General features: G+C 43.9%; 5 protein-coding genes across 5 annotated transcripts; 2 read left to right on the plus strand and 3 right to left on the minus strand.

Moving 5' to 3' along the window:
- Window positions 1-3,271: 3,271 nt before the first annotated feature.
- Window positions 3,272-3,934, minus strand: TMEM125 (transmembrane protein 125; the record flags this gene model as incomplete). Its single annotated transcript, XM_084266221.1, has 1 exon — window positions 3,272-3,934. The coding sequence occupies one exon, from the start codon at window positions 3,932-3,934 to the stop codon at window positions 3,272-3,274; it is 663 nt and encodes a 220-aa protein (XP_084122347.1).
- An 8,955-nt stretch (window positions 3,935-12,889) lies between these two features.
- CFAP57 (cilia and flagella associated protein 57) lies at window positions 12,890-35,095 on the minus strand (the record flags this gene model as incomplete). The annotated part of the gene is made up of 22 exons (XM_084265875.1): window positions 12,890-13,098; window positions 13,370-13,496; window positions 17,292-17,435; window positions 17,520-17,654; window positions 18,630-18,746; window positions 19,929-20,072; window positions 20,481-20,639; window positions 22,329-22,502; window positions 23,512-23,702; window positions 24,577-24,670; window positions 26,803-26,958; window positions 27,438-27,599; window positions 28,133-28,306; window positions 28,907-29,119; window positions 29,586-29,699; window positions 30,087-30,252; window positions 30,954-31,093; window positions 32,166-32,318; window positions 32,702-32,843; window positions 33,032-33,315; window positions 34,464-34,780; window positions 34,939-35,095. The coding sequence occupies 22 exons, from the start codon at window positions 35,093-35,095 to the stop codon at window positions 12,890-12,892; spliced, it is 3,672 nt and encodes a 1,223-aa protein (XP_084122001.1).
- Window positions 35,096-35,197: 102 nt separating this feature from the next.
- Window positions 35,198-39,597, plus strand: EBNA1BP2 (EBNA1 binding protein 2; the record flags this gene model as incomplete). The annotated part of the gene is made up of 9 exons (XM_084265876.1): window positions 35,198-35,272; window positions 35,360-35,443; window positions 35,733-35,890; window positions 36,436-36,559; window positions 37,800-37,889; window positions 37,970-38,045; window positions 38,316-38,406; window positions 38,728-38,905; window positions 39,250-39,597. 9 exons carry the CDS (start codon window positions 35,198-35,200, stop codon window positions 39,298-39,300), a joined length of 927 nt encoding a protein of 308 aa, XP_084122002.1. The 3' UTR covers window positions 39,301-39,597.
- A 278-nt stretch (window positions 39,598-39,875) lies between these two features.
- CFAP144 (cilia and flagella associated protein 144) lies at window positions 39,876-42,877 on the minus strand (the record flags this gene model as incomplete). The annotated part of the gene is made up of 4 exons (XM_084266098.1): window positions 39,876-40,044; window positions 41,093-41,196; window positions 41,956-42,015; window positions 42,745-42,877. 4 exons carry the CDS (start codon window positions 42,875-42,877, stop codon window positions 39,979-39,981), a joined length of 363 nt encoding a protein of 120 aa, XP_084122224.1. The 3' UTR covers window positions 39,876-39,978.
- A 192-nt stretch (window positions 42,878-43,069) lies between these two features.
- PIF1 (PIF1 5'-to-3' DNA helicase) lies at window positions 43,070-49,547 on the plus strand (the record flags this gene model as incomplete). The annotated part of the gene is made up of 12 exons (XM_084266383.1): window positions 43,070-43,552; window positions 43,630-43,735; window positions 43,812-43,937; window positions 44,037-44,190; window positions 44,743-44,857; window positions 44,934-45,040; window positions 45,444-45,583; window positions 46,274-46,380; window positions 47,191-47,278; window positions 47,890-48,035; window positions 48,987-49,178; window positions 49,491-49,547. 12 exons carry the CDS (start codon window positions 43,070-43,072, stop codon window positions 49,545-49,547), a joined length of 1,821 nt encoding a protein of 606 aa, XP_084122509.1.
- Between the last annotated feature and the right edge of the window lie 21,346 nt (window positions 49,548-70,893).

Consider the following 70,893-nt stretch of genomic DNA (forward strand, 5'->3'; position numbering starts at 1 on the left):
CGGAGCTGAAGGACAACCTGCTCCCTTGTTTCAGTGGTCAGCTGGATTTTGCTCTTAAATGCCATATTTCTAAACCCACTGTTACTTTTGCAGGCACTGCCTCATGGTTTGCCCTTTAGGCACATCGTAACAGCTACCTGCCAAAATACAATGAGGGCTATAATTCTTGGAAATGTCTAACACCTTTCAGGTAAGATAGGAGACAAATCTGAGGGCTGGGAAAAAGCATTTCAGTTCTCTTTCAGAGGGAAGTTTCTGGGCTTTTCTACATGCTTTTTAACCACACAAACTTGTGCTAGGTGCAGTATTTCAGTCTCAGTGGTGACTTAAAAGAGATGAAAAATACAGCTTTCCAGGCTTATTTTTCCAGGAACTTTCTCAGTCTCATCCCTCAGTATGTAGTGGTGGGTTGCATGTCTACTTTGACTCAGCCAGGAGGCTCACCCATTTATTCTTTAACCAAGAAGATGTGGCTCTTTTTTGGGTGTGCGGGTGGCCCTGGTCACCTGGCAGCCCCTCTGCCCTCCAGACAGCTGCAGTGCAAGCAGGCAGGACCCTGGCCGTTTGTCTGGGGGGTAATGCATTGGGCACACAGAGCTGGGAATACATGGGTGTCAGAGCAGAAAAGGAGGAGCCTTCTCAATAGTGGTCCCCTCGGGAAGCTGCTGGAAGGATGGAGGGAGGCTGGCGGATGGGAGCAGCAGCAGGTATGCAGGCAGACTGGTTCCAGGCTTGTAGCAGGCAGCAGCTGCTGCGGGGAGGCTCCAGGCTTGGCCTTACCGCAGGGAGAAACAGCTTCTCTGTCAACAAACCTGCCTGCACTGACATTCAGGAGGCTCTGCATGCTCCACGTGCTCCACATGAGCATCTTTCAGGGGCACAGTGAGGTCTTGGTTTTACAGGGCGGTGGTAAGGGGGACTATCTGTGTCTAGGTCCTTAAGCAGAGGGACATACATGTGGATTTGGAGGTGGGAGTCACGTATCAGGAATATAAGTGCATGTGTCTGTGGTGGCATTGCCACACTAGCTGATGAGTGGAGGGGACCCCAGGCTGTCATGATTTCTGCCCTGGGCACAGCCTAAGCAGGGCTGGCAGCCTGTCCTGCCACCTCCCGCTCCACAGAGATGCTGTCACTCAAGCATCAGCCTTCAACACGGTTGATTTCTGCAACACTTTATTTTGCATTTCCACACACGACACAGGAACCAAGAAAGGAACAAACCAGCATCACTGCTGCAGGAGGTGTGTCAGTGGCTGGGCAGCGCAGGCTGTCCCTCTGGGCAGCCAGACACCCCGACCACCATCCTCACAGGCAGCCTGTCCTCAGCCCTTACCCCGCAGGCTGCTGACGTGGCCCATGAGCATCCTTTCCTGGCACAACTCACAGGCTCTTGGGGCACACCTTGAGGGGGCTAGGGAGGGGAGGGTTCACATTGATACGCAGGCAGCAGGGAGCTGTGAGCTGGGCACAGTCACATATCTTCACAGAAATGCCCAGATGTGCAAAACAGCTGGTGTGCAGGCAGCTGGGGCCTCTGCACACCTGCAGGCTGGGGGAGCTGAGAGTAACCGCTAAAGCACTGGTGCAGGCAGAGAGGGTGCAGCTTGGCATGACAGAGACAGGCAGAGCACCAGCAACTGGGATGGTGCAAAATTCCCCAGCTCTGGCCTGTCCCTCCCTGTGTACACATGAGGGTCCCAGCTGGACTTGAGGGTAAAACAGCCCAGAGGGGAAGGACGGTTCTTCACGCTGCAGGGGATTTAGCACAGAAGGGCCTGAGCTTAGCAACACCCTCTGAACTCTTGGGCAGATGAAGGGAAGTGATGCAGAGGAGGAAGCAATGGTTTAATAAAATCGACAGATGATGTGAAAGTGGCAAAGAAAAATAAAGAAATACCAGACATCCAGAAAAAGAAAAGTCAGAATGATGTTCTCATACTTTGGGGAGATAGTCCAAGGCTTTGGGGGGAAGGAAAGCCAGCGGGAGCAGAGCAAGAGCAGGTGAACACAGAGTTGCCCTCATGCAATCTGAGTGCATGGGCAATGGTGTGGGCTGGGGTGAAGTCCTCACTGGTGGGATTCACTGATGCTATAACATGGGCAGTGGTTTTTACTGTTACTAAGGGCATGAGCTCCCATCCTTTTCCAGATACTTGTGCTACCAGGCACCAAACCCAAACAGTTCAGTCTCATTCTGTTACAGAGAGAACTTTGCAAATAACAAGCTAAAATAATGACTGGAGCAGAGCAGCTCAGGTGAAGGGGTGGCAGAAGCAGATGGGAAGATGAAGAGAAGGTTGTGCAGGAGCAGCTTCGCTGGGTTAGTATCTGTGTCTGGGGAAAGGGCAGTGAAATGGTTTATGGGCCTATGGAGGATAGGAGGCAGGTAAATTAGCCTCAAGTCATAGGACGAGCTCCCTGGGGGTGAGTTGTTAGTCTGCCTCTGGGAAAAACACCTCAGTGATAGACACCTTGTGGAGACAAAATGGAGCCCCAGCACATAATCCAGAACTGAGAACCCCGTCAGGGCCCTGACACCAACACCCTTTGATGGCCCCTCTGATAAGCCTCTGAAGATGGTGGGCTGCAGAAAGGTCGCATTGGAACAGATCCTGTCATTGCAAACACAGACGGCATTTCACGTGAGGTCTGGCCATGCTGGGGCTCTGGCACACAGATCCCCATGCAAATCCCACTCAAACTCCCAGATACGGGATGCTTTCTCAGGAGCAGCCCCTGCAGCTGTACCTCCCACCGAGCTCCCTTAAATCATGCTGCATGCCTGCTGGCAGGCAGAGTATTTCCTGCCATTCCTCAGCTGCTAGAGGCTCTACCTTGCTCAGGAGCTGGCAGCTCTGCACAGAGCACAGGGAGGTTTTATACCACCCTCAATCACAGCCTCTCCTGCCAGGAGAGTGCACCACACAGCTCCAGGAACTGCAGGAACCAAGCGAGTGCCAGAGTCCCCAGGGGTACAGGACAGGCTCACCTTAACTCTGTGACAGGGGTCAGCAGCTGTCATAGGAGGCTTTGCAGAGATGAGACACCAAACAGGCCAGTGCTGTGCTCCTAATGCGCCAGGTCAGAGAGCCCATCCAGGCACCCTGGGTCCCTGCTGTGCTGCCAGCCTGGGGCAAAGCAAACGACAGTCATCTCCAAAAGAAGCACAAAGCACACTGCAATCAATGCTTGCCCTTCCTCTGGGACAGGCCGGCACAAGCCCTGCTGACAGGTCGTATCCAGTGAGGCTCAGGCAGGGGTGTCCTGCTCAGATCAGGTTGGCCATGCTGGAGGTGGGAGGAAGCCGCCTGTTCCCAGCGAGGCGGCCAGAGATGGTGAAGACACGGATCTCGCCAGTCTCCAGGCTCCGAGGAGCAGCCTGGTGGCAGGAGGTGTAGAGCAGGTAGAGCAGCAGGCAGAGGAGGATGGCGCTGCCAGCAGTCAGGAGGACAACCCCGCTGGTGAACATGCTGGCCAGAGGCCGTGCCGGACTGAGCTGCATGGTGGTGGTGGAGAGGATGGTGAGCACGACCCCGCAGACCACCAGCACCAGGGCGCTGAGCAGCAGCACCAGGCAGTCTGAGAAGCCCCCGCTCTTGAGGAGCTCGATCTGATCCCGGCTGCGGATGCAGTTCATATCCTGGATCGCAGAGCTCAGCAGCTGCTTCAGCAGCACGAGCAGGGCCAGGAGGCAGAGTGTGGTGCCCACAGCCAGCCGCCACTCCCCGGACCGGCTGCTTGTGCTATACAGCAGGATGATGCCCCCAATCCCACAGGCCAGGATCAGCACCACAGCCATCCCATAGCACAGGATGGACTTCTTAGGGTCCTGGAACCACCAGAGCTCCACATGCTCTTCCAGGATGTTCCTCTGGATGTGGTCTGCATCTGCAGGGGTGCGGGGGGTGCTCAGCTCTGCCAGCTCTGGCATGGTGGGTGTCTGGGCAGGGAGGGCACGGTGGGGTGTTCGCACAGATGAACTTAGATCCTTACAGTGGTGTGGAGGGTCAAGGCAGCAATGGTTGCGAAGGCAGATGCATTTCTCAAGCAGAGGTGCCTTTGTCTCTTTCTTTGGAGACTGGTGGAGCTCCCTTCTGCTGCAATGTCACCTGGAGAGTTATGGTCTGTGTGCTGGAGCTGAGCCTGACCCCCAGGCAGGGCTGTAGGACATGGTGGAGCATCCCTGGAGCAGCATCGTAACAGGGCTCTGTCTTTCCTTTCCTGTGTATTTCATCTGAAAGAGTCAAGAAGAGAAGTTAAACAGAGACTAACCCTGTTCCCCTGTATTGAATGATCCCCTGCCAAACCCTGCACCTTGGTTGCTCAGGGCTGGCCCACAGACCTTCCTCTTACAAAAGCCTGATGTGTTGGAGCACAGGTCACACTCATCTTCCCTGGAGACCTCGGTGCATCTGGGGCGTAGCTTAGCCTGCCCCAGGGGTGAGCCTCCTGCCTCTCCAGCCCTGCCTGCCCTGTTCAGGCTACTGGCACATCACTGCCGGCAGGGCTCTGCCTGCAGCTGGTGCTGGCAGCAGGGCAGGGTGGGAGCAGAGGCAGGTCCCTCTTGGGATAAAGCCCCATTCACAGCTTCTGCTTCACATGCTCCCTCATCAGCATCAGCCTCTTGTCACCAACTGGCTCTGCCGCCCAGAACTGCAGGGGAGGTGGGGGTCAGGACTGGGGCTTAACCCTTCCAGTGCAGTCACTGGAAGAATGGCAGCCACCCTTGCTGTGTGTCCTCAGCCCTGTCCCTACCCCTGCATCACTGGAGGTCCCCCCTCCCAAGTCCCCTACAGAAATATGATGGTTACATCTCTGGTGGTCTCAGCACTTCCCTGAAAAGAGCCCCTCAGACAGGTGGGACATGGCACCCTGCAATTTTACTGTTCTCTCTGCTGGTCCCTAAAGCACTTCACCACTGGAGGGGAGCAGGGCCAGGGTACCGATAGGTGCAGGGTGGAGGCAGGATCCGTGGTGCTGTGCTTAGGTGGGCTCCCCTTGGCACAGTGCCCTGCCTCAACCTCCAGCCTGGCTTCCCAGGCTCATCACCTCCCTTATGTCCTAGCCCCCCTCAGCACTTTTCGGGGTACGGGTTTACACCAGGAGTGGAAATTACTTGCATTTCTCTCACATAACATCCTGCATGTGAGTGCTCTGGCTGGTCCCACAGCACCAGCAGGACCCTTCAGCACAGCTAGTGCCCAAAGCAAGGAGAGGTGCTGGGGAGGACAGTGCAGGAGTATCTGAGGTTCTGCTGAGCCCTTGAGACAGACCCTGGAGACCCATGAGCTGCCTCCCTGGTCACCTCCCGACACACCCTCAGCCATCATGGGGACACATACAAACTGCCCGTGGTGGGGACAGGAACTGATGCAGTTGCCCTGTGTCAGAGCTGTGTCACTTCTGCTGGGTGGAGGAAGGCCACTCAGCATCCTGCCTGCTACAAACAACTCTCTGGGAGCCCATCAGCCCATGTGAAGCACACTCTGTCTTTGTGCCCTGCTCTCAGGTGCTGGGAATCTGGGGTCATGACGGATGGGTGAGGATGGTTTCTGACTTCTATGCATGGCAGCTCTGCACACACCAGGGATCTTTCCTTCTACAGCTCTCCCTGTCCTCAGACAGTCTCCACAGACCATGCCCCCTTATAGCAATGCCTCTGCTACCAGCAAATACATCAGAATCCCCCTCCATTGGGGACAAGCCAATGTGGGGTTGGGGGGGGAGGGAGGACAATAGTGTGTGGGGGTGCCTGAACCAGACACTGCCTGACAGTGTCAGGCCAGGCTCCTCCTGAGTCACTCCCCGGCTGTGATGGAGCATGAGGTCACTTTGGACGTGGCTCAGGGCACGGTGCCAGCTGGGAGCACGTGTCCAGGAAGTCTCTAACCACCCCGGGTTTGCAGGCCTGGGACCCATCGCTCTGTGGAGCCCTCCTGCACGGCTGCTGGCCCTTGAATTGCCAAAGCAGGGACTTGTCCGGGACACAAGGACCCAGACTCCAGAGGGTACATGTGCCTGGGAGCCTGTGGGTGAGCTGCAGACCTTGGCTACAGCCAGAGGAGTCGCAAAGCATCAGTTAGAGAGAGAAAAAAAGCTGTGGCTCAGTGTGCTGATTTGTGGCTGCTGGGACCCACTTCACCCCACAGCAGATGCCTGGTGCTGTCTGCATGTGCCCGGGACACATGTCCCTGAGAAGGTGAGGATGTCATCGGGGCACTTTCAAAGCAGAGGAGGTGAGAAGACATTGAGCCTGGAGACATTTCCCCAGCCTATGCAAACCAGCTTGGTGCTAATCACTACTTCCTTCTGCCTTTCCTTCTCCAAGCACAGAGGTGCCTTATCTCCTCACCAGCAAACCGGTGAGTCTAGTAGATAGCAGGTTTGTAGATTAGATTGAGATTTTGGACTAAGAAAACATGAAGCTTGGAGAAGTGCAAAGTCTGCTGCTTGACCAAAGTTGTGCACACAAATCGTGAGTCAAGCAGTAAGCAAGAAAAACACAACAGCACAAACCACAGCGAGGGGAAAATACGACCAAAAGCCAAGCTTTGGCACTGCATTCTCATGTTACTTTTTAAAATTTAACTATTTAATTTTTATTCACTCAGAAGAAGGTCAGGGAGCAAGATCAAACTGTTACAGGGCACCTGACTGCAAACAAAATGAGGTGTGACTTCTCTGAGCACGTGTTTCCCATGTTACATTAACCTGTGTGAAAGAAATGCTATGAGAGGCAAAGGCTTCTGCTGAAGTGTGCCTCTGTGTCTCCTTGTGTCTGTTTGAAAATGTTCAGGGAATGTAATAAGCATCCACACTTGCTTGGGCTTCTCTGGACTGCGAGTGCCACAAACAATAGTGTTTTTACTCTTAGAATCACAGAGTAATTCAGGTAGGATGGGACCTTGTGAAGCCACCTGGACCATCCTCCTGCTTAAAGCAGAGTTAACCTCAAAGTCAGACTGAGTAGCTCCACTCGGGTGCTGGGGACTGCCAGGGACAGAGGATGCACAGCCCCTCTGGGACCATCCCACTGCTTAACCATCCCTGCCAGGAATAACTTTTCCCTTCAATCTCTCTACAGTTTCCCATTCCTCTCACGGGTGCATCGCCTCCCGTCCTCTGGAGAAAAATCTGGCTGTCTTTAAATGTTAAACTAAAGCAGTCCTGCTCTGGGCTGTCACCCACTGCTTCTTGGGGAAGGGGTGGCACTGTGTCTCACAGCAACTTTGCTGATTTGGTTTCTCAGCATTAGGCAGCACATCTGTTTGCTCAGATCAGAATGCGAGGAAGGAATGGACAGGGATCCCTGTTCTGCCATGAGGGAGAAGCACAGCCTTTCCATGGCAACTGCCCCTCCTGTAGCAATTCTTTGGGCTATTTAGTCTCACTGGGTCTGGGACAGATCATAACACAGACCCTTTGGGAGCCAGTTAGTGCATCAGACCAGCCAGTGTGTTGAAGTGTTTCACAGGCCATTAATCTCACCATTTAGCTACTACTGAACCCGGTACCTTCTGTGCTCCCATCTTTGTACACAAGAGAAAAAGGAGGAGAGGGACAGCCCAGCCACACAATGCTTTCTGACTGAAGGTCGCATTTCAGGAAAAAATTGACAGGCTGTCCTTCCCCACTGCTGCCTGGCAGCGGGAGGAGGGGCAGGAACACACTGGTAACGGAGGAAAACAAAAATGTTCTCTTTGACATCCAACAGACAGGCCAGGGACACTGTCAGAGCCACATGCAACTCAGCTGTGGAGATCCTGCTCACTTCCCTCCTCCCCCAGCCTTGGAATGGTTTTATGCAGCTACATGGACTTTGCAAGCATCACAGAGACCAGTAGAGTCCAGCAATATTTGCTGTAAAATAGCAATACATTAAATGATTTACATGAACCATCTAGAGAGACACAACAGAGCCTCACAATCTCAAACCATCTCCTTCCCCTGCTTCTCCAGTCCATTGCACCTTATTTGCTTCTTGGACAGGTCTGACCATAGCCTGTTTGGGATGGACTTGCCACCACTCTTCCTTACAGAAACCTCTAGTCCCAAATAGGCATAAGTATTTTTCCATGCTTTCATGTAATTTTTCCAACTTCCAATGCTTCAGGAAGTGTTTCGTGACCAAGAGAGTGGCCAGACACTGGAACAGGCTTCCTAGAGGGGTGGTCGATGCCCCAAGCCTGTCAGTTTTTAAGAGGTGTTTGGGCAATGCCCTTAATAACATGTTTTAATTTGGTCAGCCCTGAATTGTTGTAGGTGTTGGTCACTTCCAACTGAAATAATTCTGTCCTATCCTATCCTATCTTATCCTATCCATCTATTCTGTTTCAGTTGGAAGGGACCTACAACTGTCATCTAGTCCAACTGCCTGGCCATGTTATTAAGGACAGGTTTGGGGCATCGACCATCTCTCAAGGAAGCCTGTTGCAGTGCTTGACCACCCCATTAGTAAAGAAATAATTCCTAGGTCTATTCTATTCTATTCTATTCTATTCTGTTCTGTTCTGTTCTATTGTCTCTCTAGGTCAGAGTGAAGCTCACATATCTTGCTTTATGCCTGAAACACTGCCAATGCACAAATCAGATGCTCTGGATGTCATAGTGCTAAAGGCCTGCCTGTGCCCCTGGAAGCAGGGATACTGCTGCCCTGGGATCTGTAGGAAGGTCATCTGTCTTCCAAGGACTCAGGAGAGGCAATAGAAAAACTCATGGGAAACAGGAGTAAGGGGGCTTTTATGTGGGATCTGTTTCACTCAAAATCCTAGCAAGATCCATGCTCCTTTGGCTGGTACGTCAACCTCCAGTGTCCAGTGTTCCTCCTTTCTGGGACCACTCAAAATCCAGGCAAACCCATGCTGTCTGATCCATATCTCTGTGGAGAGCCCACCCTCTACCCTGCCAGAGAGACAGTGCTTTCTGAGAAGTGAGCATCTATCCCAGCAGTGCTCCTGCCACCAGACATCATTTGAGAAGCCCCAGGGAAGCCCTGGGTGGTGGTGGAGCATCCCTTCCTTTCACCAAGCCTAGGGCCTCTGGGGGTAAGGATGGTGGAGGTAACAGGGGCAGCGGGCAGCTACTTTTTACAGCAATCAGGATAGCTTTGGCATCCTCTGTTACAAAGCTCTGTGTTCCCCCTCCTCTCTGTGTGTGTAACAGGCTTCCATCGTCCTCACCCCACAGAGCCTGTGCTGATGCACCTCTGCCAAGGAAAGCTGGGGACTCCTGAAAGAACCAGAATCTCCCAAACCACACGTGCCAAGAGGAAACGCAATGGCACGAGGAAGAAATAACGTGGAGGCAGGATCTCTCAAATGTGGCTGAAGCAGCCCCCCAAACCTGCCAGCAGCTACCGCTGGAGCACGGCGCTTCCTGCACACGCACAGCACCCAGGAGGAGGGCTCACTCACCTGCGGCAGACGCTGCCCGCACATGACAGCCCAGCACTCTTCCCTGTTCCTGGCTGGCAGCAGCCGTTTCTCCTGGCTTTCCTTCCACTGGATCGATCTAACGAGGGAGCTCACGGGAAAAAAAACAACCAACCAACCTCTTCTTCCCTTCCTCCGGCAACAGCCTGCCAAGAAGCAGGTGCTGCTGCCGGCTGCCCTTCCTGGTGCGCAGGCAGCACTGAGGATGGCTGCGAGCCCTCACCTCTCGCCCGGGCAGGTGCATTCCCCAGAAGGGTGGCGTCTCAGCAAACCTGCTGTTGCCTTGGAGAGGCTCCAGAGCCTCGTCGGTGTGCAGGCATTACCCCTCCCTCTCTCCCCAGGCAGGATCTGGCCGCACACCGATCCTGGAAGGTGGCTCATTTCCTCTCAGCTGGAGGTGAAGGGGTGCTAGAGCCAGGGCACAGCTCCCAGGCAGCAGGTGAGAGAAGCCTGCAGCCACGTTGGCAGAGCTGGGGAAGACCTGACAGCATTAAGCATTTGGTATTAATGTGGTATCAAGTAAAATAGCTCCTGCCCTGCTGAAGAGGTCAGGGCCATACGGTCACGTCAGGTCTGGGTCTCTGCGCGGCATTAGTCCAGGCAGGCACTTAAGACCAGCAAGATGCCTTTGCGGTGCCATCTCCCCATCACCAGGCAGCCACAGTGCCCCCCTCCCTGGCATCAGCAGAGAGCACCGTGCTGCAGAATAGCTGACTTCCTGGTAATCTAGCAGGAAGGGAAAGGTGTCCATTTCCAGAGGAATTAGGGAAACAAATGGGAGTAGCAGGAACATTGAAGTCAGCAGGGGAATGGGGACTCCCAGGCTGAGTGTGTGCCCCCTCCTTTGTGGCCAGACTTAATGACAGCAGCAGGGATCACCACTGTGAGTCTGAGCAGCTGGAAAATCTCCTGGGAGACGTTGGAAAAAGAGAATGGGCATGAACGACAACTCTGTGCCTGACTAATGGAAAGGGAGGCTCAGTTACTAAATTGCATGCAAGTTTTTTAGCAGTCTATGAGAAGAGCTTAGGATATACTAATACAAGACACCAGTTAGTGTGACAGCTTCAGGAATTTGTCTGAGTAAAATCTGACAGATCTTTTGAAACCTGTGAAATATAAACTGTCCAGTGGTTTTTGTCCTAAACTTAACACAACAAATGGACTGTGCTGGATTTCCCTCTGCAAACACCCTTGAACAATGAGCTTGCCACTATCCAGAAAATTCTTGTCCTTTAGTTGGGCCAGTTAATGAACATGTCATCTAAGGGGAAACCTTAATCAGCTTTAAAGAGAGACATATATTAACTTTAAAAAGTGGGCTGTAGTTTTATAAAAGCATGAGATGCTCCCAGCTCTTTCAGAGAGGTACCAAGAGAAGATACTGAGAGGATGAAAGCATCAAGTGTCTTTGCACCCTGAGAGAATTCAGAAGAGCATTAGCATACAAAGCCATAATCCAGTTACAGCTTAAATCTGAAAACATTTCTAGAGCACATGCACAGAAGATTGACCTTGGTCTAGTTCTCCCACTGTAGAAGGGGCCTATACATCTATTTTGCTTCCTGCAGGTCTCTATTAAACATCCGTTCTAACACTTTGCTGTGCCTGACTTCTCATGTTCTCCCTTACAGACAGTGCTTTAGCTGCCTCTTAGCCACTAAGATCAAGTTCAAAATCCTCTTGAAGCTCCTTTGCCTGCTCTCCACCAAGGCTTTATTCTACCACCTTTAAAATCTTTCTAACGAGGGTGACACACAGGCATGCTTTCAAGCATATTAATCACCACTTAGAAATCATTCTTCACCTGTATATGCTGCTGCTTCTTATAAGGACAAGGCTCTTCTTTTTTAGAAGGACTGATTCCATTTCTCTAAACCACATCTATTAAAGCAGTGGCTTCTACCACTCAATTTATTCTGACAGAGAGGGGAAAATTATACCACATGTGAGTCTAGCAAATTAAAGTGGGTGTGTTCTGAAAATTTAAGAGGGAACTAGTTTCTAAAATATTTGCTAATTACATTAATTACATCCTCTTTCTGCACAGGAAGTATCAAGATGATTATATGGGGGGGGGAGGAAGAAAGGGTGTTAAGCTAGCACATTAACAGACCAATTCCATCATAACTTCTTCCTTTTTTTCCCCTGTGAAACCTGTGCTTCATACAGGTCAAAGCTATGAAATGAAAAAAAAAGGTCAGACCAAAGAAACTTAATTCCATGTTCATGGACAAAGCACTCAAGTGAAGCCTCCCAGGTCATGGGAGCTCATGGAAACACCTGTTTTACCATGGGGTTAGCCTGGAAATGAGTAGAGTTTCCCTAGTGGTGATGTAGCTTACACATTGTCCAGCCTTGGCTGGTACCACCATCTTCTGTATAATATTTTTATTAGTAGCATGTAAAAAGCACTCATCACCTCTACAAGGCAGGACAGGAAATGGAAACAGTGATAGAGTGGCTGTTATAATACAGTGTCGTTCCACGCTCCATCAGTACCTTAGACTCCTGCTGTATGAGAAGTGTTCCTCAGTGAGACAGGGCCTCATGCTCACAAATGTACTTTTTTTCCTCCTCATTATTAAAGAAATTACTCCCTGTCTGTTTCTATACATGAACACTTTGCAGAGTGACTTTCTAAGAGAAATTCACTGAAAAATGGAACTAAAGGGATTGCAGATGTTGGGGGGGGGTGGGGGGGTGGGAAAGACAAAGATTAATCTATCAAAGTTATAGATATATATAGTTATATATACTTATATAAAGTTATATAAAGTTATATATGCTTATGACATAAAGTTTGGACTTTGTTCCAGATTTTGGAATCTGAAACTGGGCTGCCTTTCTGATATGCTGAAATGATTGTAACAGATGAAATAACACATCTCTAGGCAGCAGAGACCTGAGGAAGGGCAAGCTCAGCTGTGCTTGCCACTAGTCAAAGGTTGCTCTCACAAGATAATTGCTTTTTAGTCTACGAATGGATACCTGCTTGGAATAACACTAATGTTTGTCTTAAGTGTGGGCAGTCCTTTGTATGGACACAGGCAATTCAATGCTGGAAAATAAAAGGCTGATGTTGACTTTTGCAGCACAATGACACCAAATTGTAATTCTAGCAGGAAAGGCTTACAGAGTTTGACCAGCTATTCTGAACTAGGACGCATCATTTTTCAAGACAAAGGTGTGTACCTGCCCCAGCATGAAGGCACAAAGATCACTCTTGCACTAACACAATTTTATTTTTTTTCCTCTGGGCTCCTAGGCCTCAGGGAAAGGGCAGATTCCAGGGAAGTAGAAAGGAGTGAAGGTTGGTGCCTTGTGTTCTGAGCAGTGCGTGCTGCATAAATGCTTCTAGTGGAAGAGTACAGCATCATGGAAGTCTAATCTATGCTGTTGCATTTCTGATCTTGCCAGGAGAATATAATAATGTGAGGCATTCTTGAAACAGATCACTGTTGCTGTGTCTTGTGGCTTCGTCCCAGATTCAGCTTAGGAAGATTTCCACCTAAGAGAGGATGAACTGCAAGGGCTTGCCCCTTCTGGATTTGGTCTCGCAGGTATTGAATTTCTAACTGCTGCATTTCTATGATTTTCTCACTTTCCTTCTCTGCATTTAATCTCAGGACAGCTGGGCTGGACTGCACTTCACTGGAGGGAGCTACAAGATAAAATCAGAACAAAGGTCCAGTTCACAGAGTTCTTTGGCATGAACAAGGAAAGGGATCTTCCAGGGCTGAAGGAGTAGAGCCAAATAGTATGATTCTGCAGTACTTAGCAGCCTCTATTATTAACATTACAATATAACTGGTACCTCCAGGTAGACAAGCTGAAATGATACAGAGACAGCAACAGAATTGTTCACCAAGGACAAAAAGGGCTTCTGGAATGAGTACTGCCAATATGGAAAACATTCAAGAAGCACTATTCACCTGTGTCTCTGCCTGCTTGCTTTTTCTTCGTTAATCGCAGTGCGGACTGGAGGTCGTGTACCTGGCTGTGGGCCACCTTCAGGTCTTGCCGCAAGTCGTTGATTTCCTTAATCAGACCCACGTTTTCCTGCAAAACCAATAGGCCTTATGAGGAGAAGCTCAGGTACTACCTGTCTCAGCAAGCTGTATCTGCTTATCCTTGAGAAGGACACTGGACAGTACAGAATCCGTATGGCAAGCAGAAGATACAGGGCTATCAGTACTGTACACATTTCAGACAAGGCCACAGTAGATTCAAACTATATTAACTCAATAAGCTAATATCTGTTTTGTTTTTCTGACTGCAGCTGCACTCTAAGGTATCATCTTCCTTGCCATTTCCACAGGGAAGCTCAGGTCCCTTCCTGGATTCATACAATTAATTCAGAATTAATGTGAAGAAATCCCATTTCTCCTTCCATGTGTATTATTTTGCTTTTCACTGGCCACCATGTCCCTGTTCACTTACATTACCTGTATCTCCTTGCCATTCTACAAAGCCCTCTTGACTGGTTCTGACAGACATCACTTTCCAACATCCCTTCCAAATTATTAAGAAGCACATAAAGCATATACTGACTTGAGATGTCTGCCACTAACACGCCGTTATGAGGACAAGTTGTTCCTTTTTTAGTCAGTGTTCAACCCAGAGGAGTTGAATCCTCTCATTTTTTTTAATAGCTTACCACAAAGCATCTTGCTAAAGGTGTTGTGAAAGTAAAAGTGAATGTACTTATCCATTGTTTTGACAGATTCAAAGACTCCAGGAAAATGGTATGCTATAATACTAGTGAAGGACGATAAAACTGTTGCTCATGATTCAGAAGCAGGAGCACCATTATTTAGATATTTCTTCTCTGAATTCAGAAGTGGAATTTTATATATGCCTCTTACAAAGATAGTCAAATACCTTATCACATCAACAGCTAGTGCAAATGTTAAAATAGCTGCCATTACACTTGAACCAAGAACAGCAATGATGTCAGCTCCCTGTGGTGATTTTTTAGAAATTTTGGGACACAGCACCATCCCAACCCCTGGAAGTTCATAGATGGCAATATTTTAGAAAGATAAATGGCCAAAAGACATGCCTTGGGTACCTCACATAATACTGATCTCAAGCAATGGGGAACCCACTAAAACAACAGATAAGAATAGAAGGAATTACATTTTCCTATTAAAAAGATGTCTTCAGATCATGATTTTTTCAAATGATAATTTGGTTAATAGAGATAATAATGTGCCTTGAGAGATTTACATAAAGCATATGACTCAGTTCCTCAGAGTATACTTACAAAGTATTGGCACAAAGCACAATGCTTACCACAATTATCAGTAGATTGAGGTACTCAAGGAGTTCAAGTTGGCAGCAGTAACTTACAGTGCAAGTGTGTGGCAAGTTTATCAGTACTTCACACCAAGACAAGTACACCAGCTGTGCTTTAGTTTCCCCTCAGCTGAAAGTCACTGACTTGAGGAAGATTGTGGGATGTGTTAAGGTCTGAACTGGTTGGGCAAGAGCAGTTGTGTTGGACTTGTTAAGCTCCAGAGATCCCTTCCAACCCCTGCACTGGACTCTAAATTCAGCATGAGTTGGTGAGTTTAGGCAGCCTACTTGGAAACCATAATATTTTGTTGACTCTTGATTTAATTCAAGTCCTCAACACAGATGAAATTTGAGTGCTGAGCACTTGTCCCAGAGCTTGATCCTGAAAGGAACACAGGAAGAGGATAACTTACAAGAACCAGTCAAGAAAAATTTCTTTTGATGAGCTTTCGAGGTTAGATCACAGCACACCTTTAGTCATGAATATCTTTGTAAGTTCACTACAAATGGTTGAATGCTGCTATCAGAAGATCTTGCTTTTAGTCTATTAGACTATATAAGATACAGTATCTTGTATGAGGCAATCTGGGCTAAAAATAAATGTCTTATTTGGTTTGCTGGGTGCTAGAAGGCTGCTGGTTGACACTGATAACATTTTTCTGAAGAGACATGCTAACCAGAGAGATTCACCTTTCATTCAGTCCTTGCACTCTGACAGAAAGCTTCTGCTGCAATGGATTTAATCACACAGTGGATTAAAATAAATGTTCATAGTAAAACTCACTGTCAGATGTGGCCAAGTACCGATTCTGTCAGAAAAGGGACTGATCAAATGCATGGAGGATGAGGCCATATGAGCTGCATATGATGTCTGGATGCGACCTACAGCCTTGGAAGTCCCTACAGTGCTGCCTGTAAGAGACTGGTATGACAGAGAAAAGATCGTCCTATGTATGCTTCAGTTCAAGCAGCGTTACTCCAAGATTATTCAGTGTGTCTGTTCTCACATATCCAAGTGACCAAACAAACCTTACAAATCCAGAAGGCTGGAAGGAAAACAAAGTCTAACAACAAGCAACTTGCCAACTGGTATGAAAATTAGAATTAACTTGACAGTTCTAATCATCTGTTGCAGCACACACTAGAGGAATGTACCTATGAACAGTCACTCAAAGAGGAATGCACAGCTCTGAAAATGTAAGCACAACTGAGGAATAATAGGAATACAGAGCTAGAAGGCTGTCAAGATGTCATTTGCTTTTTCAAAGCAAGCCCTGAGAGAAGTTTGTCTAAACTAGTCTTAAAAGCCCCCTGTGAAGGACCGGAAGACCATGATAATTCCTCCTGGCTGAAGTCTCAATAATCTACTAGACTTCAGAGAATGTTTTTTTCTTTGAAGAAATCAGGCTGGTTTGAACATTTGATATCTTTATCTTCCAGATGTTTTATTAATTCGGTTTTATTAATCATTTCATGTTAGACTTACTGATCCAAGACATTAAGGATTATTATGAGCAGCATCTGTCACCCCATCCCAGCAAGGAAATTCTTCAGGTTATATTCTGAAGCCATATCCTTTTGTACCAAGAGGAAATATCTAACACACAGAAGGAGTAAAAAAATTAAAACGGGGCTAAGGAAGAAGATCTTGCTGCCTGGGCCTGAGGAAGCACTATGAATAAATAGCAAAGAACAGATGAGTTAGGAGGGGACTGAGGTCTAATGGTCCTGAGGAAGCACAATAAAGTAACAATGAAGAAAGGGCTAGTGATGGGAAAAGGAAATGCTGACTGAGCAGAAGGAGATCATGGTAAGAAGAGACTGTAAAAGAGCTGTCCTCCCAGGATGTTTGGTGTGGGGCTTTAGATCCTCTCACTCCAGATGAAAAAATACTAGATCTTTGGCCCCAACAGTCACAAGTTTGCCTTGCCTTGTAAGGAACAAGGATTCTGAGCAAGAGATCTTGGTATGGATAGGCATATTCATCATGTGTTTCTGAACTTCCTCAAAAAACCTGGATGTGAAAAGCAGAAAGTTCTGAATTCAGGCCAGTAGCTGTGGGACTATGGGACCAAAGAGAAATCAATATTTTTTTTTCCTTTTTCTTTTCTTCCTCCAAAATGACTTCTTAAACACCACCACACAGCAAGTACAGCTTGGCACTCAGACAGGTGCAAATTGACCATGATGGCAATTAGAAATACTGTTTGAAATAAAAAATAAGTACATTAATTGCTTTAAAATGTCCGGAGGACAGAGATTCCTTATCTCCTTTTACACTAGGGGATGGAAGATAAATGACTGTATTCACAAAACACCAGCAATTTTTGACTTCAGATATCTTGTACTTTTTGTCCAGAAAATTATAGAACTTCAGTAGCTGTATGGATATTAATGTTGGATGGAAGCACTTGAAAAACGTAGGAGTTTCTGTCAAACCAGGAACCAAAACAGAACTGTTTCAAAGTCCAAAGAAACCCTAGCAGTAAGGCTGCTGGAATGCCTTTTGTGCAGCTGCTTCCTTTTTCCCTCTCCACACCACAAGGAAAACAGTACCTGCACGATGCGCATGTAAGCGGCTTGGTGGATTTCCTCATCCTTCACCAGCTTCTTTTTCAGAGCTGCCAAATTCCTCTCAAAATACACTCGCTGTCTCACGTACTCCTGCTGTGAATCTGTGTCTACTGCTTCAGTCTCCACCTGAGGGGGGCACAGCATATTGCCTCAGTAACTACATTACCAGAGAAATTCATCTGCAAGGAGAAGGCAAAGGCCCTGACTCACCATGTCTGGTTGCTGCACGTACTTGGTGTAGAGCTGGTGGATTCCATCCTTCATTTTTTTTGAATCCTGAATAAAGCCCACACAATTATGAAGATCTGTTTTAAACCGTTTGATGAGAGCTTCCATACTTTGCTTCTGCAAGAATGATGTAGGTACATTCTTATTTGGCTAATCAGAGCACTCTATATGCAATTTTCTAGAAAACCTGGTAGAACTGGTGGAAACTCTCCTATACTTTACTTTCACTGAGCTTTTAAAAATATGCCATTACAGAACTACTGGGGATGTGAGCACTGTGCATGTTGAATAGCAGTGATAAGTTTTTTCAGTAATATTAATCCAAGATACTTGCATTAGGTAATCTAAGTGCCAGCATTCAGAGGTCTCATCTGAAAACTAGTGGCCTGTTATCATGAATGCTATCCTCCACTGTCCTTTCCCAAACAGCCCACATTCTTGCTTAGAAACAGCACACAAACAGTTAATGAGAGAAGCTAAGGGGCAAAATGCATATGAGGCACAGGTACAACTTGATGATTTGACATCAAAATTGCCTTCTCATTCACATGTGGTTTCTACTGGTCCCTTCTACCTGCTCCCTCACTCCTGTACTGCCTACTCAGCTCCTTCACCTTCACTTGCAGGCTCTTTTCCTCCTCCATGTCTGATGTGCTGCTTGTCAAAAACAAGGGATTGCTGTCTCCTCTATTAATAAGCCCACCCTTCATTTAATCCTACTAATGCCTAAATATCATTGTAGGTGGTAGACTATGTACTGTTCCTCTTTAGGCCAAGTGTCCCTGGATTTCAATCTTGGGCAGGAAAGGGTTAGTCACTTAAGTATTTGCCTCACTGCTCAGTTAAAGCAAGGAGAATGTGTGTAAAGTGAACAAACTGACACACAAATACCTAGATTTTTTTAATAATATTAACTCTCTAACTTGGTTGCAGGCTGGGAATTTTGCTGTCTTTGTCCCCACTGACCAGAGACTCTCCTGGTCCTTGGACACATTATCTCTGAAGTACCTGCTTGCTCAAATTAATGCTTCTGCAGTGTTCTGTCCCCACAAACTTCACTATGCAGGACCCATGCAGTGGTTGTACTCATACCTTCTGCCTCTCTCTGTGCATCTCACGATCAGTTGCCTTTAGCTTCTGTTGCAGTTGTGTGATGTTCAGCTTCAACTGTGTGCCCTCCTTATGGAAGCGTTCCAGCTCCCCCTCCATCTGAAAGGAAGCAGGAGGAGGAAATCAGGACTAAAAGGAGACATGAAAAAACAACACATAACAGGAAAGCCAGAGATTGGAAATACAGACTTGGGGGAATAGATCCCCCCCCCCCCCGGTTGAATTACAACATGAAAAAAGGCAATTTTGGAACAACACTGCCCTCTATCAGAATATACAGAAACCACAAAAATAGATATTCTCATTTCCTTTTGAGTTACAGGTATCTAAGTGATATGATGCCCCTTCACTGCTTTGAGCTGCACTGGAGCTTTACTATTCCATCTGAATAAAAATGGGTGAGAGAGAAATTTGCAGTTAATAGTGGAAAGCGTATGTGCAACAATAAGAAGAACCTGATATGGAAAATCAACAAAAGCACTGAAAAGCTGTGGGTACATATGTAGAACACAGGGGGAAAAGAGCAATAAAGGTACTACAGCATTTGCTGGCAAGAGATGGTGACCAGAGGAGAGAAGAGGGCTTTCATCATGCTAGTCTGACATACATACAAATTGTTCAATAGTTTGCATTTTATTTAAAAGGCTTTTGTTCTGAATAAACACACTTATGAATACTAATAGGTTATTGATGAGGTATGTCATCATAGTCCTGATTTGGCTGAGCTACTGGTACATCTGTGGTGAGATCACGGTAAGTTTCTGTCATGAATAAGTTGCCTCAATGAATTTGCAGCAAGTTAAGTATGAATACATGGACATTTTCCATGGATCAGCTGATGAACAGCAACCTGCCCACACACGTAACCTGACCCCTAAACAGCTGTCTCTGCATAAATCTGCAACTTTTCTGAGAAGTAGTTCACTCTCTCTTCCTCCAGATCAATAAAGGCAGTGTCCTGCAAACTCTATAGGGTACATGGAGGGCAACTACATAAGGACAAGATCTATTTTTAAGCAAAACTGGTATTATTCAGGGTCCATAATTAAATACTGAAACAGGAACTTAAATAACTGTCGACCACTGTTAGCATGTGATAGAAAATTAAATCACAGCTATTGTGCACAAATATTTTTATTAGCTGTAAAGATACTGAATCAGTGCTGTGTGTCCTTGAAAGAAGTCAAGGAACAAACAGGGTGGAGTCTGCCATCAGACTTGCTGGGTCACCTTTCCACTCAAAGGGCTTAGAAGCAGAAGCCAAATGAGAATGTTACTCACCTCATGGATCCGCTCCTTCATTGTTTTAATATCATTTTCACGTGACTCTATTTGCTTCTGAAACTCCTCTATTCTGTAATCCAGTACAGACTTGAAATTTTCCAGTTCCTGATTTTTCTTTTTTATATCATATATATTCTTCTCCTGGGACAAACAGGTACAGAGATCTGAATCAGACACAGGACTCTCAAACAGATCCCTAGGACAAGGCACAGATATGGTAGAGGCAAAACCAGCAGTCACAGATCTAGCGAAAGACTGAACTTCGGTTGCACATCTACATAGATGGCTGGAAAGGGAGGGGGCAAGTAATGCAGAGAACCATCTACAGATCTCAAAATAGGGGGCAGGAAATTCAACGTCCAGAACTTGAGCTCTCCAAGAAAAGATGAGAATGTCAACTCAAACTAAAATCCCAAACTTAACATTGCAAATTCTTTGTTAAAACTGAGTTTCCAGTCATGTGCTATTATCACAATGTTGTTAAAATAAATATCTGCATTAAATTACAGGAGGGTGACTTTGATCTCAGCCAATTGTTCAGTTTCTCACTTTGTCTTGGATGGTGTCAACTCTTTCTTGAATCTGTGTATTCAGTGCCAAGATGTCCTTCTCCAGTGACTTAATGATGCCTTGCAGCTTCTGTTGTTCCAGTCTCATATCCTCAATTTCCTTGTTTCGCTCCTTGAGCTCTTTCTGTTGGCTGCTCAACTAGAGAGGCAAACAAGCAAGAACTTAACAGTCTCCAAAAGCTGCACACAATTTATCCATCCTACTCTGTAAGATACCTTGTAGACAGTGTGAGATAAAGGGTATCAAGCTAAGATACAACAAAGCATCCCATCACTTAAAAGTCAGAAGGGGGTTGAATATCCATTTTAGCATTTTATGCATATTCTGACAGAATACTCACTGCACTGCAAGGAATCAAGGAATTTGCATCCAGAAGCAAGGAAGGTATGGATATTATACTCAAGCATCAGTTTCAAATAGCACTCAAGCCATGGAAAATTATTTTAAGTTGATCACTCATCATACGTCTCTAAAAATGTCAAAAGTAGACTGGAAGGGTGCCTTGGGTACTCTCAAAATCACTTCCTCAGTACTATGCCCATAGATTAGTTTAGGTTGGAAAAGACCTTCAAGGTCATCAAATCCAACCATTTTACCTAGCACTTCCCAGTCGACCACCAAACCATGTCCCTAAGCACCAGATCTACACATCTTTTAAATACATCTGGGTGATAGTGGCTCCACCACTTCCCTGGGAAGCCCGTTCCAGTGCTTGACAACCCTTTTGCTGCAGCCATTTTTCCTAGCATCCAATCTAAACCTCCCTTGGTGCAACTTGAGGCCATCTCCTCTTGTCCTATCACTTGTTACTTGGGAGAAGAGATTAACACCTCACTGCAATGCCCCTTCATGTAGGTGTAGAGAGTGATAAAGTCTCCCCATAGAAACATACGGCAGTAGCCAGATTAAGTTCTAGTTGGGCTTTGGCCCTTCTAATTTTCTCTCTGCATAACCTCACAACATCTTTGTAGTCCTCCTGAGTTCTCTGCCCCTTCTTCCAAAGGTCACAACTCTTCCCCCCTCCCCTAAGTTCCAGCCAAAGGTCTCTGTTCAGCCAGGCTGGTTGTCTTCCCCAATGGCTTGTCTTTTGGCACATGGGGACGGCCTGTTCCTGCACCTGTGTGAAGATCTGTGAAGCCAAGAAAGTCGGCACCAAGGAATGGTGCTGGTCACATGGTGAGAACCTGTGAGGACATTCCTGGTGTCTAAAAGACAAGGGAACTGGACAGCAGTGTGATAATAGAGGGTATGAAGGAAGAGAACCTCTCTGTCTCCAGAGGATACTGAAGAAAATTAAAAGAAAAAACGTCCCTCTAATATCCTTAGGCAAATGTAATACCCAGCCAGTAAAAGAGCTAAAAGATTTTATGTCTCCTTAAAAATCCTAGTAAAACCAATAAAAATGATGATGCATACAAAGCACAGTCTTTATTGCATTGAATGAAGCAGAAGTATTTTTCTAACAAAACCATACAATAGAACTTGGAAAAATGAGAAGGCTCATTTCTATCCCATCATAGGATGAATGATACTATTATTTATAATTTAAAACTATGTAAGATGAAAGAAAGTATACTAATAAAAACAAACCTCCTCTATCATCTGTCTCTAATCATATCAGCAACACAATCAGCACACAGCTGCTTCTTCTGCCCAAATATTCTAAGGCATTCAAACTGATACAAGAAGGGGCTACTGTTCTCATATGAAATGCCCCATGTTTACAGACTAAATTAATAGACTAAATTGACATGCCATTAATCACATTCAATTCCTGGATATAGGTCTCTGTGTGCAGGTCTGATCCTATCACAGAATAACAGTTACCCTTTTATTCATGACTCCTATTTCTCCTTTCAGTTGCAGGTTTGATTCCTTTTCTTCCAAGAGCTGTCTCTCATACTTGCTATTGATTTCCAGGATTTCTTGGTCTCCATCTTCTTCAATTTGTTTCTTAATTTCTTCATGTGCTTGACGTTGTTGCCTCATATCCTCTTCTGCCTGCAGTTAAGGAAAGCAAACATTAGACAAGACAACAGTAAGAGACCAATACAAAGTCGAGAGTTCTTGCTTTGTAACCAGGTTTCTCCTGGGAGGATCTATATTTAGTGGACTCTTCAATTGCAGCAATAGCATTTAAGGTAACTTAACTTTGTAGGGGAGTAAAGTAACTTTAAAAACTATTAAGACAAATATTAAAAATGTGTCAAAAAAAATCTTCTTAAGGCTTCAATGCTTCAAGTTAGGAACCTGACCCAGGTGCAAAATTGTGCTGCCTGCAGAAAACACAGACATGAGTAACACTGAAGAAGATCTTTTAAAATTGCCATTTCTGATGCATTATGACCAATAACCACTCAGGCTTGCATCAGTCTCTGTATGCCTCTCTTCTCACATTCATTCCTCACATTCTTTCCAAATTGATATTGCAACAGAGGGCTGCAAACAGTAATGTTGATAGAATTTATTGACTTTAGATATATCAGTATCAGTTATCTGGCTGTCCTTTGTCAAGCCAAGTCTTTGACCTCAATGTGCAGGAGTTTTTTTAAGTATTCAGGGACAATTTCTTTTTGTTCCCTGAATTATGCAGGCAGGGACTTCAGAGACTCAGGAATAGGATTTGTCATTTTAGAAATGTTGTCTCTTCACTAGAACAAGGTGATTGAATCATTCTTTCTTCAAGATAGATACAGTAAATGTATCATCTCACTCACATTAATAAACAGGAATTCTAGGATATAGGAGAAAGAGAGGCTAAGCCAAGAATGCCCAAGGATATTAAGCTTAGCAGGTTACTTACTCAAGATAAGTAACTCAAGCCAAGAGAGGTTGGTAACTCAGCTAGGTTTTCCTCATTACTATTCTACCTGTCAACAATTCTCCCTAAGGTTACAGGCAGATGAGGATTTGCATGGAGGGAGCCAACCTCTCCTGTCCTCAGGAACATTTTATCATAGCTGGTGGTAAACTTAAATCAGTAATTCAAACCACAAATCAAGTTTCCTACCTCTTCCAGCAGAACAGTTTTCTCATTAAGTTTTTCCTCGTAATATTCTGTTAGCTCTTTCACACTCCTGCTTTTGCTTTCCTCCAAATCGTGCAATTGTTTCTCATATTTCTCCTGCATCCTCTGGGATTTCACTTGCAGCTCCTCATATTTCTCATTTTCCATTAGGAGCTTCTGATTACTGTCAGATTCTGGTAACAGGAAACACATGGAGCAGATAAAACTAATAGAAAAAAGAGGTGCATCCTATTCTTCTACAGTCATCAGTGTCTTATTCTCTACTGTCTTTTTGGCAGCTGGTTGCAGTAAGTGACACTAAAAGCACTTAATCACTTTCTCCATCAGATATACAGGGGTTTTAGACTCTGTAGCCATACAAAATTTTACATCAGAAAACCATCTCAAGTTTCCTGCTCCTACTTTTACTTACCACTTCACTGATAATGCCTGTTCCAAACCTGTCATTCACCTTTTTCTGTTCTGTCTCTGAATATTCTGCTATATCCCTGCTTGCTGCAGTAGGACAGAATGTTGCTATTTCATCTTGAACAAGTCTAAAGCCTACACCAAAATCTCCTACTCTGCCATTACAACAAATTAATAACAGCTAATGTAGGCATTCCCTTGGGATGAAAACCGTGACAGAGCTGTATAAGCACAACTGTTACAAAGTCTGAGTAGGCAACGAACTCATTTATGGGTGGACTTGCTTTTTTTTTACATATTTGCCATATTTCTACTTTATTTTTGTTACAGGTCTGGGGTCCAGACATTTCCATGTCATGTGCATTGTACATTAGCATCCTGCCTGAATTGCATGACTTTGCCATTCTTGTACAGTGAGCTTTAAGATAAATGAAGAAATTACAAATCTCAAACCCCAGACATCTAAGATACAGTGCCCATGGGCATGTTTTCATCACAGTCATGTGTGTGGTGCAGTTTAGACAAGTGTGCATTTTCCCTTGTACTTGTACTCTAGTAATTCCTCCTTGTCACGTTACTTGCTATGAATCTAATGCACTTCCTCCAGATCCTAGTTACAAACACTTGTTATAGTCTAACCTAGCTGTTGCATCTCCCTGGCCTGTTTATTCTTCAGCTCAGACAGTTGAAACTGATGTTGTAGCTCCTGTTTTTCTTTTTCTGCCTGTAAAATCTGGGGAAAAAAAAAACAAGAAAAAATACATTTTAATTTGAAACTAGGCAAAGCAGTGTTTAAATTGTTTGTGCTTTTGCCCATAGCGTGAAACATGTACACAACAGAATTTTTCTTTGAAGTCTCTCAAAAATTCAGATGCCATGTGTCACTGCCAAGTTTTCCCATGGATTAGTTTGTTACAACAAGTTACAAAACTATGGAAAGCCAGGGAAAGTAGCAAATGGAGTTCATAGGATACAGGGTACTGAATAATGCTATACTAACAGGAAAAGTTTGTGAGCTACAAAAGCCTCCACTACTTTGCGTGTACCTGCTTGAGGAGAACCTGCAGCTCCACAAACTGTGGTCCAGATATTAAAGTTCAAGCTGCTTCCTGTCTTACTTGAGACAACCTTGAGGTTCTAAAATACTGACATTTGCATAGAATGATAGAAACCTTAGCAAAAGTGAGTTTTGAATGCCATTGGCTTTACAAATGATTTGATCTTCTAAAAAAGGACAAATAACTTGAATAAGAAGGCATTTGCGTGCAAGCAGGTGATCAGCAAGCCAAAAGAAGTTTCAGTGTAGCTGAAATTCTAGTAACTCTATAGCCAAGCACTACCCACAAAAGGACCTAAGGAACTGCAGAGGAAAACCAGTGCAGATAAAACATGGTTAGAGAAATCTGTAAGAAGTGAAATGGCTTTACTGTAAAAGGTCAAGCTGTACAAAAATGAGGAAGAACAGAAAGGTTAAAACTCAGGTTACTTAAATGCAAAAACCACAAAGAGAAAAGCCAAACAGCCTGAGGAACTACTTGAAGAAGACATTAAAACAAATAATTAAACTTACTCAAAACAATCAAAATCAAAAACCTGACAGCACATTTGTAAGGCCAAAAGACACAAACGGTATAAAAGAAGCACTTGAAAATTACAAGACCATAAAATAATAAAACTAATAAGCAACTTGTCAACCTTTCATACTGGAATCCTTTATTTGGAGTCGAACTGAAATACTGCTCAAAGGAACTATGTAAGACTGAACAAAATAAGGAGTAACAAACCACCAGGACAGGGTAATATTAGTCTAAAAGCTCAAAAAGAACATGAGGTTGACAGAATTGAATCATGTAATATGTAATCTCTCACTTCAAGCCATCTTACACCAGAGAAAATTGCTATTAGATTACTTGCCTTATAGGTATAACAAGGGTCCAGAAATACAGCAAATTACAGGTCAGAAATCTGGTGTGTGCACCAGATGGATGGACAGATTAGAATTAACAAACACAGATAAATAAGAGACAGGGAAGAATTAGCATGGGTTTTGCCTTCCAGAGAAGTCCTGCTTCATGACCGCAAAGAAATCAATAAACATATGATCAGAAGGAATCATAGAATCATAGAATATGTTAGGTTGGAAGGGACCTTTAAAAGTTATCTGTCCAACCCCCCTGCAGGGACATCTTCACTAGATCAGGTTGCTCAGAGCCCCATCAAGCCTAATCTTGAAGAGTTTTTTCCTAATATCCATCCTAAATCTCCCTTTTTCTAGTTTAAAACTAACACCCCTTGTCCTATTACTACATGCCCTTGTGAACAGTTCTTCCCCAGCTTTCCTATAGGCACCTTTCAGGTATTGGAAGGCCACTATAAGGTCCCCCTGGAGTCTTCTCTTCTCCATATCCAGGGAATGTGTTTTACTTCTATTTTCAAAAAGCAAACAAGACACCTCAGGAGACATTCTTAACAAAGCCACGCAGACAGGGTTCAAAGAAGGTGGCATTAAGAATAATTGTTGGATCCTGCAGAAGTTGCAACCTTGCATGTGATGGAGCTTTTAGGGCAGGGTCCGTTTCTACTGAAGGGTGGTACCACTTACCGATCCCTGGTCTCAGGCAGTGTTTATTGCCAGAACTGCTTTTATGTGAAGATTACTTACAGCCCACCTAGGAGAACTCTTGCATTCCCTTGTACTTGCTAGGTACTTGACTCATGCTTTGCAAATACCAAGCACATCTTTATTGGAAAGGAATGCTTCATTTTTCAGATGCTTTGTGGCATTCATACATATATAATCCAAGCTTGAATTCAACACTTCAGTGAAAGATTCCTTGGTATTTGGTTCCACAATATAAATCATACCTGGTGTTTGGTTTTAAGAGAGCCTATTTCCTGAGTGAATTTATCTTCTAATTCCTTTATTTTTTCATTACAGTACATGTCCTTGAGAGATAGCTGGTAATCATTTTCTGTCTGTAGCTCTTTCACACGAATCTGCAGGTCTAGCATTGTCTGACTCTGTTGGGACATGGATGAGAAGACAGTTTTAACAGAGTGATTTTTTGCCATTAGCAACAGCATGTTAAGGATGTTTTATTTACATGCACATATTTATGAAAGACAGCCTTTGCAGAGAATTTGAAGACAGACAGACCAAGAAGTTCCAGAAGCAAGGTTCCTATTTTATCTTACAAGGTGTTTTATAGAAATGCAGCTTCTAACTTCTTTATTCCATTAAAATTGCTTTCAAAAGAATGGGAAAAATATTAGAGAAAGCTCTAAACTTTTCTCCATGCTCACTGTTCATGCAATGCAGTTTGCATATTAACAACCAGCTGCAGCCACTCGCTGTAACCTCCTTTTATGACAAAAGGCACACAAGCTCTCTTAAAGGGAAGGCTGTATAGGAACAGCTAGTGACAAACATCACACCAAAGTGATTCATGACCTGCACATTAGGAATCCTATGGTTCACGTTCACAAGTTGTTCCTCCTACCTTCTCTTCTATATCTGATCTCATGATCAGCACTTCCTCAGCATACTCATCTTCCTTCTCCCATTTCAGTATCCCACCTCCTTTGTCACACACTTTCCAGATAAATATAGAGCCATCCTCTGAGGCAGTCAACAGAAACTGGTCATTGTTTGTTATGGACATCTAAGAAGGAAGAGATAACAACAAAATAGAAAACACAAGGAAGAATGGAGACATAGTTTGATTTTTCTCCCCACCCACATACTCTGTCATTTTTACCACAGAAAGCCAAGAGTGGAAACACTAACTTAGCCCCACTATCAACTTTTTGATTTTGTCCTCTACTCCTGCTCCACCCTGGCCCAGACAACAGGGGAAGGGAAAGAAAAGAACATTCCTCCTTTCATTATCACAAGAGGTTTTCAAGACTGCATAACTTAATTTTCCTCTTTCCAGAAAGAGCTATATCAAAGCTGTCCACCAGGGATATGCCACATTATGTATCCCAGTACAAGCCACTTTTTAGCCAACAAGAGCTTACCCAGTGACATCTACTCCTAGAGTGAGAAGTTCTAAGAATGCTGCAATGTTCATTCTCCACATGCAGACTATGCTCAACCTTAGTTTTAACATATTATGCTATGAAATGGGAAGGAGAATCAGTGAAAAGAGGTGTGCACAGATGGTATCACAGGGAAAAGAAAGCACTTTGTTACCTTTGTCACTGCTCCTGCATGGGCCTGGTACTCATTGAAATCTTTTGTCAAAGGTAATGGGTATTTCATAGCTCGAATTGTCCCCAGAGATGTACCAACAAATACCATGTGCCCAGAATGAGAAACAGCTACTGCAGTATAAACAACACCAAAAGCTGGCATTTCATGCTGGATCTTAAAAAAAAAACCACAACAAAAAACCCCACATTACATGAAGTTTCCCAACAGTATTTGATTATTTACTGCATGAGCAAGTGTCATATTTCTGCCTGCAGCACATAGCGCAGTTAAAAGAATCTATGTGCCTATAGGAGTAAAGCCATGAAGAATAACCAATATTAAGCTTTACAGATAGGCACTCTTTAAAATTTCAAGCAAGTTCCACAAGTGGAGCACTATTGAAAAAACATGTAATGGTTATCACACACAATTCACTGCTTTTTTGGGCAAAACAAGTAAGTGCACGTAGCCTCCGGCAGCAGATGCGATATGCTCCTATTTCAGCAAAACATTTGATACAATATTGCCAAGTTGTTTTGTTAGCTGGATTAGAAGATCTCTAGGTAAATCCAAGTGCAGTTATAAAAATACAAAACTACAACAAAATCTCAGGTTTCATGCTAAACGACATAAGAACACAAGAAAAGGTTCAATAAATACCACATCTTCCAAACCCAGACTGATTCCTTCTTAGCAAATGGGTGATAAGGAAACCAGAGCACTAGAACCCTCCCCAGGGAATTTAGCAAAACCCCAGAGTGCTAATTAGCTCACCGAAGACTCTGAAATTTCTTTGAGAGTTTGGTCGGATCCAACAGCAAAGATGATTTTGGCATCAGATGACAGGGCAATGCTACTGTAGATGCAGGACTTGAGCACACACTCTGATTCCCTTTTACCTGTCAACAAGTTCCACTCATACACAGCACCATGTGTGTCACAGGAGACAAATTTAGTATCATCTGCACTCCACTTAACTGCATATATCTGGAAAAAGCAAAACACACCAAGGACCCAGTGTGTAAGCTACAGACATACAGCACGGAGTCATTTTACTGATAAATCCATGACAACTTTGCAATCATACTCCTAAAGTCTTACTTTAAAACCCCTAGATGTTTCTCAACTAATTAAAAAAAAATCAGTAAGAACTACTTTATGAATATAGTGTCAGGAAAAAGCTCATTTCAATAATGACTAGCATATTTTATTTTTATCATTTATTACTGGGATATTTTCCTGGTTCAGCTAGCTACCTGTCAATCATTTGCCTTCAATTTACATATTGCACACATACATGGGAGTTCTGAACAAATAAACCTGACTTGTGTATTTCTGTTTTTAATATTTGCACCCATTTCTAATCCAAAACTGTACTTTATCTTTTCAAAATGTATCTTACCAACGAGTTTGTACTTTAATGAGTTGTGTCATATAGGATTTGTTTACTAACCTTCCCACTGTGTCCTTTCAGATTATTAATACTCTCAAAGGTGATGCTGGAATAAATTTGAATCACATTTCCATTAACTGCAGCAAAAAGATGGCCTCTGTTACTGAATGAGCACTACAAAAAGAACATAACCACCCATTACTGTAGATGCAGTGGATAAAGAAATTCATTTTGAATTCCAATGACATCATCTAGTATCAGAATGTTACAGAAAAAGAAAACTCCATGACATAATTAGCCTCTTACTGCTTTCTAAATTGGTGCTTTCCCCTGCAAAATTTACTCAATGAGTATTTCTGAGCAAAGTACCCCTTCTGCTGCCTCTCAGATCCACAGTTATGCATTAGCCCTCAGGCTTATTTTTTAATAGCTGGAATCCTTTTCTCTGTGCTTTGATGTCCTAAATCCTACTAGGATCATTGGAGAGGTTTCTAACTTCTGTTATGTTCCACACCACTCTCCTCCCTGTAACTCCAATTTAAGTTTTGTATTACTCCTTACCTCTCTACACTTCCTCACAGCAAACTCCTTGAAAACATGCATGTCCTCATACAGTAGAGTTATAAATCGTAGTTTGTCAGAAAACCCAACCAAACAGAAAAGGCCAGTGGGATGAAGTGCTACTGTGTACGCTTCCTCCCGATACTCCTTACACAGCTCCAACGTGCTGAAAGAGAAAACCAGGGTGCAGTATGGAACAGTACCAGCTCCCTCTGCCTGACAGGACAATATTTTGCCTGGCAGAGACACCTGCAGCTACAGTCTGACCCTGCCTTGTCCTTGAGGGAATGTGGTGTTATTCAGTTAAGTAATGACCACACAGATGTTACAGGAAACAAAGGCAAATCTGAACTTTCTGGTTCACAGAGAAGGTGTGGAAGGTGCAAGAGCAAAACCTTGTTGACTGTAATACAATGAAGAGGGTAAACAAGGTGCTGACTGCAAACCTCCGCAGACACTTCTTCTGAGGTTTATTTCTCTCCCTCTCTCCCTCCATAGGAATTTAAAAGCTGGAGTCAATTTACTTAAGAACTATGGCTATGAAGCAGGATATAGGACAACAGTTTCTTAAGACAAAGCTGAAAGAAACACTCCTGAAGATTTTTTTCCCCCTTCAAACACAAGAGAAATCTGACACAAAAATGTCTTAACAGAAAAGCCTTTGGATTCTTTTGGCACTGGTTTTAAAGGCACTGCATATTCACACTCCCAAATCATGTCAGTAAGACCATATACATCCCACACCACGCAAGAATTTTACCAGAACACTCTCATTCATGTGAGATTGCTGCTGTTGCCTTCTAAATACAATATAGCAAAAAAAAAAAAAAAATCAAGAGGTAACAACAGACACCAACAAGTCTTTACTTTGTCTTGTAATTCCAGATGCGGACAGATTTATCCAGGGAACAAGTAGCAAGAATGGGTTTCCAAATACAGATGTCCAGACCAGTGATTGAAGCGAAGTGCAACGGGAAATTCAGATACACAAAATATGCTGCCTTCTCCTGAGAAGCAATGAGAACATAAAAAAGCACAAATATTTCACTGCAGGCAGCAAGGCAGGTAAAAAAATCTATCAGCTTTTTGCATACAGTAATCAAATAGATTTGAGGAAACCACTTAATCCCTTGACTGCACCAGTCTGAACACAACAGGGTAAAAAAATGTAACAATGTTAGAATCTGGTTTAACTTTATAATTAATAATAAAGAGAAGTGATGCAGGGAATGTGTAGATTCCATAGTTCTCATACACTAGTGAGTGCAGGACATAATCGTAGGTGTCCAGAGAAATGCAAGTTAGATGAATAAATAAAACTGGACCTGCAAGAATTCAGTTAGGACCTTCTGGTCAGACAAATAATTTAAAAATAATCAAGTACTGAGCAATAAGCTAACAAAGATGTTTAGCTATTACATGCTGGAAGTGAAACAACAATAAAATTTTAGGCTGCATGCAGAAGAAGGACCCCTAACTACAAAACTCCTTCCTGTAAAGATTTTTCCATATGCCTGTGTGCAGGTTAGGTATTTAATCCAAACAAGTCTATTCATGATAATACATCTATCTCTTGCTTTTGTATTACTTAATTCCTTCAGAGTTGGGAATGTTTTTCATTGTTTGTCCTTCACAAAGAGGTTTCACTTCTAACTAGGACTTCAACAACTATTATGTCAGAGTAACATGACATTCCAGTGGCTGTTTCAGCTTTATTGTTGCATTAAAGTTTCTGAATATTACAGAGGAGCATAAACATCTATAGCTACGCTAAAAATACCCCTGTTAAAGCCTTACTTAAGTGGTTCAACAGTGACATGCATCCTTAAACAGTCTTAACAGTGTCCTCTGTCATTCTGCAGAATAACATCAGGTATTCATATAGAGGGAAGCTTGAGCAAGGGGCTACGGAAATACATTCCCAGAGAGCACTTCATATCATGAGGTTTCAGGGTTCAGATGCTATTTGATGGATCTTATGAGAACGTATCATAGAAAGCAACACTGAACAGCCCATGCCATTACAGTACACCTCTTACTGGTCATGATGGCTGGGGAATGTGATAAGATTGCACTCACCTTCATAAGATCGGTGGTGAGCATGGTAAACATGTAAAGCTGATTTTTACTTGTATTAACGACCATCGTTTCCTCAGAGGGGCTGAAGCATATACATATAATCTCCTGTTTGCTTGAATGTTTTGGCTCAATGCTGAACAGGTCCTGAGGAAGCTGCACAAGAAATGCATCCCATGGGATATTCCAGCTCTTCGTGTTTTAGCAGTAGGCGTGCACGCACACACAGACGTTTGCTGTAACGCTACGCTAATAAACATACAGGTACTGGGAAGACAACTTGGACATTTAACAGTACATAACTAGTTTAAGGCAGGGAATAGGGGACAAGATATCTGTATCTATAGCATTACAGCTGAAAAAGGTATCGGGTGACATTTCAGCATACTGAATTAAACAAAACCAACAATGGTAGCGGAAGAAGATTGAGGAAAAACCCTAGCAAGGGTTAGAATAAAAACACCCCCCCACACACACACACACGTACACCCAACAGGCCTCTGCTGAATAATTGCTTGGAAAAGCTTTTTTCTCCCTACCCAGATTTCTTTAATCTCCTTGTAGACTTCTTTTTCCTTGGTCCTCTCAAACAGAAGAACAACTCCTGGGCTAGGTGAACATGCAAAACCTCTGGAATAAGCTGCAACTGCAGATATTTGAGGCAAAGAATCCTGTTGTGAACTGCAAGCAGGAAATGCATAAAGACTTAAGAATAAAGAAGGACAAAACAAAGAATGCTTATCAACAGCAATCAAAATGTTATAACCCATTCATAAACTGGACACAAGGAGGGAATAAGCAAGTGTCCTGCAACTAATCTGCACACACAAGCATGAAACTATTAGTAACAGGATTTAACAAAAAATTACCTCTCCTGTTCTTTATCTGTTTCATCTTCTAGGTCGCTGGGTGGTTTTCTGTACTTTACACTTGTCTCCCAGTGTAGTTCTCCAGTTTCAAACAAGGTAAGTTTGCCTGTGTCAGTGCCACATATAACTTCCTCCTTGGACAGCCAGGCATGGCACAGGTAGTTTTGTGGCTGCCCCTTTTGTAAATTCATCTGCCTCAAAGTTCCTTCACTGTACTTAAAAAGTTTAAAAAAGCTATTTCCAGTGATACAAACCTGTGCATTGTCTTGAGGGTTAAAACTCACCTATGGAACAAAAGAGAAATTATTTTACACAACTATGTTCACAAATAAGCAAATATTCTACCTGTTGTGAGGCCTTTCAAATATCAGATACAGTAACACAAACAAGGGAAGAAGGTTCATAGAAACATATAGGAATACAGAAGAGGCTAAGAAATAACCAGCATAAGTACATGTTGCAGTTTTTTCCCTTTCAAAACCGTGTGTATCAGTTTTACACATTGCTACAAGTACATTATCTCTGTTAAGCTAAGGCGCCCTCTGAATCACAGTGCAATACTGAAGAGAAAGTTGTCTCTGCCCTTCAGGATTAAATGACAAAAGTAAGGCCAAAATACATCTTTACTACTGATTAGCAAGTTTTATAGGTAGCAACCTTCCTGAAAAGGCCATTCTTAAAGGCCTGGAATAAAATCTGTATTTCAGGTAAACCTTGTCTATTATGCATATTAATCCATAGAATGAGATGTTTCTTTGTGAAAGCAGTGGAGTAGCCATTTCAATATTCAATGTAAAGGATAGCAGGGGTAGTTAGACCTCATTTTTTATGCTTAATGGGACTTTAGACAGAAGATGTCTTTACAGTCATCCTCTTCTCTTTAGGAATTGAGCTCATTAAGTCAGTAGTTCATCCAACCTCTGCTTGTAGCTGTACCCCAGAAAAAAAAGGGTCCAACCAGCCAATGTAGTGGTTGGACCAGTTGACCCTTATGTCACTGCCAGGAAGACACTAAAAAAAGGGCACCTAAAGCAGGGTGCAGGATTTGTTGCCATCAGCTGGCTCCCAGCCATTCTTCCTGGGCTGATCTTCCAATCTGCACATGGAACAGGCTGCAGGAAGAAAAAGCTGCACAAGCATGCCAAGAGCTTCCAAGACGTGTCACAGCTACTGAGAACAGCCAATGTATTCAGTGGGTGTTTCTGGAGGGACGCAAGGGACACACTGCGCATGTATGGGCCAACCAAACTGGCCACTCACCACAGGTCTCACATGATGTAATAGAATCTCATGTGGTACGGACATGAAAATGTCCATAATGGGTTCAAGCAGAAAGACATTCAGCTCAGGGTCTATTGCAGCTGATGCCAAGAAAAGCCACAGAAATTGTGTATCATTCTTTCTCCCGTGTGGAGCCCGTGAGGGCCTTTACCTGGCAGACGCTGCTGCCCAGGGACTCGACGCGGACCGCTGCCATCAGCCGCGTCTTCTCCCAGAGCCAGTAGGTGAGGTGCCCCTCGGGAGGGGCCGTGGCGGCCGCCAGGTACCGGCAGTCAGGGGAGAAGGCCAGGGACACCGCCTCCTGCGCCGGCAGCTCGGCGGCAGTTAGCGTCCTCCGCCGCCGCGCCGGCACCGACGACAGCTCGTAGACCGTCACGACCGGTTGCTCTGCCACCGTCTCCGAGACGGCCAGGTACCGCCGGTTGGGGCTGACGGCCAGTGCCCGCACGCCTCGGCTGTTCTCGGTGCCTGCGGGAAGGAGAGGGGTCAGGGCGGGCCAGGATCGGGGCCGGGGCCGGGACCGAGGTTGGGTTCGGGGCTGGGACCGGGGTCGGGGCCAGGGCCGGGGTTGGGGTAGGGGCCGGAGCCGGGACCGGGGCCGGGGCTGGGGTCGGGGCCGGGGCCACCTGGGATGAACTTGTGCCACTTCTGCTGGAGGTGGAGCCGGAGGCAGCCCGTCCCCGCTGCGTGCAGCACGACCTGGTCCTCCAAGAAACACACGCCGCCGGCGACCCGCGGCCGGCAGCCGAACACGGCCACTGGCTCTACCGCCGCCGCCGCCATGCCGCTACCTTTGTCGCCCCGGCAACCGCGGCGCGGCACTCCCGGAAGCGGCGGCAGACGCGTGCGCACGCGGCCGGAAGCGGCGGCGGCGGCAGCAGCAGCATGGCGTGGCGCGCGGCTGGCTCCGGCTCGGACTCCGACTCGGACTCGGAGGGTTCTTCTCTCTCGGACTCGGAGGTGAGTCCCGGCCGTGGTGGCGGGGCCGGGGCACGGGCTCGGCGGTGAGGTTTCCGGCGGCGCGGCCTGACCGTGCTCTCTCCGCAGCTCCAGGAGGCCTTCGCCAGGGGCGCGCTGAAGCCGGGGCTCAACGTGGTGCTGGAGGAGCGGCCGAAGAGGCGCAACGACGCGGTGAGCGGGGTCTGCGGGGCCGGACGGCACCTTCCCGGGGCGGGGCAGGGCGGGAACCCCGGGCCGGGGCCTGCGGCCCCCAGTGCCGAGAGCGGGGCGGAGGGGCCCGGCGCTGTGGTTAGGGCGGCGGGGCGAGGCGGGACAGGCCTCCCCGCGCCGCTGTGGCGATTTGGGGTGTCACGCAGCGGCCTTGGAGGAGCAGCCCCCGGGGTGACCTGGGTGTTCAGCCGGTCCGCCCGCGGGGAGGGGGCTCCGGGCGGCGGTGTGCAGAGCTGTGCTTCTTTCGCAGGACGGCCTGAAGCAGTGCCTGTCCGAGTTCAGGCAGCAGCTCGCCTGGGTGGAGAGGCTGGATGTGACTTCGAGCCCGGTCGGGGGCCCTGCCTCACAGAGTGCTTCGAACAAAGATGCTGTAGATCCAGAGAACGACTTCCAGAGAGAGATGAGCTTGTAAGTGTAGAAAATGAAGGTTTCTTGTAGCGTCTCGGCATCCTGCTGTATTGTGTCACTCGTGGGCTGTGTATTTATATTTGATGGCTCTGAATGTTTTCCAAAAGAAACTACAAATCAATGCTAGTGTATTTAACTTGTCTTGTTAAGTAATGGAAATAATTTCCCTCCTTGGAGCAGGCTTCCATCCTCTGCTGGAAAGTTTATTCACAGAGATCCTTGGTTGCAGCACTGTGGCTTTAACACAAGCTAATGGTTTTTCTTTGTGGACTTGGCTTGATGACATAGCTCTCTTGTTTCACAGTGCTTTTGCAATCAAACATAAAACTAACTGGAAACTAGATAAATGTGTATGTGCAGGCTACAAGGGTTAGTATTGTCCTGGCTCCTAGATTGCCTGTGGTAGCACTGAATGCTGGAGGGCACGACGTGTTGAGGTAATTCTAGATCAGTACTTGCTAGGTCTTATGTGAGCAGAGTTTCTGTTAATTACTGTGAGATGCCTGATACCCAGTGACAGAGCTGGTGCTGTGCTGTCTCCCCAGCTACCGGCAGGCTCAGGCAGCGGTCCTGGAAGCGCTACCTAGGCTGCGTAAGCTCCAAGTCCCGACTAGAAGGCCAGATGATTACTTTGCTGAGATGGCCAAATCAGACCAACAGATGCAGAAGGTATGTGCAGTGAATCATGGATTTCTTTCCTGTTCTGTGTGCTGGTCTTAGCCTTTGTTAGGGATTAACTTTCAAGTGTGATGCATGAATATTTATGATTGTCTCTTTGATGAGTGCCTGTGATGCTGTTTGTGTTTGACACTTTGTTGGAGGAAATTTCTTCCTGTTTAGGTATTTCTGTGCAATGTGGGGATTTCTGTAACTGGTTGGAACGTAAAGTAGAAAAACATGGTTTATATTCTGTCCTGAATGTATTTAATATTACTGGAGACTTCTCCTCCATATGTATGACAGTGGTTGTAAAGTTGGCTGTGTTTATGCTCTTTGTCCTAAGACTTGAAGTCAACTGTGGTATTAATATGATCCTTTTTCCCTGTTTAACTATCACCCTTTGTTTATAGTTAGTGTGTCTTGGTTCTCTGTCACTTCAAACTGTGCATTACTGAATTAATCTATCATGGGTAATAAGTCAGATTTCTGCAGGAAATAGAAATTTCTCAAACTTGCTTCTTGGTTGTGGTCTTTGTTCAAAACACAACACTAATTTTTGGCTTGGTTTCAGAAAAAGACGATGCACTGTATAAGTTAAACCTGAGCTGAAGTCTAATATGTCCTGATCACTGTTTTGATGTCTCATAGAGTCTTCCTAGAGGAAATTAATCATTAACTTGTGCTGAAGCTTAAGTCAGTTCCACACATTGCTATCCTTCTCCTGGCTTCTGTTTGGAGAACTGAGTTTTCTCCTGATGGGAATCACAGACTGGAGCTGGAAGTTCTGTGTTGCAGCCTTTGTAATCGCTTATAGTGCAGCACCCTTACAGAAGTGTTTGTGAACAAGGAGGGAATGAAAAAGATGTTTTCTATGCTATGGAGGGATTGTTGACTTTTTTTCAGTGCTTTGCTTTTAATACTGACAAGAAAGAAACTATCAAGTCTTCTGCAGAAACCTGGGTAAACTCACAAGATGTAACAATACACTCTTGTTTAGCTGATCCATTAGAGCCCATTACAAGGCTTTGTCTTGTCTCTGTGGGAAGTTTGGGTTTTTTAAAACCGTATTTTGGCTACAGATCGGCTCAGGAGTTTCTGTAATAACTGTTCCAGCCTTGAGTTAAAAGAACATTATGCTTTATAAAGCATTATCTGATCCAGAGGTGATTATTGCTTTCAGAGCTGCACAGCAATCATAAATTTTCTTTTGTGTTACTTACAAATTGTGCTTCTTCTATCCCCTGATAAGATTCGACAGAAGCTCAAGAGCAAACAGGAGGCAATGGAGAGGTCTGAGAAAGCGAAACAGCTCCGTGCAATGAGAAAATACGGCAAGAAGGTGAGGGGGAGCTACAGAGGGGGCCTGTGTGTGACAAATCTAGACCAGGAACAACACTCATGTTCTGCTTCTGATCTCAGGTGCAAAATGAGATTCTGCAGAGGAGACAAAAGGAGAAGAAAAATATGTTGAATGCAGTCAAGAAATACCAGAAAGGTAAAGTTAACTTGTCTAAGAGAGCAGATGTGTAATGGGAACAGTGATGTGTGAGCAGTGAAAGGCAGTGTGATGCGTGGTGTCAGTCTGTAGTGCTGGGCAGTGAGCTTGAAAGGCTGCAGCTGAGCAGAGTCTTATGTCAGTGGCAGTGAAAATCCTCCCAAGAGCTGCTCTTCAGTGAGGCTGCTGTATTGCTCTTACTTGCTTGGACTGAAAACTTTGGTTTTCTGCAGTGGTAGCTGAGCAACTGTTCTGTCTTCATTCTTGCAGGTCTCTCTGACAAGTTGGATTTTCTGGATGAAGAGCAGACATCATCTCAGGGGAATAAAAAAGGCAATGCAAGTCAACGGATAAAGAAAGGGTGAGACCAGAAAAGATACTTGCATGCAGAATCTTTGATTGTTTTGTTTTTTTTTTTCAGTCTTTTAGCAGGTCATTTTGAGAAATAAGAAAGCTGTTCTGATTAATGTTCATTTAAAATAAATCTGAACTGGCTTTCTGTCCCTAGAGAGGAAGAAAACTATTGCTAGAATGGAATAGAGACTGAAATGTACTGATTTTTGTCCCTTCAGTAAGGGGAATGGTTTATGGTGGCTGATGGGAGTCCATCGACAGATACATGTCTGGCCATGGGAGCTTCCTGAGGACAGGAATGTGACAATGCTGTTTGGTTGTTTTTCAGACCAAATGCCAAGAGACGATATAAGAATCAGAAGTTTGGTTTTGGTGGCAAGAAGAGGGGCTCAAAGTGGAACACAAAGGAGAGTTTTAATGATGTATCCAGCTTCCAGGCAAAAGTGGCTCACAACAAAGGCCCAGGAAGAGGAGGAAAAGGAAAAGGAGGAAAAAAAGCCCTCAATGTAAGTGAAGTGTTGCGTGCAAATGACCCTGGCTGTCTAGAAAGCCAACTCAGTCTCCCAGTCTGGGAGAGAGCTGAATGTCTGGAAGTGACAATATCTGTTTTTCGGAGCCGAGCATGATTCACTTGCAGAGTTGATGCAGGTGGTTTGGTGTCTGAGCAGGGAAATGAGTGGGGGAGTTACCAAGTGCTTCTTATTGCTACCTGTGTCTTAAAACCTCCCCCTCCAGAGGTACTGACAAATAATCTCTCCTTGGAATCCTCCCCAAGCTATAGAGCTTGGACAAAGATCAAGAACGTGAAAATGAAGGTCTGATTTCTTTCTTTTTTGTCTTCTTTCTTCAGAAGAGACCTGGAAAGAGAACAAGGCAGAAAATGAAGAACCGAGCACGATAAGAGGACTGTGCTTCCCACTGGGGTTTGGATGTTTCTTTGTGTTGCAAGATGTGTTTCTGCTGTCATCAAGCAGCTAACCATGGAGCAGGCTGGATGCTTCCAAATGGCAAGAAAAATGTCAGTGGAAACTAGTGCCTTACTACTAATGTCTTCTTGCTGTCTGTTTTGTTGAGGGATTGTTTTTTACTTAAACCTTTGGTGTGTGAACACATTAAATGGTTTGCACACAACTATGTCTAATTCATGTTTAGTTGTGTTACGAATGGTGGCTGAAGCCTGCCCTTTGTTCCTGTCATTCTGACAGTTTTTCCCACAGCTACTGTTGACATGTACTTGGTGAACTTGAGTTCTGGGTCATGTTCCCAGTGTCAGAATAAGAAGTCTGAAGCCTGTCAGGATGTTGACGTGCTCATATAGACGAGTTTGGAAACAGCACCAAGACAAATGCAGCACTCCTATAAATAGGTTTATTTCTGTAACTCACTCTGGCCGTGCTTGTGGCCTGACGATAGGTTTTCTTCCTTCTTGCAATCTTTTGCCAGAAACCTACCAGATTTGCCTAATAACAGCAGGGCTAACACATTAGATGTCATTAACTGCTTCTATTTATGTTGTGTGGCTTTGCCACTACTGCTGCAGGTTCTCAGACTGCTCCTCCCTGTGCCCCATGGCAGCCGTTTATTTAGTGACATCAGTCCCCCGGCGTGGGAAGAAGAGTCTGCGATCAGTACGGTCCACGTGAATCTGGGAATGGAAAATGATGAATAATCATGTGCTCTCACTAGAACTAGTAGTAGCAATCACTCATGAGAAGTTATACACAGTGTTCTTGCTGCTGAGAAATGCCAAAATGACAAACGAGTAGGGTACCCCTCACTTGAGAATATACTGTTCACTGCTTCATTGTGGTTGAACCTGGTGAAAAAGGAAAACTTAATCTATGAAACAGCATCATGAGTCCTGACTCTGCACATAGGGAAGTGAGTTTATAAATTTGGTTGCTGATGTCCTGCCAACCTAATTCTACCACCGGTATCTAACAGTATAAAGCCCTGCTGGGATGTCTGTCTCCAGCCTTGTCTTGAGTAACTAGTTTACCTCAGTGTAATAGTCTTCGGCAACTCTTCCTGTCTTTCTTACCTTAGTTTTCTTTGTGACAAGCCAAAATTAATCAAACCCTCATTTGCCTTTCTTGAAACACTGATCTACAAAGTCAGTCATTGTTAGAGTTATTTGTCAGATACGATTGATGTCTCAGTTTGTTAATAAGATTTATTTTCCTCCTATTTATTCGCTCCCCCAAATGAATCCTCACTGGTGTATTCTGCCCCGGGTTTACACGGTTGATTATTAATTTTATGGTTCTGCTTGCAATTTGTTTGAAAGATACTGTATGGCAGCACATTTCTTGTCACAGTACTTCTGTATGCCACTTCACAGTGCTCACTTTGCCATTTCTCGTGGCTGAATGCTTTAATAAACAGCTGTGACTACATCTGTGGCATTTGGCAATATGCTTGAGGTTGACTGTCATTCATTGTAGGTATTTTGCATGCAGGTTTCTCAGGGGAAGTCTGCTGCCTCTGTATTCACAAGCTTATGCCAGTGTGAAGAGTCTTCTGAGCTGTAAATTTTAAAAACTCGCTGTTCATGAACAGCTCTGCTCAGTCCTCATCCTTCTTGTTTTCCATGTTTTTTTACAAATTATTTTCTTGCATGAATATCTTTCAGTGGGATGGGCTGAACCTCTCTGAATCCTGCACAGAGCTGAGTCCTTAAGCACCCTACTCACCAAAGGTGTTGTGTTCCAGCCGATTTCTTGGCTTTCAGTTTGTGGCTCTTCATATTTCTTTGTGGGCTCCAGTGCTGCCTGGTGAATAAGGTTCAGAAACTTGGCTGTTGGTTTAAGAGACACAATACAAACACAAATGAAAGAAGCTATGCTTAAAAACCAATTGCCTGTGACTGTATGTTGGAATGGGACATCCTAACACTATCCAAACAATAGGAGAAAGCAATGGTTGGAGACAACTTCTGCTTGTGTTAGTGATCTTGTAAGAGAAGGAAGGATGATGTTGCTACTCAAATGTATCCTGATGAAGTTTCAACATTTGCTTTTCTATAACATCATGTTAATTCTGTCATCCCTGTTTACTGTATTGGAGCACCTTACACCACATCTAGTGTCAACCAGCTGTCCTTGTTAGCTGTCATCTCTCAGTTGTCTGAGACCTGACACTTTTCCCTCTTTTGGGCTTTTTTTTTCCCTCCCTCCCAATCCTTGACTAGAGGAGGCAGGTTTTTAGGCAGAACAGGCAAATTAGAAACACAGGACCAGTTGCCATAAGGCTTCCTGTTACTAGTGCTCTGAAGCAAGGCTTGGCAGCCGTTTCAGCAATTTACCATATGCAGTGGCTAGGTAGAACCTGCAATGAAAGGCAACGTGCGTATAAAACATGTTTCTGGATTTTTCTTTTCCCCTGAAAGAGATGTAGATTCTCAAGCAGAATTTTAGTGTGGTAACTAAAGCCAAAACCTGCCTTAAGTTAAATTTGTTCATGGTTTTCGTTTAATATATGTTTTCACAGGGGAGTTTCGACATAAATGTCATCTTTTAAAAATTCCAATTAGTCTGAGTCTTAGTTATTTTCTTACCATCTGCTGGCTCTTCTATGTTGTCATGCCAAGACATAGGCTTCTTGGTGATGGTGTGAACTGGAAAGAAATGATGCAGGTGAATTACTTTTTAATGGGTATTTAGCATTACAGCCAGGTATCTATCAGTGCAAGCATGCCTTTTGGTTATTCCCTGTCCTGGGCCCAGTTACATCACTGAAGTTGTAAAGGAAGAGCAGCACGTGAACAGATGAGTACTGACTAAGGGAAAGGCAGTAAGCATGCTAAAGGCCCTGCTGTGGGCTGCTGCCTGCATTCACCGCAGCAAAGTTCTGCCCTACTGAGACAGGGGCCTGCAGGGTGCCAGGCTTCAAACCATTTTCCTCTGGCTTGGTTTTGTTTCACGGTGAAACCTGTGCCTGAGCAGTCTATTTGCATGACCTGTCCCTGCCAGCAGAGGTGATGGTGTTCTGTGACTGAATCGCCGGTAGAAACCAGCCCCGGGGCTGAAGAAACAGAGGGTGGTGTTTGGGCTCTATCCCATCTTCGCTCGGGCTTTGAGGCCCTTGCATTCCAGCTCCTAAACGTTTGCCTCGCTTCGACATGTTTGTGGTCTGTTTGGGCACAGGGGTCGTGTCTCCGTTCTGCCTTCCCAGCCTGCAGACTGGTTCCTGGGGCACAGCAAAAGGGCCCTGCGTGCGCCTTCCAGCCCTCCCCCTCTCCCTGGCCCTTGGTGCCGCTGCTGCGGGGTCCGGTCCCGCCTCAGGCCGGCCCCGCGCAACGCTTAGTTGGCGCTCGGGAGCTCCCCGCGCCCGCGTGTCGCCTCACCGGGGCGGAACGGGTTCACCCCGTACTCCGTGTGCAGCCTCTGGCACCGCAGCTCCTTCCGCACACGCTCGCACAGGAGCTGGTTCTGCCGCACCGGGTCCAGCGGCTCCTTCTCCCCGCTGCGGGCGGCCATGGCTCCTCGGCGTCCTGTGACCTGGCAACGCGTCACGTGATCTCCGTGAAGGCTGCCGATTGGGCCGGCTGGCGCCCCGTTCCTCTCATCGGACCGATTCCCTTCCCGCCTCCTATTGGCTGCCGAGTTAAAGCCCCTGGTGCTGATTGGTGGTGGCTGCACGCGGCGGGTTTGAACGGCCGGTGCGGCAGCATGGAGGCTGCGGAGCTGCGCTGTACCGTGGCCGTGGAGCAGCCGGTACCGGGGACTCCAGCCCCGCGGCGCCGCGTTATGCGGGGCGCGCTGGTGCTGTTGGGCCGCAACGAGCTGCGGCAGCCGGTGCTGCGGGTGATCGGCGGCACCGCTGGGTCGGCGGCGCCGCAGAACTTCGTGCTGGCCGGGGATGCCGTGCGACTCTTCACGCGGTTCGCCGGTGAGGGGCGGGCGGCGGTGCGGGTGGGGCCGGGCGGCGCCCAGGTCCTGCTCTCCGACTGCCCCCCGGACGCGCTGCGCCGCTTCCTCCGCCTCCTGCGGGTCAAGATCGCCGCCGGGTCCCGGTGCGCGCCGCGCGGCCCCCGCCTGCTGGACCGGCCTCCGGCGGCCTTCACTGTCATCAGCCCGCTGCAGGAGCGAGACCTGCCGCACGCCCCTGGCCACCTCCGCGGCGGTGAGGAGCGGCGGGAGTGCCCGGCGGAGGTGAGTCCCGAGGCGCGGGGGGCGGCAGCCCCGGTTACCGGCGCTGCGCCCACACTGCACCGTCGCCTGTCCCGCAGGTACCCCGTGCGGAGAGGCGGCCCCCGGCGAGGCTCTCGGCGGAGCAGGAGGCGGTGTTGGGCGCCGTGCGTAGCGGGAAGAGCATCTTCTTCACCGGCTGTGCGGGTGAGGGGCTGGGCAGCTGTCGCTGGGTAAAGTCCGTGGGCCTTGCAGCTGAACAGCTTCTTCCCTCTCCTCCAAGGGACTGGGAAGTCGTTCCTGCTGAAGAGGATCGTGGGCTCCCTGCCTCCAAAGAGCACCTACACCACAGCCAGTACAGGAGTGGCAGCTTGCCACATCGGTGGCACTACTCTCCATGCCTTTGCAGGTAATGGTCTGCTAACAGCAAGGGGCTGGGAGCTCTCCCTCCCTTCCCAAAGAGTCAGAAGCTTCCCAAAGTTTTGCCTTCTTTTCCTCTCCCCTGCAGGGATTGGCTCTGGGAAAGCGCCGTTGGAACAGTGTATTCAGCTGGCAGAGAGGCCTGGGGTGCGCCAGCACTGGCTGGCTTGTCAGTGTTTAATTATTGATGAGATCTCCATGGTGGATGGCAAATTCTTTGATAAGCTGGAGGCAGTGGCAAGGTGAGTGTCTGTCAGGTCAAACAACTAACAAAAATTAGTTTCCTCAGATTTCCAGGTTGTTTCCCTTAATTATCTGATACAAGGCAACTATTAGCATAGGACTGGGAGGAAGCACAAAATCATAGTCAGCATCTGAGCAGGCCTTTTATTTTGAGATGAGTTTTGATTGTATCTCTGCTCCCCAGCTGTGGCTGTTCTGGTTGCTGTCTTTGTCTCTGCAGCCAAGTGTTGTCTATAGAGCCAAGCCCAGGATACATGCTGTGCCCAGCAGTTCTCTCTTGCAAAGAGAAGCAGCTGCAGTATAACAGCAACCAAGGAACGAAGATTAGTAATGATATCTGGGGTGGGTAGGCAAAGGAAAATGAATGCATTGTAATATCACTGCTTAGTTGTTTGAGCTCCTCTTACACAGCTGAGGATAATCCCCTTTTACTGCAGGCAATGTATGTTTGAATATACTGACAAATGAAGAAGTAACTTCTGAGACCTGATGATTATGTCCAGCTCCTGGAGGGCATTCAAAGCTTTGCTTCACTTCTCCTTCCTCTTCAGGGCAGTCAGAAAACGGGATGAGCCTTTTGGAGGAATTCAGCTAATCATCTGTGGGGACTTCTTGCAACTACCCCCAGTCCGCAAGGCTAATGAAGAAACCAAGTTCTGTTTCCAGGTACAAAACTGTCCCTAAACTCATTCTTGTACTTGAAGTCTGCCTTTCTTTTTTTAACAAGAGAATGATTTACCAGGCAAAAAGCTGGAGGAAATGCATCCACATAAACATGGAGCTGACTGAAGTGCGGAGACAGACAGACAAGACTTTTGTCTCGCTCCTGAGTGCAGTCCGTTTAGGCAGGTGAGGAGAAACTCTATTCTCTGTAATCCCCGATCCCTTCTGATGGAGCAGAGGAAAGACCAGTTTGCCAGTTCTTCCCTGAGCTTTATCAGGAATGTAGGGCTGGGGGCAATAGCTATAAATGTGTTAGTTAATTTAGGCAAGCTTTATATATGTTGCCCTAGCAAGGAAGGACCCTTTTTGGGGTCCTTCTTTGCAATTTCTGCTGAGGAATGCAGTGGAACCTGAGGTGGCGATGGGTCGGGTTGAGCCAGATGCTTGCACTGCTCCTCAGCTCTGTGTGGTTATCTTTCTCTGTAGAGGCTTGGGGCTTGCACAGCCTGATCCAGCTGTATGGAGGTTACTGCCATTTGAGAACTGCTCCTGATCACTTTAAATAATAATCCCCTTTCCCTGTTACCAGGTGCACAGAGGAGGTTACCAGGCTGCTGATGCAGACTGCTGCTAACAGGTCTGAGCGTGATGGTATCCTGGCTACGCGGCTCTGCACCCATAAAGACGACGTAGAAGTAACTAACGAGAGACGATTGCAGCAGCTACCAGGTGAGCTCCTTGGAGAAAGCTGCTGGCTTTGGGGCTGAGTTCTTAAGTGGATCTGGTGGGGATACCGTGGTGTCAGGAGGAACTGGTGTTCAGTCATGCACAGCAGCACCAGTCCAAGCTATGAGTGTTGGAGTTGAGCTGCCTAGGGGTATACTTTACAGCTTTTTGCCTAAAAATCTGCACTATTGCTGCTTGGAGTGTAATAGACAGCAAGCTCATTGCTTGCTGTGAGGTAGGGTGGGTCATTATTGCTGCTGTACCCCTGCTTTTTCTTTCTATAGTATCTCAGAACGGCCTTGCTCTATCCAGTCATGATTTGAATTAAGAGTTATTTTGTCTCGGCCTCCTTGTCTGACCCTAAGATTATTCCTTAGTCTGCTGTGGAGATCTGCTGTTGGAAGCAAGTGAAACTGGTCATATGCTCAAAATGGTGACTGCTCAGTGCTTATGTACTGCTGGCCTTTGATTTCTGAGTCTTGTCATGCTCTGGGAATTATGTTGGGAAGAGAAGCAATAGTGAGCTTTCTGCTGTTCGACGTGACAAGGTTTGCATGGAGGTGTCCTACCAGCAGAGCAGGATGGATGTTAAAACAGGAATTGGTGTTAGAAGTAAAGTTTGAGCCTCCTGCAACACTGTGTATAATATGTTCAATGGTTGCAATTTATGTCATGTCTTCCTTTCCCGAACAGGAGAAGTGCGTGCTTTTGAGGCTTTGGACAGTGACCCAGTGCTAGTGAAGTTAATTGATGCTCAGTGTCCTGTGGGTGGTAGAGTTGAGCTAAAGCTTGGAGCTCAGGTGAGTGTGTGCATGTAAGTTTGTGAAAAACCAGCGGATCAAATGGCTTAAAAATAAAGGAATAACAGATAAATACATAGGGTGGATTAATGTATAGAATCTTCTGTTGGCCTGGCATAGCTGTTTTGTACAGAATCTACATTCTGTCACAGTATCTGTGTCCTTTCTGCTTGGAATCTTACCCAGACAGAGAATTAGTTTGATCTGAGTGTGGGTCCATGTCTTGTTGAAAGTCATAGCAGTTGTCACTTTCCACAGAGATTTCTAACCAGGTTCAGAAGCTTCCAGGTAGCAGAGAGCATAGGCAGTCCATGCCTGCAGTCTCAGCTCCAGGTACAGCAGCCCTCCTGACCTGTAAGGGTATGGCACAGCTTGCCACATGTGCAGGGCTGAGCACCTTGCTATGGGCTGGGGCTGTCAGAGTGCAAAGGATGCAGGAATGTACTTGGCAGTAGCACTGATTGCCTTGGGAAGTTGTTCCTTATGTGTTCCCAGATTCTGTATGTCTAAGCTGACTGGTGTTTGGGGGAAGGGGAATCTGTTCCCTGGGTCTGAGCTCACAGCTGTGGGCAAAAGCAGCCCAAATGAAATGTTCAGTGCTGCAGAATGATGTAGTTTGGAATCCTAGGAAGGAAAGGCTGTGAAAGAACTTCAATCAAACTGGAGATGGTGCTCTATCCTGCAATAAGATGATGTAGCCATGGCCATATCTGCCTGCTGTGCTTGTGTTTCCTGGCTAGAAGCTTACCTGCAGGTGGCTGAACAGGCTGTAAAGCCCATGCACTCAGGGGTTTTTCTTTTTCTCTGTAGGTGATGCTAGCTAAGAATCTGGATGTGTCTCAAGGGCTGGTGAATGGGGCACGAGGAGTTGTTGTAGGATTTGAAAGTGAACAGAAGGGTAAGTAAGCTTTTTGATCCTTTGTTGAAGGAAGTGAAAAAACCCAAAACAACTTATCATTGACAGCTGGGACTTGTTAATTTTGTTTCCTGCTTGGAAAGAATAATTTGAGGGAAAACAAGGAGGAGATTTTTTCTGCAGTGAGAGGCTTGGGGTTCTCATGAGCTGTGATGTCATTCACTGCATCAGCTGTAGCTATCTGTAAGGCCTCTTGTGTTTGCTTTTCTTTATTCTCTAGATGTGTGTGCTCATTTGCATTTCCTGTCTGTCCTGTTGAAGCAAGTCTTGGTGGATCTCTTGTTTTTCTGCTACCTGCAATGTGTGTTTTTCTCTACATCTCAACTGATAAATTACCTGACTTGAATTTTTCTGCTTAATTAGGTCCCAAACACCACTTGGGGGCATCCTATTTCCTGAGTGTTGGTTTAGGTGGTATATTGTGGTTTGTGTGTGTGGGTTTATGTAGTATTTTCTCTTTTTAATGCAGCCTTAAAATTCATCAAAGACTGACATGGGGAAGGAGGGGAAAAAAGTGTTCTCAGGCTGCTGGCTTCCTGGCTGTTGAGTGCTAGGAATACATCCCTGTTTCTTTCCTCTTCCCATTCTTACAGGACTGCCTAAGGTGAGGTTTCTCTGTGGGGTGACACAGGTCATCAAAATGGAGAAATGGATCTTCAAAGGACCATCAGGAGTTCATCTGAGTCGTCAACAGCTACCTTTAAAATTGGCATGGGCCATTTCCATTCACAAGAGTCAGGTGGGTGTTCTTATTTAGCTGTCTATAGAAATATACACCATTGTAAGCCTTATTTCTTGGGTGAGCTTGCATGGTTGGTGAAACAGGAGGGAAAACTGAAAGGTCTGTTTTGTGGTGGACCTCTAGAATATGTGTGTCTAGTTGCAGAGAAAGCAGCACCTCTTCTGCTTGCAATGCTTATCTGTAGGGTCAAGAATGGGCTAACAATGCTTCCAGAGATTCCATAGGGGTGCTGCTATCTGCATAGCTATAAAGCAGCATTAATTAGCACCGTGGGCTGATCAAGGTAGTATTTCCCTAATGGACATCAGCATAAGTGACTCTGAGGTCTGCAGGAAGACAGCTGCAGGAATCACAGCTGTGCTCTTTGGGCCAGACTTCTCTTTTCGTGGTGCGTGTTGGGGTTTTCCAATGTAAACTGAAAAGTTTCAACCTTTCCAGAAGGCTTCATACACTTTGAATACTTGTCTTGACATTAGACTTGTGAGTTTGTTCCCATACCATACTGGAAATTCTGCTGCCTCCTGGGATGTCTCTTGGTGCAGACAGGACTGGCCAGGCCTAACCCAGTCTGCCTCAGGACTACTTGGAGACTAACTGCACATGTTAATATATAGGAGTGGTAACAGTAGGATTTCTCTCTGCTGAGTATATGGGATTTGTGGACTTCAGCACAAGAAGAGGCTCACTGGAGTTAGTAGACTCTACTGTCTGCTAGCAATTTCATGACAGTGGAAAATGGTCTCTTTCTTTCTGCCCATTCCCATCTTTCAATCAGTTACACACACACTCCATCAGGAGATGATTTCTGTTTAGTTTGTTTTTGTTTTGGTCAAGCCCAGACACCAATGGTGGTACCTTTGACAGACTCACAGGACAAGCTAGTGTTGGTACAGTACAGTGTTTGCTTATGTTTGCTTGTTCTGTAACGAACTTCTCTGTCTCCGATAGGGCATGTCTTTGGATTGTGTGGAAATCTCCCTGTCTCGTGTCTTTGAAAGCGGGCAGGCTTATGTAGCCCTCTCCCGAGCCCGTAGCCTTGCGGGTCTCCGCGTTCTGGACTTTGATCCAAAAGTAGTGAGAGCTGATCCTTCTGTGCTGCAGTTCTATAGACAGCTGAGACATCATCAACTTCTAACCAAGGTAAAGACAAATCCTGTGCTAGCAAAGCCTGCCCTGTGCAACCAGGGTGAAAAAATGCTTGTATTGAGATGGTACTCCTCTTCCTAAGCAAGACTCCTCAAATTAACACCTGTAGTAGCAGATGAGAGGAAATGTGAGGAGGGCAGATCTTGGTGGGACAATGTCTACTGTAGTGTCGGGACTGTATAACACTACCTGGACCTGTGGGTGAAAGGATGGGATGGGATCCTCTGATTCTCTTCTTACAGTGAGGACTGAAGGGGAAGTGGGCACACAAGAATTTTTTTATCTTTCTCTCTCCCTCCCCTGCAGGATTCACCACACACCCATTCTGGTGCTGATGAGAAGGAGAACTGGAAATGCAGCTGAGAATGCTCTTCTGGCCTCTGTGAGGCAGCAGCATGGACTGCTGAGTTGCAGTGATCTTGCTATTAGAGTGTATTTGATAATGTAGATAAAATCAAAGGAAATTTTATAGATGTTTGCTTCATTCATCTGACTCTGGGTAGAAGTATCCCTGCCTTGTGCCTCTGAAATCTGTAAGGATTCTAAAGCCCCTTTCTGGGTACACAGCCTTGACTACTTCTGTCATAGATGCAACTCTAGCAACCAAAATGACTGCACAAGGACATGCCTGAGGGACCTCCTGCCAGGTTGCATTTTATTCTCCACAGATGTGCACTGAAACTTGTGTGCCTTTCTTTACATATGCCATGGTTGGGAGAGGAAAGGTGTGTGTCCTCTTTGCCTGGAGGGATTGGACCTGTTCACAAGAGCTGCTGACAGAAGGAGAGAGTTGCTAAGTAGCTTGATTCTCTGGCAAGCAAGGAGCTGGGCTGTCACTTTATACCATGCTGAGGGTTCTTGCCTTTCTGCTGCTCAACACCAGGAGGCTTTGCCTAACTTCCTCCCCAAGCAGACCTGTGGAAGTTATACACTGCCTGTTATGCAGATACTTAGCCTTTGTATTAGTCTGTTGCATACAAGAAGATGTGACTTTTATTTTTTTAACTTTCTGAGATGAGCTGGCACTTAAAAATAGGAGGAAGTCCTACATCTTATACCCATAATTATGGCACTGCAAGAGTAGTGAAGATCTGTTACCATTAGCAAGATGGATGCTGGTGGCATCTCATCTTGTTTCAACACTTGAGACTTGCTCAAATGGGAGGGAGACTCTGTGAAACAATGTGTCTGACTAATAAGGTGGAAGTGGAATGTGCAATAGGGAATAATGGCTAAGGACATGTGAAGTGAGCTGTACCTTCACCTGTTTCAGCAAAAGCAGAGATGAGCAGAACTAATAAACTGTCTCTTTGAAGTCTTAATAAAGGAGAAACTTTCATCTTTGTATTTTAGCACATTGCTTAAAGCTTAAGTAATTGTATACTTTTTTAGCTGTTTCATCTGTGGGAATAACGTGAAGTGCCAACATCCAGCCAGAACTTCTCTCTTGCAGGGGAGTGTCCCTAACAAAGCCTTTGCAGTTTGAGTGGGTTGAAGGCCACTTCTTGGCAGCCACTCTCCTTAAAGCCAGGGAAGGATGCTGACTAGCCAGTGGTTAATACAACAGAAACCAGATTTTGGTAGAATTTCAAAATATATTTTTCTTCAGTGTGGTTTGTTTGACATGGCTTATTTTTTTTTCCTCTCTCCCTCCCTTGGCTTGAGGGGTAGAGTTTTGGAGGAAGTAGTAGAAAACAGAGAAAACTCCTCTGAATAATTATCAAACTTCTAAGAAAGGGTTCTTAATATATTGGCACACTGTTTCTTAAAAGAAGTCTGGTGGGGAGTAGATGGAAGTACCTAAACCTGGGACTGGAGTCTGCAGAAGGTGAGATCCTTCCCCTCCCACTGCAGCTGGTGCTACCCCTGCTCTTTCAGACTCTGTGTGTATGTATGTTATTTTATTTTTTTAAATGCTACTTTTCAATCATTTGAGCTGGACTTAAGCTGTTTGTCCACCTTGGGGAAGAACTGAAAAACGACCTTCCCATGCCCACATTCCTGGGGAGGAGGGTGCTGGCATGCTAAAGCATCACTGCTGGCACAGGTGAGCATCTTGCGGCACTCTTGTACTCTCCTCATGCTGCTATCCTGAAGCAGATGCCCTGGCTGAGTGTCTGGGCTGTGCCACTCGTGCTTCCTGAATCGTTCCAGCTGGAGTGCAACATGCATCCTCTACCTCTACCTCTTGTGGGTTGAGTTTTTGCTTTTTTTTACCATGTTCTACAGCCCATTTACTGACAATGTGTCCATCTTGCCCTTGTCCAGCTTGTGCAGGTGGTCAGAGGCTTTGTGTGTCCTAACTGTCAGGGCAAGGCTGGCTGTGCAGGTAGGGAAGCATGGTGGGGGGGTTACCCAAAAGCCTGGGCTGGGGCTGGTTTGTACTCTTGTGGGTTTTTAGAGGTGGGATGCTGTGCTAGGTGGGCTTTGGGTTGAGGTGTGGAGTCTGAGATGCTGGGGGATGTAAAGTAAGTAGCAGAATATGCCACAGACACTTCCAGCTATATGCGATACACTGATTTATTGACAGACAGCATAAGGGTAGTGAGATAATGCAAGTTCAAATCCTTTAACATCTCTTTAAAAGTTCCTGTAGCACTGTAATGACATAATTTAGAGTGTAAGAGGGTTGATGATCATGTACCATGCAAATAAACTTTTAATTGTGATTGTTGTGATCATTTAACTGCAGCTACCATGGGCTTAGGCACTGAAATCTTCCAGTTATGTGGGATTTTTTTTTTTTTTGGTGCCAAGCTGAGGTTTGAGATAATGCTAAGCAGAACTTTAAGCTAGAAAGAGTAATAAATATTTCAAGTTATTATTAAATGTACATGAAATATTGTGGTTGCCTTCTCAGAGGTGGAGCAGTGGGAACAGAATAGCAGTGTTGGCAGCTGTCCTGAGGTCAAAAGGGGTCTGTGTAAATTTTGGATGTTCTTGCTCACTTCCAGCTAAAGCTGATGTAAGGATGGGGGCTGAGGGTGCAGACCGCCATTTAAATTGTAAAACGAGCAGCCAGGACTGACCTGAGTTGTCAGACTCTGTCATGGTTTCCCTGCAATCAGGATTGTGATGAGGCTTTCTTTTTTTTTTTTAACAGAATAATGATTCCATATATATGAGGTAAAAATCTTGTAATACAGCAAAAATCCCTTCTTTCAAGTACTCCTTAAAATGCTAATATTTCTTGAAGAGGGATATGAATTAGTCTATAGCTTGAACCCAGTACACCAATCTGGGACTATTTTTGAAAAAATCTTTTTATTGCAGTGACTGTACTGAAAGAACAGAGCTGCTCAACATCTCTTCGTTAGTCAGTAAAGTTTATGCAGCCTAAAGCTCATGCTCTTCCCCTGCCCCAGTGTGGATCTTCACAGGCTGCCATCCTCGAGGAAAAAATCTGCTCCACCACAGGGAGCTGTAGGGGCTGCAGGGAGTCTCTACCTGGTGACCCAGACCTCTTCTTTCCTCTCTGACCTGCATGTTCACAGGGCTCACTTCTCACTGCTTTTTACCTCACAACCATGCAGTGTTTTCCCTTCCTTAAACTGGTTACCACAGAGGTGCCAGCGCGTTTGGTGATGGCCTTGGCTGTGCCCTGTGGTGGAACTACTATGAATCCCTCCGAGACCAGCTGCCTCAGGCAGAGGGGATGCCTGCCCTCTCCTCACAGAGATTCCTGCCATTACCTGGGCCCCGATACACCAGGTAGCAAGTGTGTATCTGCCTCTCTATCCTTTCCTGGACATGTTTTTAACGTTTGCGTGGTTGGATATCTTGGGATACAGAGGTGCTGTGCTAGGTAAAAAGGGACATGGCCAGTGATGGAGGAACCGCCATTTCCATGTGGTGGATAGCAGGAGGCAGAAGGAGGAGGTGGTCTGCAGTATGGCTGGAGTTTAGCTAAAAGAAGCAGCATGCCAAGAGGGTGTGTGGTACTGCAGTGGATGGCTGGGGTTTCATTACTGTACTCCAATAAATATGAGGAAGTTAATATTGTCTTTCCACTTCCACAAACTGAAGAAAAAGTATTTAAACATACATTTTGCCTTAATTATAGCTGCAGTAAAGTGAATTAAACTATGAGTTTGATTAATAATGGGTATTTCTGTTACCACAATGTACAGCCATTCTCTTTTCAAATATGTTAAGGCACAAGAAACTGCTTCATACCAGCTAAAGCTTCATAATACATTTATGTGTTATTGGAAGCATAATTCACATGCAGAGTGTTATTAAAACCTTACCCGTTTCAAGTTTAAATCCTTGTACAGTGATTTAACTCCCTTCTCATTCTTTATGTGACACTTTCATAATAATTAAACAAGACCGTGTCCTTACAGTCTGTACTCAGAAGTCCTGTGGTGTGCAGAAAAGGCAGCAATAGTCCTGTTGGTCTCAGATGCTGTAATAAGATTGTGTCTGTGAATTAGATCTTCCTATTCAGAATTACTGCAAATAGATCAAACAAATGCTACTCTTAAGTAATGGAAATACAGAACATTATAGGCTATGCTATGAATGCTAATAATGTAATTCTTCTCACTGATATTAAAAGTTTCTCATTTTGTATTATGCCACTCCATGACATGCAATTGTATTCTGCTGCTAAATCTAAGAATTTCTATTATTAGCATGAGAAAAAGACCTGAATTACCGGAGATTGCATTTAGATGTGTAAAATATCTCTCTATTCTCTATATAATTATTTTATGTTTGTTTCTATGACATATGATATGGATGTTGGATGGAGTATTTAGATAAGCTACTGATGAATATATATATATTTGAAATCTGGTTATATAAGAAAAATAAAATCATAATTCTAAGAGTAAACTTCTTATGATTTAATCTTGTATTGTCTGATTTCTATTATTATTTTTCAAATCTGTTATTCTGTTGCTACAGGGGGCTGTCAGATGTGACACAACCAATGAGAGGCCATCTGGGATGGTAGCTGGAGGCTAGGTAGGCACCAAGAACATCTTAAGTGGTACCATCTGCCAATGTGCAGGCAACTGAATCAGGCATGTGATGTTCCAAATGTAGCCATAACATGTTTTTACTAAACTGTTTATTCTAATCTTTTTACAGGACAGTAAAGTTATGATAAAGACGCTCTGACAGAAATTTGACTAAGATTTAATGTTTTTTTTTTAAATCATATGAAGTTTGGCATTTTAGGATTTTTCTCTTATTTCTTAAAAATTATGGTTTTTTTTTATTAACACATAGGTGACTATGTGTATGAATCACACCTCCCATCTACTCTTCTCAAGTCACTAGGATATATCAGTTTTCTGTAGGTACATAATATAAATTTTTTTAAAGAAAATTATTAGCACCCTGAGAACTACAGGGTGTTTGCCCAGACATTCAGGTTGGAGTTGTGAGCTAGTCCAGATTTTCAAAGATTCTGGATCCTGGTTTGCTTATTGAAAGATCTATAATTCCCCAACATCAAATATCATCTTAGAGAAGATGATGCTAAACATGAAAAATGGTAGTAAAGCTGCTTAAGATTACTCTGGTAGCTAGTAATTCACAAAAGTGAGGCAACAGATGTATTTTGTTATCTCTGGATGAAACCTGGACAGACGTATTGAATATAATAAATAAAATATGAAAAACCACTCATGTAGATTAATATAAGAATAATTTCACTTAAAAAAATCTATTAAAATTGTAATTAATCTTGAAAGTCATATGTAATGTTCATTCTGTGAAAACATTGTAGGTAAGCTACCTTTGTGTTTATGTTGGATTAGGGACACCTTGTAATAAAATATTTGACCATAATAACACCAGGTACTTTCAGCTGGCACTTTGCAATACAAAGTAAATTTTAAAAATGGGCCTTGAATCTTGAACAATGAACTAGTATTTAATTGCCTGGATTTCAATGCATAATGCATTAGGCAATGGGATGGTATCAGAATGTGTTTAATAATAAAGAAAGAAGTTGTGAAGTAGTTTATTTTTTACACCTCTTCTCTCCAGATGAAAGAGACCTCAGAATAACCTTAACCACTTCACTGGTGATAGTAGCAAGCTATGGCTATTTTAACACAAAATCCATGCTGAAAATAGAACACATCAGATGATTCAGCCAGGTCAAAATGACAAACTTTCATAAAATGTTGTCCCTTTGTCTTCATTAACCATAATAATTGCTGTCAGCTAATTTTTTTTTGAGAAATATTTTATGTATTCCTTTTGTTTTAAAAATGAAGGATAAAAATTACTCAGTGTATGAACGATTTCAAGTTCATGTTAGAGGAGGAATATTGCTTTTGACAGATCGCTGTGTAGTCTTGTGTGCTCTTAAATATCAAAAAAGTACAAGGTGAAAAATATTATTTCTGATGACCTGTGTATTTTATTATATATTGTCAAAAGGTAGTCAGGTTTTGACATTTGTCCTGGGAGTTTCATCAAGGCCCTCCATAAAATATAACACACTAGAATCATCAGGTAAAAAGTCATGCTAATTTTATACTTCTGTAAGGTATAGATCATATTGCAGTGCTAAATTTTGGGAACAGGGTACTAATATGAAAAAGTATCAGGTATCAACCCCTTGAAAACATTTGCTATGGGTTTTGAGATGTACTTTCTTAAAGAAAAGGGGCAAACAAACCCAATGGAAAAATCTGAACAACAGAAGCATTTCTGGCCACCAGAGTGACTCGAGGCACATCGCTGTCGTTGGAAACTAGGGCAAGATGGAACTTCCAGCATGAAGACTGTCTTTTATATTGTTTTTCCTGTAGCAGAAGGAGGCCTCAATGAGGAAAGAATTCAGCACTGTACCAAGCTGTAACAGCTCCAAGTAGGGTGATGGGAGTAGGATATCAAGCAAAGGTGAAAGCTATTTCAAAACCTGAAGATGAGGAGAGCACACAACATCTGAAGGACTCTGGAACAGAGAAACCATCATTGGGTTTATGTCCAGCTCAAGGCATGCAGAGGAAATATATTATTTAGAGTTAGCAAGTATGCATCCAGATTAAGTACAGCTATGGGTCTTTGAGATAGTTGAGAGATCAATATGGTTGAAAAGTATCTGAAAGGGCAGGGGGCATCAGAAGACCAGTTCCATCCTTTATGATTTCAGTCTTACTGTGAAATGGCCAGAAGCATCACAGTAGAGGTCACGATACCCCAGGAGGAGGGCTAGGAGCAGCACCGAGGCAAAGCCAGCTCTGTAGAGCCTGCAGTGCTTTGAGGGGCAGAGAAGTGAGATAAGCAAAATCAGCCCAAGCAAGTGGTAAAGAACATTAAAAAGTTGATAAAACTTAACAAAAAAGAAGAGGTAATATTTAGTATGGACCCTAAAAGGTGGGTAGGATATTGCAAAGGAAATTAGTTTAGTTTAGATTCTGCAGTGCTACCTCTTCTTCAGAAGGATCCAGTTTACTTTTACAGGTATGGACCCCATTTTTTCCAGAGCACAGTCCATATTTGGTGTTTACCTCTCAGTTCATAAAGACCTCACCTTGCTGTTGCTAAAATACTTGCTAGAAATCAAGGGTTAATTTTTGCTCAGCATGCTGACAGGGGAGATAACTGCTTTATATCTGGGGTTTTTTGTGTGTGTTGTGGGGTTTTTTTGTTTTTTTTTTTTCCTCCTTTCTCTGGGGATCCTCCTTTGGCTGGAAGATCCTTCTTTATTTTGGAATTCTGATGAGACATCTCCATATTTCAAAGACAGATTAGCTGTGCTAAAACTCCAAATCAGTATGGTCCCTACAGTGAAAAAATCCTACACTTTTCCGAATATTTGTTTTGCATGTTTTCCAACAACTGAGGGGGGGGGGGGGAAACCTGCTACCTAATAACTATTTTGCTAGAAAATGCTGCTCAGGGAATAGATATTAAAACCCAGCTCTCCTTTTGGAAGGAAGAAAGTTGATCAGATGTTATTGAACGCTCCAAAGTAAACAGCTGCTGTTCTTTTCACTTTTTTAAGAGTAGGGTTGTTTTCTGTCTCTAAAACATGTGGTTTCATTAAAGAGAAGATAATTGATGATAAAAGCAGGGGGAGAGGGCACATTTTGATCTTAAATGCTATGTAAGTGACATACTGTCAGAAGAAAACTGCATTGCCTACTTTAGCTGCAAAAACTTTGATAGCAGCCTGGAAGCTGCTGTTATTTTCTATCAAATAAGATTTTAAAAAATCAGTTCTACAGTTTATAAGCAGTAGGGAGGCTTAATTGCTTCATTATGCGCCGTTCTACAAATACACTAAACATTAACAATCAATTAGCTACCAGCGTGCCAGGCTGTTCCTTAATATGGAATGTCTGCTGTGTCTTAATTTTTGCCTTGAACAAGTATTTTCAGAGCTAACTCGTAACATCTCACAGTCCCAGAGCAATCCCAGCTAATCATACTGATACTTAGTCCCTTGACGGCTTCTTGGAGCTGCTTTGCCAAAGGCTTCCTTCATAACCTCTCAGGGAGTATGACATGCACCTGGACCTTTACGGATGCCACTGTGAGACAAGTCACTGGAATGCCTGAAGGATGTAATAAATATTGCATGCAATGCTAATTCTGTTGACAGAGATATCTGAGGGAGAGTGGAATTCTTATCTAGCTGTTTGAAGGACTTTGTATGGAAATGAACTACGAGTAGGGCTGTAGGAGTTGCCATATTGCATCAGACCATCAAGGGTTTTTTTATTTTTTCCCCCTCAGCACTGTCTACTGCTTCATCATCTGGTTATTCAGAGAATGAAGGACTACCCTTACGTGAATATTCCTAAGTAACTCAGAGAGTAGGGATGCTTGCTCAGGGAAGAGAGATGGATTCTTTGTTGAGTGGGGGTGTTTTTTGGTGGTGTTCTGTTCCACACTCCCTCCCACCCCTCCCTCACCCCCCAATCTATAACCTCCTTCCCTGAAAGAAGATATTATGGTATCCTTGAAATACACACATAGGCACAGCTACAACAGGTCTAACTACTGTAGTTCTCAATTATCCTAGGTAAATCTGTTAATTCTAAGTATCTTTACTAGTGTTTGTTTTCTAATGATTTCCCTTCAATTTCTTACAAGAAACATTCAGAACACATAGGACCTATAGTTCATTTCATCCAAACTTATGCCAAAGCATGTGAGAAGCTTTATATAAGAATTGGACTATCAGAATACAGTTTTCTTTTGCACCTTTCCCTAACAGCTGTTTGAAAACAGTAAAACCCAGTGAAAATAAGGAAAGACTTTGAGCCTGCTAAATACAATGTTGATTGAGATCACTTCCTGTTCAGGAAAGCTTGCTCAGTCAGCCTCTGGAAAGAGGACAGGATAGGGGTGTCTACCCTGACTTTATTTTCAGTACTCAGACCTTGTATATTTCATCCTCAAGGTTCAGCAGTGTGTTTACACTAAAGCTTTATTGGGGTCTGTGTTGAAAGCCTGTCTTGGGGAGCAGCTCACAACACATTACTGCAGAAATTACCCCGGCAGGAGAAACTTAAATGAAACTTAATTGCATAAATACAGGTAAAACTCAAGGCACCTACATGCTGCACCAATGGTAGCTTAAAATAACATGTTCACCAACTGCTCAGTTTTGTAACAACTGATACCCAGCATTAATGCACAATACAGAAAAGCAATTATATACATTTATATCCATCCCCTATCTAGAAGGAATCAAAATTGTTGTTATTCCAAAAGATTCTACTGCAATATGAGAGACTTGACTGGACGTAGGCATGATGAGAGAAATTATTTAATTGGGGCTTTACACACTAGCAACTTATCATAGTTTTGGGATTTGGTGACCAGGGAGCTATTAAAGATTATCTTTCCTACGGAATCTGAAAATGGCATGTCCTTTCCACTTGCTCTCCTCTGAGCCTCTTCTTCTTCTGAACATCCTACTTACCTTTTGGAATCTTCTTGTTTTCCTCTGTGTCCAGTATCCAGGGGGAAGCTTATCTTGGAGTTGTTCTCCCAGGTTAAATACATTGCCTCCATCTATTTCTCTAGCCAGATGAAAGCCTTTGCTTATCTAAAGGGGTTTTGGGTTGTATTAACTTTTTCTCCCTCTACAGTACAGCGCCTGCATTTAGAAAGCAGCTGCAACCAAGGAGGCATTGGGAGTTTAATGTTTGAAAGGTCTACAGTGTGGGTCATGCTGCCAGAGAAAAAAGAGTCATGTGGTTGACCAGTGATTCTCACAGGTTTTTGGAGCATCCCATTTCCAGATGTGTACGTTCCACCTTTTCTTATTGAGCAATAGGAAAGGTGATGACACTCTTATCTTAAAATCAGAAGAGCTACAAACTAGTTCTCTCTCCCAATTTTATGTTTGCCTCTGATAGAATGGGTCACTTTGTTACTGCTGCATACTGGTTATAGTCCCATTCACTCAGACTGTATCTGCATTTCCAGAAGCGGGGTGGGGCGGGGGGAGGCAGAAATCACAATAGGGAAACAGCAGCAGGATACAGCTGAGGGCAATGCCTGCTGTTACAGTCTTGAGGATAAGGAAGGGTAATGGAATGGTTAAAAAAGAGGCTAAGCATCTCTCCAGTCTGACCAAATAGTCTGAATGCATTGCTGCTTTTTCACATCTTTGTGCAGACTGTTGATCCAGTCCCCAGTCTGCAGTTTGACACAACTGGGGTTGTGCTAATTTACAAACTGAAAGCACTTGTAATTCTTGCTGGTGTTTAGCAGGCATGTATTCAATTTCTTCTTTGTGGTTGCCAAACTTTATTCACATTTCCTTTTCAGAAGGGAAAGGTAAGGGAAGATAGTAGAGGGTGACATGATTTTAGTATTTAGTAAGCATACAGTATTTTAATACTGTGCATGCAGTATAATGAATATCGCTAGGATCATCCTGATAGATCTGTAGCTGTCAGTGGGTGAGGCAATTACTAAGTGAAGGCATAGAAATACTCTTGAATCAAGACTCTGCAATAAACTGTCATATTTATAGATACTAGAGAGAATATATTTCATAGTAAAATATAATTTATTGTATTTATGCAGATTTGAAAATTGCCAAACAGCTGCACAGTCAAGTTACAGGGCTGTTTATGTGGGTATCTGGTTCTACTTTATCTTCTTCAGGAGTAGAAGGATTCCTACACCATTCATTTGTAGAGATGGGTTCTACCAGCTGGAGAAAATAATAGCTTTCTTCTAGGTACTTCCATCAAGCATCTGTTCAGCAGTCACCCTAGAAAGCCATCTTGAAGTGCTACTGTGCCAGATATCACTTCTTTTCCTCTCTACAAATATCTGTCACCCCTATATTCTTGGAGTTCTGAGTTTTATGCCTTTTTGAGAAGTGGGATATGGAGGAAATTATTTTATTGGCAGCATTTTCCCAGAATACTTGAATTTCACTGTCAGCCATTGTCCCCCATTCTTTCATCCCAGTGGTAGGCTTTCTGTGCCTTTAAATCAGAGACCCATCTTCTGATGTGCTGATCTCCGATCATTCCACCTGGCTGCATTTGGCATTGTGAGTGCTCAGCACTACTAAAAATTAGCCTCCAAGTGTGTAACTAGGAGCATGTGTTCTTTGTGAGCACCAGCATCCGCTCACGTGTGCTGATTTGCTGCTTTAGTAGCTTTGAACTTTCTTATGTCACTGAATCACAATTAATTTCCTATTGGAGTTGATGGTTATTTGGAAAAAGCATTGTTTTGTGAGAGGCAAATAGAAAGGATATACTGGGTTTGAGTTCCTATTTGTTTTACTCTTTCCTTCCTGTCACCCTCTTAAGTTAGTGACCTGAAGGGGAAACTGCTATACAGAAGCAGCAAAATATTTTGGTTTAAACTGTTTCTATAATGGAATGAGTTGCTCACCACTGGTGTTGGTTACAAGCTTATTGAATTGGAATTCAGATGATTAACTGGGGTTGAAATTTTTGTCACGTCTTTTCCCTAACACGATTTTCCTAACACATGTCCAGTTAGTGAGATTACCTTATTATGACCTAAGATTAATGACATTCTGAAGTGGACAGGCCTTCCAAGTAATCATTACAGTGGCAATACAAAAGGCAATAGCCTAGCACTGCACTACCAGCCTTCTGAAGAGTCTTGTGAGCCAAGGCTGTCCAGGAGGTGTGCCAGCTAAGCACGTTCATCTGCCTGTCTCAGCTCTATTCCCTTGCAATCCAGCACCGTTGCTCTGCTGGAGTTAGTGGTTCTGGCATTCTCTGTAACTGCACTATTTCAGTCACAGAGCATGGGGGATGGAAGCTAGTGGGGTTTTATGTTATTTTAATAGGGCGTTACTGAACCTGGGAGACCACAGCGAAATGGCCGTGGTGCAACTGTCTGCAGATATGCAAGAGATGGCGGGATGCAAAATAGCTGTGATGATTGCTTGCTTGGTGTGCACCAAGGTAATTCATCCTCACAACTTGGTTAAAAGATGTTGCAAACGTTGCTCAGAGAGAGAGATGGCACTGTAGTCCTCTGTGACTGCCAGTAAGGACAAACCGTGCATGTAGAAGCTGGGAAAAAGCAACCTTTAATTGCTATCTTATCTTTTGCATTTATTTCAGCTGAGAGCAGTGCCTTCTAACTGAACCAGAGTAATTTCAGAATGGAATAAAACCAGCACGGACTCAAGGGAATGTGGAAAAGGTGGTTTGAGGTTCCTACACCATAGCCACACATTAGAATAGAAAGCAAAGCACTTCATTTCTGCCCCCTCTTAATCCCCCCAAACTTATTGTCTGCACCAGAACAGCTTTCTATTGTAGTATCATGTGGTCTGTGATTATCTATTGAAAGAAAAAAACTACAGAACTCAAGTCATAATCTAAAACCAAGGCATCAAGAATACTGGTTGGACTATTTCATGTTCTCCATGACTGTGGTGGTAATGATAAAAACCCAACAACTTGGCACTTCCAAAGCAATTAATGTCACTAATGTGCTATAAAAACAATTCAGTTTCTCCAGGAAAATGATCTCTGTGTCTTTTGCTTCCTACATCTTTCCCTTTTTCAGTTAAGTTCTCAGCCCTGCAGATCTGGGAGACAGTTTGTAAGATACCTGGCAGGGATGGTAAAAAAACCCCCTTGTGCTATTTTTTCCACTTATATTTTTGCTAGTGAATGGACCAAAATAAGGTAATTGAGGGGCTAGTCTGGTGTACAGCTGACTCCACAGTCATGTTCTGTGAGTGGCTTTGTGGTTAATAGCAGCATTCAGCACTGCAAATGCAGCCCCAGATGTATCCTGACTTCCTGTCTATGGCAGGAACTGGGTAGGCTGGTTTAAGCTGTCCTAAATGACTCACTTATAGAGGAGATTTTCCTCCCATGTGGTTGAATCTCCTTCAGCATCCTGTTTTCTTTCCAGAGTGGCGTGTGAGGGAGTGAGATGGCCTTGCCATATGTGGCAAAGTTGTTTTAGCTAAACTCGGGCAGTTTCTGAAATTGAATTTGAAATACAAATTTCTCATGGTATCTACAAGAAAGTGGTCAGCTGATGGCATCATCAGCATAGATTGGTTACCTAAATTAGATTCAAAATGTCCACCTTAGTTTTCTAGCATCTACTTTAAAATGAAATTAAAGGTGAAATGAGATATCAAATGGAGTCCCAACAGTAAGCAATAAATGGGGATGGGTGTGAACTAAGTAAATTTAATATGAGGGAAAGAAGAATCCAATACATATACACAGCCAGGGGATGAAAAGAGATCCTGACCTGAGGAAGTGACAGAAATGAGCTCTTTGTCACAAATCCTCAGATTAACTAGAATCAGGCAATGATAGTCTGCACAGAATTAAGGCCTAAAGCCAGAGAGGTAGATGCCTGCCTCTGGTTGCAGTAAGAGTTATGTGTCTAAATGTGTTTGAAAACCTGGTCCATAAAAGGCTTAAATATGTACAGCTGTTGTAGAATTTGTAAACCTCCCATAGTTACTGAAGAAGTTATCAGGTAGGAAAGGACAAATGTATCAGCTTTTTAAAATAGCTACAGAAGCTCAGGTCAAGCTAGTCACAGGTACCTTCTGACTGCCCAGGAAAGGGTGGGGTGGTTTCTTCACTACTAAATGCTTAACAAGCAGGTTGACCTCCACACCTGATATGGCTTTACCCCAGGTGACAGAGCAGCTTTCTAAATTACACTTTGGGTTCCTCTGAAGAAGAGCAAGTTGAGAATTGGGCTGATGTTGAGAAAAGAGGGAAGGATTCAGATGTGTTCATTAAGGTTGGTTCACAAATGAAGCTGTATTGATGAGGTGTTATTAGTAGTGTTCCTGTTCTGAAAACATTGTGTGTGTAGTGCTGGTTTTCTAACACTAACAGGTTTCATAATATCTTCACTTGTGTGTGCTCTGCTGTCTCCAAAGCAGGCCTAGTGCTCATGATACCTGCATATTCAGGTCAGTGAATGTCTGCTGTATTTCTTTCCTCTTTTGGAATGATTTTGTTTTGTGCTTAGTAAAAAGCCTTTCTTTTTGTTTTAAATTATTGAACTAATGTGGACCTTGAAGTGTTATGAGGATTACTTTAAATATTTGTACAGTGATTGTTTTGAAGATGTGGAATACTATTTAAGTTGTAAGATTTAAATACAGGCTGTGAAAAAAGTGTTGCTGATTGAATTTTCAGAGTCAAGTGTATTAGATAACGCTGAGTTTGTCACTTAAGGTAAAATGAAAGCCATGGAAAACTCTTCCAAAGTATTAAAAGTAGAAGAAGCTTCTTAATGAGTTTGTAGAAAACAGTATACTTCTATTTGTTTTAGGGATACTTAAAAAGCTTTGGGGCTCAATATGGATTAGTAGACTTACACAGAATAATTAAGGGTTTGTGATGGGAATGGCAGTCAAAGCCCATCATCGTTCGGCCTGGGACTATCTCATGTTACTACTAAAGCTGGGAATAATGGACACTTCATGGCTTTTTTGTTATTTTTAATTTTGATCCATGTATGCAAAACAAATGAAATAAACACAACCTTTACTTATGTGTACTACAGCCTGGAGGGTTGGAGATACAAATGGGCAGACCTTAGGTGGAAAGGTTATACTTTTTTTCTCTGAATGAAATGCTCTTCTGTAAAACTCTATAGCATAGATAAGGATGGGTTAAGGAATTCTGAGAGATATATTGCCAAGGCTCCAGAAAAAATCACAATTTAATTCAGGTTTTCTTTAGGATGTAATGCAAGTATATAGAATTTGATGTTGTGTTCTATGCAGCTGGCATAAACCCATCCTGCAAATTTCCTTTCATTAATAAATAATTATAATGGAAACGTAACAGTATGTGCCCATAACGACTAATGTGTTTCTAGCTTTTCCTCTTTAAACAGTGACCATTTCAAAGTCTGCCTGAAAAATAGCATTGATTATTCTTTTGCAGAATGTGCAATAAACATTTACATTTTTTCACACTTAGCTTCTAATGCAGACACAGTTCAGAAGGGTAAAATCTCTAAGTGTGAAATGCCTTATTCTGACTTGAGTGGGTTGTGGGTTTTTTTGTTTTTTGGTTTCTTCTCCAAGAACTGAGATTATTTCAGACTGAGAATATTTCAGGCTAAATTGAAACAAGGATTTTGTCTTCCTTAAGGAAACTGCAAAATCAATTATTTGTGTAGCCCTGGTCTTAGTGTGCATCATCTGTTGTTGCATATTCTCAGGAAGACAGTGCTCCTCTGATGTGCTGCCACATCTCCAAGTGATACCTTATACCAGTTTGATTCTGCAATTTACTATTTCAGCATAAAGATACAAGCAAATCTATTTTCTATTTGTTTCAGTTAGAAGCTTTGTTTCACATAACAGTATTTTACAACACTTTATCTGACATAGAATAATCTTTGTAACACATTCTGAGTCAGGTGCTGTAAGGATGTTTTAAAAGAAAGGGGAAAATATGTCCTCAAAAGGACCAGCACTTTGAAAGAGAATGAAAGGCCAATGTATAATTGGTTAGGATTTCTGTCTCCTCCTCCTTTTACCTTTCTCAAGAGACTTTACAAATGTATTGTGATATAGTTATCAGCACTATGGAACACAGAATGCCTGTGCCTTGCTAAAAATGTGACATTACAGTGAAGATGCTATCGTTAATAGATATATTTTCTATTCTGGAGGACTCCTTAAATCATAAAATGGAGTGACAATTTAAATTTTTGATTCAATGCAGGCCCAGGCATAATTAAAACACTCTTTGCTGTTTAGCTGGAGAAGCAGATGCATCATGTGAGTGTGCACTGGATCTGGAGAACATGTAACTGAGATGCATTGCTGCATGAAAAAGCTCCTACTGGAAGCACTTGTAAGAGGAGGACAGTGCTGTCTAAGTTTCGTTGAAGTATGTGGGCAAATTTACAGACATCCTAGTTTATCTTTCCAGAGTAAAGCAAGTAGGCTTCAAACTTGTTTAGTAATTTAAACAGCAGGCAGAAATACCTGACTACCTTAATACAGTACAAAGACGAACAGTAGATATGAAGAGGGTGTGTATTTTGATTTCTTTTGTTTCTTTGCTTATTCCAGTGCAAGCCACTGTTGTTTACTTTCCTGCTCCATGTTGCATGATGACCAGTAGACAGGACTGTACCATTAAAATGCTGCTCAGGAATTTAAGCTATCTGTATTCATGTTAATATGTTCAGTTTATTACTTAGGCCTGTATGCAGTCACATCAGAGTTTGTAGCCTCACTTGTACAAATGTTCTGGTACATGTCAGGCAAAATAATGCATTGAGATTTGTATAATGAAGACCTTTGAGAGTGAAATGTATATAGCAGAAGAGATGTTGTTCAATGGCAAGACTGGGAGAGGATTTCACAATAAATCATCTTGTCTCCTAGGCTATTCAGGGAAGAGGGAACTGATGAATTGTGACAGCCTTGGTTTGATTTGAAACTGAGAGTCTTTAGCATAAAGGTCAATGTTAGAGGTGCACACCTATATGGGGTGCAGTGCAGTTGTTTGTAATCCTGAGAATGAAGTGCTCTATAAATCCTTTAGTGATGAATGCCCTTAGTTAGAGAGAAGTGAAGGTAAAAGTCAAATCAAGTTTGCAGTAGCTTGCATAGTCTACAGAGACAATGAGCATTCAACTCCAGAGGTCTTTCTGAAAGTCCTGGTATGGAGTCACTGGGAGCTTGTGGGCACCCTGAGAGGTTGTCAGTCTGGGCAGGCAGACCTGCTCGGGCTGTACACCAGGCTGTTCATGTAAGTGACAACAGTGCAGCTGAAGCAGTGAAGACTAGCTACCTTGGGTGTTCTGGTGAGAAGCAGGCAGAAATACCTCTCCTTCCCGGGTTTTTAATAAACAGATTGTTACAAGAAAACTTGTAAGTATTTACTTTTGGCAGAGGGATGTTGGATTTGGACTGGTGGAGAGTTGTTCTTGGACTACAGAAAGTTCTTAGGTAAGATGTGGCTTATCAAGTGTTGAAGCTAGCTAAAGGGATTGTTTTGCTGGGAGGAGGGGGACTCATTTAGGAAGTACAATGGCAGCACATCAGTTCCTGCAATACTCACTGTCCCCTTCAGCCTTCATTCTGGAGACTAACATCAGTCAATTCAAGGCTGCTCAGCCTCTCAAAATAGAAGCAAAACATGTAACTGATAAAATATTACCATGAAATTCAGTGGCAGAAGAGAAAGAATTGGTCTGAGGCTTTGCTTTCAGGCACAGCTTGCTTGATTACTGAGGAGTGTAAGAGCTGTAATAAGTGAAGGCAGTCACCTTCCCAAAGAAACAAATTGCATCAAACACTTCCCTATGAGGTACTTCCCTGGAAGTAATCTAATTAGTTATATAAACCTACATTTTTTTTTTTTTTTTGTTTTGCCTATAAGTTGTATGCTGCAAATGGGGTCCATCCAGCATGACTCAACAGCTTGTTTGTTTTGCTTTCCTTAGTTTGAAAGGGTCACTTGGGCTGGGTGGGAACTCATAGCATCCAAGGTCAATCACTTGGAGGGTCTCTACCAAACAATGGGAAGACACAGACTGCAAATCTGAAAATGCTGGTTGGTGACAGTGTATTTCTAATTCGTTTTTTAAGAGGACAGGAATCTTCAAGTGACTGCAAATTTCCCTCACCAGGGTGTGTGAGGGACAGCAATGGGGGAAACAGAGACAGTGTTCTCAAAAAGCCTACCCAGGCAAGAAGAAAAAAAGAGTAGTTTCAAAGAACAATTTCAGTAAGCAATTCACTCTTCAAGGGATTATCACATGGACATTTACCATTTACCCACAGTTCTGGTGTGGCAGCAGGCCATAAAGTCCAGGTGACATTCAGTCAACTTTAGGGAATTTTGAAAAATGAAATAGCAATAATATGGAAATTCAGATAGATAAGTGTATTATGTTATTTCATTCCATCGAGAAATAGAGTACTGGCTCTTGGTTCAAGCTTAATGTGCTACTGGTATTTGCTCTGGGGTGCCTGTTACCTATTTTTTCCATTATACTTTCTCCTCCTGAGACCAATTTCAAAGTAAGGTTAGACAGTCCTAGATGATCTTGCTCACCTCAGAGTGCCCCAGATAGATTTTGATTTAGGATCTTCTACCTATACAACATAACCTGGTCCAAACCATTGAATTACCTTTTTTTTTTTTTGTTAAATAAAAATGGTTGGGCCACAGGTAATACAGGAATACAAATGCAATGTCTGACTTCATTATATTTCTCTAGATTGTAGAACTACTTGAAAATACAAAAAAATATGTAACGTTTGGATAAGTCAGGCTGAATTCACATCATCTGTGCTATCAGAATGCTGCACTTGAGACTAGGAGAAAGGAAGGAGAGCAGCAAGGTTACAAAGGGCAAGTTAGAAAGCTCTGACTCAGAAAAGTAATTCAATCTTCTCACCTGGAGCATCTGTTAAGTACAAGCTATGAATTGCACTGCCGTAGTTCTGAACGGTATTTAGAGAACTGCAGTGAGCTGTTGTACCCAACCAAATACCATGAAGGGGAAAGGAGGTCAGTGTATGTGCTTGGGTGCCTCTTGAATTTGTCACTTAAAGCGTATGTTCTCTGAGTACTGCTGCATGCATGCTTCTAAGCAGCAGTCTGCAGTGGGAACTGCAGGGCTGGATGCTAACAAGTTTATTCTCTAAAGTTATTTTATGTTTCATTGCCCTTTGCTGAAATGTTGACTAAAATGTGCTACATTTTTTTTCCTGTGGCAGCGGTTTGCCTTTGAACACACAAGAGGAAGGCCATGGCCAGAGGAATTTGGGTTAGAGCACTCTGTTTAAAAGCGCAGCATAACGATCTGCCTCGGAGGTGGTTAATGACAGACACATTGTTCTTGTTCTTTGTTACTGCTGGAGTGCTGATTGGCTACAAATTCTGTTTGTTCTACTTTCAGGAAGGTTTCTTCTCTCATACTTCCTGAAAAAAAACAAATCTAAGTGTATACTATTTAGGTTCTTACTTCGTTGGGTAACTAAATCGTTACAGTTTGTGAGACAAATACTGTAAAGTAACTTTGAAGGCTAATGTCAGTGTCATGGTTTAACCCCAGACAGCAACTAAGCACCACCCACCTGCTTGCTCATTCTTCCTGGTGGTCTGGGGAAGACAATTGCAAGGGTAAAAGTGAGAAAACTCGTGGGCTGAGACAAAGACATTTTAATAGGCAAAGCAACAACAACAACAAAAAAGAAGTAATTAATTCACCACTTCCCATCAGCAGACTGGTGTTCAGCCACCTCCAGGCTCCATTACATGTAATGGTTACTTGTGAAATCAAATGCTATCGTTCTGAATGTGCCCCCCTTCCTTCTCTTTCCCCTAGCTTTATATGCTGAGTGTGATGTTATATGGTATAGAATATCCTTTTGGTCTCTTGGGGTCAGGTCTCCTGGCTGTGTCCCCTCTGAGGTTCTTGTGCACCCCCAGCCTTCTTGCTGGAGTGGTGGTGTGAGAAGCAGAAAGGCCTTGACTCTATGTAAGCACTGCTCAGCAGAACTAAAACATCTTTATATTATCAAGGCTGCAGCACAAATTCAACTGTAGCTTCATACCAGCTACTGTGAAGAAAATTAACTCCATCCCAGCCAAAACCAGCACAGTAAGGAAACTGAAACATTCACAGCCACAGAAAGGAGCCAATAATATGAGGTTTTCATACACATACACCAACAGATGCGCAAAGAGGCACATACATGTACGTATGTGCACACAGAGGCACATATCTGTACCCACTCTGTTGACAAATCATGTCACAAACCATTCAATAAGCTTGATACTTTTGGCTCCTGCTCTACTTCTGGGTTGCAATGTCTGTATAGGAACATCTGATGGGAAATTTGCCATTCCAAGGTGAGGGAAGAAACCTTTCTAGCTTGCACGTAGTGATGTTTCTTGTATGTGACTCTCTCATCCAAGTTTCAAATGTCAAGGTATATTAAATTTAAAACCAAGTTTTATAGCATCTTTTCTCCCCTAATTCTCTTGCTGTTTGCAGAAGAACACTGATTGCAGTGTGGGCTAAATGCAGATGTCAAGCTTTCAGAGCTTTGTTTAGTATATCTGCTATGTCCTGTGTTGCACCATGCAGCCATGGCAGCCTGCTCAGGCTCTGGTAAGGAAACCCCACACTGTGCCCCAAGTATTTCATATCCTAGCAGATGAAAAACCTATTATGATGCCACTTCCATTTTTATTTTTGCAATTATTTTCCTGGCTCTCTCCAGGTAACAGCTGGGATTTTAACTGTGATTGTGTTATGGTTTCTTTCTTGCTCTCTTAAATTCATACACCAAAATTTTATTTTGCATGGTACTGGGTCTTGTGAAGCAGATCATCATCTTGCTGGTGTTGCTGTGATCCCATCACAAGCTTAATTGTAAAATTTGTTCTGCTTATTTTTGAAAGTGGACAAGGATACTTCAATGTTACCCAGCAGTGTTGGCTGTAAACAGTCTACTAGAACTGAGAATAACTGATAGGTCTATAATTTTTTTCTTTGTAAATTACTGTCCCCATGGTTTAACAATTATGCCATAATTTATTGCCGTTGGACGACTGCTTCCTTCTCTTGCATGATGCCGGGGAAGTCTTTGTAGTTATTCATAGAATCATAGAATATCCTGAGTTGGAAGGGACCTACAAGGATCATCAACTCCTGGCTCCACACAGGGGATCGTGTTCCCTGATGCAGACATGTCTATTTTACATTCAGTTTTCTATCTGTCTGCCAAGCTCATGTCTTGGTCCTAATCTGAGCATTAAACATATTTTGCTCTTCTTACACAGAGAATGTCATTTATTAAATTATTGTGTTACCCTTGTGGCACTCTTGTTCCCCTTGTCACTTGCAGCTCAGATAACCCTGTACTCGGAACACTTTCCATTATCACAATTTTCTCCATAATTCCAAATGCTACCCTGTATTTCGGTTTCCCTATTACACGTTCCATTTGTTAGCCACATTTTTTTTTTCTTTATTTTTCTTTCTCTGGATTGTCATATTTGGCAAATTAATTCTTTGCTCTGTTCATGCTCTTCACTTGGGAAGTGAGCTTTGAGCTTTGTTTAGGTCTTGATTAAAAACTTTTGTGGTCATTCTAAGGATTTATGGCATTTTAAGCAAACCTAAACAGTCCCTGTCCTCTCCTGGCAGCCTTAACTCTATGTTCCTGCCTTCCCCTTACACACGCACACTCAGTCACTCTTACTTTTTCCTTCACTAGCAGTAGCACTCATAC

Source organism: Gallinula chloropus, assembly GCF_964237585.1.
Source record: "Gallinula chloropus genome assembly, chromosome: 6".
Taxonomy (NCBI): domain Eukaryota; kingdom Metazoa; phylum Chordata; class Aves; order Gruiformes; family Rallidae; genus Gallinula; species Gallinula chloropus.